Source organism: Sapajus apella, unplaced genomic scaffold (genome assembly GCF_009761245.1).
Source record: "Sapajus apella isolate SASKATOON/1434 unplaced genomic scaffold, GSC_monkey_1.0 scaffold92, whole genome shotgun sequence".
NCBI classification, from domain to species: Eukaryota; Metazoa; Chordata; class Mammalia; order Primates; family Cebidae; genus Sapajus; species Sapajus apella.
The window spans coordinates 2098883-2170971 of NW_022437032.1; the positions used below are offsets into that span (position 1 = coordinate 2098883).

General features: G+C 43.3%; 1 protein-coding gene and 4 long non-coding RNA genes across 6 annotated transcripts; 2 read left to right on the forward strand and 3 right to left on the reverse strand.

Annotated features, from left to right (window-relative positions):
• Window positions 1–1944: 1944 nt before the first annotated feature.
• Window positions 1945–4011, reverse strand: LOC116535152. Its single transcript, XR_004262065.1, has 2 exons — window positions 3760–4011; window positions 1945–2306 (listed from the first exon to the last, which is right to left on the reverse strand). It is a non-coding gene; the product is annotated as an uncharacterized LOC116535152 (long non-coding RNA).
• Window positions 4012–26673: 22662 nt separating this feature from the next.
• LOC116535153 (small ubiquitin-related modifier 5) lies at window positions 26674–27764 on the forward strand. The gene has a single exon (XM_032255966.1). The coding sequence runs from the start codon at window positions 26817–26819 to the stop codon at window positions 27126–27128; it is 312 nt and encodes a 103-aa protein (XP_032111857.1). The 5' UTR covers window positions 26674–26816; the 3' UTR covers window positions 27129–27764.
• A 1155-nt stretch (window positions 27765–28919) lies between these two features.
• On the forward strand, window positions 28920–36603 carry LOC116535154. Of its 2 annotated transcripts, XR_004262067.1 has the most exons (4): window positions 28920–29087; window positions 34332–34585; window positions 34965–35041; window positions 36083–36603. It is a non-coding gene; the product is annotated as an uncharacterized LOC116535154 (long non-coding RNA). The 2 variants fall into 2 exon arrangements; XR_004262066.1 differs by lacking the exons at window positions 28920–29087; window positions 34332–34585 and having other exon boundaries at window positions 34926–35041.
• Window positions 33360–37831, reverse strand: LOC116535155. The gene is made up of 2 exons (XR_004262068.1): window positions 37502–37831; window positions 33360–35922 (listed from the first exon to the last, which is right to left on the reverse strand). It is a non-coding gene; the product is annotated as an uncharacterized LOC116535155 (long non-coding RNA).
• Window positions 37832–40357: 2526 nt separating this feature from the next.
• On the reverse strand, window positions 40358–40898 carry LOC116535124. The gene is made up of 2 exons (XR_004262056.1): window positions 40650–40898; window positions 40358–40526 (listed from the first exon to the last, which is right to left on the reverse strand). It is a non-coding gene; the product is annotated as an uncharacterized LOC116535124 (long non-coding RNA).
• Between the last annotated feature and the right edge of the window lie 31191 nt (window positions 40899–72089).

Sequence of the window (72089 nt, forward strand, 5' to 3'; positions counted from 1 at the left end):
AGAGACCTCAGCAAGGAAAGGCAAATCAAAATAACCATCACATTCCGCCTCCTTCTTCCTTTAGAGAGGAATGTTCCCCGGCACTGGTGCCGCAGTTTGGTAAATTGCATGCCGTAGATTTCAGGCCTTGAGAAAATCTTCACACTAGCTAATATGACCAGCATTAACAGAATTTCTTGGAGCCTATAATAACAAAAAAAGCTCATTGACAACTTCCCACTTTTATTCCTGGCCCCGCTTTTCTCTTAGCCTTAAATTTTTTTTAATAATAATTTTTTTTTTTTTTTTGAGACGGAGTTTCACTCATGTTACCCAGGCTGGAGTGCAATGGCGTGATCTCGGCTCACCACAACCTCCGCCTCCTGGGTTCAGGCAATTCTCCTGCCTCAGCCTCCTGAGTAGCTGGGATTACAGGCACGCACCACCATGCCCAGCTACTCAGGAGGCTGAGGCAGGAGAATTGCCTGAACCCAGCCTCCTGAGTAGCTGGGATTACAGGCACACGCCACCATGCCCAGCTAATTTTTTGTATTTTTAGTAGAGACGGGGTTTCACCATGTTGACCAGGATGGTCTCGATCTCTTGACCTCGTGATCCACCCGCCTCGGCCTCCCAAAGTGCTGGGATTACAGGCTTGAGCCACCGCACCCGGCCAATAATAAATTTTTATTAAAAAAAAAGAGTGAAGCATTTCATAAGGTCTTGCCCAGTTTATTTTTTTTTAATCTGTAATAGAATAACGTTTCAGCATTAGAATATTCATTCAAACAAAATCTCCAGATCTTTACATCCTGAGTCTGCGAGGGCTGGACACATGTCCTTGCTAATTATCAACCTCCTGATCCAGCTCAAGGCATGGGATTAAAAACTGCTTTGGAATTTGAACTCCCTGACGTTTGTCTGAGTCGGCTACTCTGAACTCGCATCTACTATAAGGACCTGGGCATTTCCTTCTCCCATTTCCTCAGGACCTGGTCGGGAGTGTCCCGGGAAAGGGTGTCACGAACATACTTGCAATAAAAATAATCAAACAAATGGAGAGCATGCCTATTTCTGGAATTAGATTCCTTTGATAGTAAAGGAAGCAAATGGAAGAAAGGGCAGGGAGAAGTCAGGTAAGTCCAGTATTAGTATGTCCACATGCTTAGATTTCACTTCTGTGCGGGGGTCGGGGGTGCTCGTTGTCCCTAACAATGGCCCTTTTAGCTACGGACTACTGGGAGTGACTAACGTTTTTCTAGCCTGTCAGTGAGAACTACCACTATATATTGGTAGGTATTTCCGTACAAAATTCACTTGGAAAGGATATTGTTTCAAGTCTGGACAAAGCTCATATTGTCGTGTTCCAGCTCCAGTTATTTTAGGCAAGGAAGGGGAATTTCCACTGCTCCCTACAATCCGTTTGCAGCCTTTAGCTCTGAGTAACAACTTCCTTGTAATCTGTCACAGCCCAGGTTATTTAACAGCGAAAAAAAAATCCCCTGATATTAGGCATGAAATTCTTAGCCAAGGAAGCCAATTTAAGAATGCTTCGGTTAGCTCAGGCAGGAGTAAAGACGTGACCTCATCCAGTGCAGAGGATGCAGGCAGCTCGATTCTAAAAGGAAGAAATGAAGTGAGTCAATGCAAATTCCCAGATAGAACACAAAGCTAAGAGTCACTTAATGTCAATGCTGATGTTAATAGTAGCTCTCATTCATAGCATATTTACCATAGGCCAAGCACTAGCCCATCCAAACCCCTTATTGCCCTGGTCTTATTGGAAAGTTTATTATATGTGAGTTTCATTTTCAAGAGTCAATTAATGTATGTCACATAAATAATGGTACAGGCGCCAACAGATAAGGCAAAAATCCAAAGTAATATGCAAATGACAATTGGGAAACATTACCTGAACAACACCATTTCTATAAATAAATAAATACACTATCATAACAAAGAAAATAAATAAAATTACCATGTATTGACACTGAACTTTAGGTGCCAACCATCGTACTAAACATTTTATAAGCATTAACTCTAATCCTCACAAAAGCCCTAAGAATTGGGAAATATTGCTGTTCCCATTTTACAGACATGGAAACTGAGGCTTATATTGTAAGGTCACATGGCTAAAGTGGCAGAGCTGGGATTCGATCCCACTCTTGCTAGATGCCAGAACCCAGGCAGATGTTACTGTGGCGTTATTGCCACTTGTGTCAAGCATGGTGAGGGATTTCAGCAACGCTCAGCCTGGATGATGCCACACACTCCTCCAGGCAAAGGAAACGCCCACAGGCGACTGAAAAAGAAGCCACTTCCTGTCCCTGCAAAGAGAGAACATCACCATCCTTGAGTCAAGTTCCTCACCATCCCTGGGCTCAGCCTCTAAGCTAAACAATTTATCTTTGGAGTGACAGGTGATGACTTAGTCACCCCAGATCTGCCCTTCTCCATTTTCCTATAAACCAGCTGTGTTTCATGGGTGATTTAGAGCATAACCTCAGAACACATAGGCTTTTACAGGACAAGCAATAATTGGGCACTGCAGAGAAGCTGTCATGCCTCCCTCTCCCATTCCCCAACCCCTTGGCAGAGCTAACAGCTCCCAGCTGCTCTCATTCAGCAGACCAGAAGCCAATTCACCTGGGAGATTATCTGCTCACTCTTAAAGAGGCCAGCCCACGGCCAGTAACTGTTCCAGGGCATGAAAGGCCGGTCTTTTGCTTCAACAGAAGCTAATGCTGGGGTGCAGTATCTGCTCCCGATGCCAGCAATGTATATCCCCAAGGCATCAGGCTGAAGCTAGACTCCAGTTGACAAAAACCTCTGCTTTGCTTCTCCTACCTTGTCCTGCCTCCTTGGTTCCCATTTCCCTGGAAGCCTTCCCTCCCTAAACCACTGCCTCTAAACCCCCATCGCTAGGCTGCTTTCACACCCAAGACACCACCCGCCATGTGCCACCATGACAAGCACTGGAGATGTGTGTTAAGTAAATGGGATCTTTGAACTCCAGGAGCACATTCTAGTGAAGGAAACAGTTACACAAACCCAATAGACTAGGGTAAGAACTATAACAAAACATGCGTTCTTTTTCATCTTTCTCTTATTTTAGTACTTCTGTGTACCCAGGCCTATGATAAACATTATTCAGGCATTGTTCCATTTGATTCTGAAAACAAATCCATGAAGGAGGCACTGCAATTAACTCTTTTCATGGACCCAAAAAACCCCCAGGTGCTCAAAAAGGTTAATTAGCCATTAAGTATAGAGACGGTACTTGAACCCATTTCTCTTTAAATTTCCTTGCTCTTTTACGGGGCATCTTTCCCATGTCTTGAGATCAGCTGTCAGCAAACCATGCTCCCTAGGCACTGCCTGTTTGTGCGAATAAAGTTTTACCAAAACACAGTGAGGCCAGCGCGGTGGCTCATGCCTGTAATCCCAGCACTTTGGGAGGCTGAGGCGGGCGGATCATGAGGTCAGGAGTTCGAGACCAGCCTCACCAACATGGTGAATCCCCATCTCTACTAAAAATACAAAAAATTAGCTGGGCGTGGTGGCACGCGTCTGTAATCCCAGCTACTCAGAAGACTGAGGCAGAAGAATCTCTTGAACCCGGCAGGCAGAGGTTGCAGTGAGCTGAGAACACGCCACTGCACTCCAGCCTGGGCAACAAGAGCAAAACTCTGTCTTAAAACACACACGGACACACACACACACACACACACACACACACACACACACACCCCTAGCCACACCCCCACACCCATTATTTACCTATGTCTATGACTGCATTCGGTCTATGAAGTCAGAGGTGAATGGCTGACACAGAGCCTGGAGAGCCTGCAAAGCTGAAAATATTGACTACCACTCCCTTTTTATGGCTACAGTGGTAGCCAGCCCGATGAGCTTCTGTTCTCCTTCAGCCTCAGCAAAAGAAAAACTGGGAATTTTCTTCCCTCTAAATCAAGGTTCTCCATTCAACCTCCCCCTACAGTAGAGACTCTGCTCCCTCACCCTGGGTCTGGGAGAATCTTGCTCATTCTACTGAGCTCCCATGCAGCACTCGCTGGAGGACAAATTCACGATATCTGATTGGCCCGTATTCCTCTTGCTGTTTCACCTACTGACACTTTAAAAGGAATTCTATCATTTCCTCGACGGATTATTCCTGTTGAGAGCCACAACAAGGAAGCTTCCTCTTGAGATTTCAGTCTGGAATCCTCATTGTTCAAATATATGCCATTACCTTTCAAATCATCTCCAAAGAAGTTCCTCTTCTAGACTTTTATTTATGGAATTTCAATGCTTGGAAATGGTGATCACCTCCTCCCAGGGTTTTCTGCCACATGGCTTTCATAGTCTGAGCTCTTTTCATCTTTTCCCACAAGTTAGTCACTTCATAATTATGTTTTACTGCCCAGTCCTTGAACTGTGTCCAATCTGTATGCATACTGCGGTGATTACAATACAATGTGTACCAATAGCCTGACTGAGAGGAAATATACTCAGACCATCCAGGACCAAATGACCAACTGACAAGAGCCAACAGGCTTCTCTTTCTGAAAGCTCCTTCCGGTCACCTGAATTTTCTGGATGTGTTATTCATAGCTTGAACTAGCTATGTTTATTTGGTACCATAAGTCTCTGATTTTTAAATGTGCGAACAACCTTTCTGCAAAGCAATTTTATAATGTACGCTAAGGATGTTTTAAAGTTTTATCCTTTGACTCAATGATTCTACCTCTAGAATGAACTGATTAGCCTGAGAACCCGAGGAAATAATCAGAGATGTCATAAACCAATGTAAATATGAGGATGTTCATCACAGCATTATTTTAAATAAAGGAAGAAAAATCCATTTTTATATAAAGAAATGGCTAAAAATAATTTTCCTTCTGAAGCAATATTCTATAGGCATAAAAATTATGTGTTTGAAGAGTTTTTGATAATATTGTAAAATATTCATGAAGCAATGTTAAGTTAAAAAAACTATATATGGAATATCACATTTTAAAACCCTTTTGTCTGTGTGTGTGTGTATATATTACATACATATATTGCATAAATGTATAGTAAATAGATTGATTAACTTTTAATTGTTTTCTTCATTACTATGTGTCCAAAGCGTAGCCAAGATTTCTTTTTTTTTTTTTGATACGGAGTCTTGCTGTCACCAGGCTGGAGTGCCATGGTGCAATCTCGACTCACTGCAACCTCCGCCTCCTGAATTCAAGCGATTCTTCTGCCTCAGCCTCCCAAGTAGCTGGGACCACAGGCATGTGCCCACATGCCAGGCTCATTTTTGTATTTTTAGTAGAGACGGGGTTTCACCATGTTGGCCAGGATGGTCTCGATCTCTTGACCTCGTGATCCACGTGCCTCAGCCTCCCGAAGTGCTGGGATTACAGGCATGAGCCACCATGCCTGACCAAGATTTCTTAAGCTTCTTATCCATGGTACTATTGACATTCGGGGCTGGATAATTCTTTGTCATGAGGGCTGTTCTATGCGTTGCAGGATGTTAACAGCATCCTGAACTCTACCTATGTCAAGAGCACCCGGCCCTAGATGTGACAACCAAAATGTTTCCAAATATTGCTAAATCCGCCCTAGGGACAAAATTTCCCCTTTGAAAACCACTGGCCTAGAACATACAATAGCGGATCAATGATACTGTTGAATAATTCAGTGAATTAGAAAACATACATGAAAGTTCCAGCAGTTATTTCTTGTTAATGTGATTACTTTCTTTTTATTACTTCACTGTATTTTTCCAAATTTGCCACCATTAATAATTCCTTACAAGTCCCATTAATAATTCCTTACCTGTAATTCCAAAATCCACAAAGCTCCTTTGACAGCAAAATATAAATCCTTCTGAGTTTACATGAAGTCTTTAATGTTCTCAGGTGGTGTAACTATCTATACATCTTTCTGAAGAACAAGTATTAATGTATTATTTGACATTCAGTGTAAACAAAATGCATCTAAAAGCTCAAGAAATTTGGCTCACAAAATGCATCTGGCCCCTGGGTTGGGTACATAGGATTGTGGGCCTGTATTATTTTTATAATCAGGATGATACAAAGGTGAAAATTATAATGACATTCCCCTACTCAACAGAAGGCAATCGATTAAGAAGGTATGTATACAGTAAATATCCACCCGGAAGATTATCTCCAAAAAGTAAATTATGGGAAAAGGACAGGCTTGGTGGCTCACGCCTGTAATCCTAGCACTCTGGGAGGCCAAGATGGGCAGGTTACTTGAGGTCAGGAGTTTAAGACCAGCTTGGTCAACATGGTGAAACCATATCTCTACAAAAATAAAAAAATTAGCTGGGCATGGTGGTTTCCACCTATAATCCCAGCTGCTGGGGAGGCTGAGGCAGAAGAATCGCTTGAACCCTGCAGGCAGAGGTTGCAGGGCACTGCACTCCAGCCTGGGCGACAGAGCAAGACTCCATCTCAAAAAAAAAGATTGTGGGGAAAAAAATAAGTTACGGACAAGTTTAGTCATCTTATTTTATAGGAATAAGAATGAGGAAACAGATGCTCGGAGAAGTTCAAGCCAGAAGTCCTGCAAACTTGTGAATGTGGATGTGGGGTGTGGATGTCTGGTCTGTATGGTTGTTATGGCTCCCATCTGAACCATCACACACAACGGCTTTCCTGTTTTGTTGACACACAGTGCAGTGCCTCACATAGGCAGAGGCCAGTTATGTTGGTTAGGTGAATGAATGAATGAATGAGCGCCTTCCTGCCACAGGTTAATTCCTTAGAAGGCTCAGGTCATCTGAATTTCATCTTATGATAAAAAGGAAATCAAGCAAGGTAGGGCTGGGCAAGGACTACGTAAGAGCCTGAGGCCGACAGACAAGTCTTCAGTTGCAGAGTTGAAACTGTCACGGGTGGTGATATAAACAGCCGTACCATCTGTATGATGCCTCTATCGGGTGTAGGGGAACGGGCTCTGGAGCCAGACCCCTTGGGCTCCAATTCAGGTTCCGCTCTTACTAGTTGCAAGTTAATTAAATGTTCTGCACCTTATTTGTAAAATGGAAATAATACTAAGACTTCATTACACATCTATGATGAGGATGACATGAGTTGATACAGAAAAAGTGCTTCTAAGAGTCTCCGACCCATGCCAAGCACCCGTAAGTAGCCGCCCTTCTTTATCCCTAGCACATCTTTTTTTTTCTTTTTTGTTTTTGCCGGTGTCCTGTTCTGTTGCCAAGCTGGAGTGGAGTGGCAAGATCTCGGCTCACTGTAGCCTCCAACTCCCTGATTAGAGCAATTCTCCTGCCTCAGTCTCCCAGGTATATGGGATTACAGGCACACACCACTATGCGCAGCTAATTTTTTTGTATTTTTAGTAGAGACAGGGTTTCACCATATTGGCCAGGATGGGATCTCCTTAACTCATGATCCTCCCGCCTTGGCTTTTGAAAGTGCTGGGATTACAGACGTGGGCCACCGCGCCCGGCACCAGCGCATCTTCTTAATCGTTAGTTAGTCTGGCTCCTCTCAGCCCCCATGAGGTGGCTAGCACGGAGAGGCAGGACTGTAGGATATCAAGGCTTCACGTTCCGATGGTCTTGGGTTCGCACTCCTTGCAGTGACAAGCTGTGTGACAGATCAAAACTACCTCTTTATGTCTGGTGTCCTCATAGATACAACCTCAATAATAATACGTCGTTATGGAAACTTTACGAAGGTTATATAAACGGGTGCAAAACGCTCAGCTCGGTTATTTCTCAATAATGATGACTATTTTTATAAACATCCTCACTCTGTTTTTGTTTTTGTTTTTTGAGACAAGGTCTTGCTCTGTTGCCCAGGCTGGAGTGCAGTGGTGTGATCACAGCTCACGGCAGTCTCAACTTCCTGGGCTCAACTGATCTTCCTACCTCAGCCTCTGGAATAGCTAAGACTACAGACGGGCACCACCATGCCTGGCTAAATTTTTTATAGAGATGGCGGTCTCGATTTGTTGCTGGTCTCAGACTCCTGGCCTCAAGAGATCCTCTCACCTGCGCCTTTCAAGGTGCTGAGATTACAGGTGTGAGCCACCGCGCACAGTGAAACAGCCCCATTCTAATGATGAGAAACTAAGAAACAGAAAGGTTAAGCATTACGAACGTAAAGATGGAGAAATCTAGCCAGAGTGTTGTTTCACGCCTGTAGTCCCAGCTACTAGGGAGGCCTCGGTGGGAAGATAGCTTGAGTCCAGGATATCCAGGCAGCAGTGAGCCATGACAGCACCACAAACAAACAAACAAACAAACAAAAGTAATACGTGATTTGCTGATAGCTCTCAAATGCCCAGTGGCTGGCATAACATACTTCAGGCTGCACCATTCTTGCAGAAAAAATGGAAAATTCTGTATCTGTATTTATTTTTAATTTTCTTTTAGAAATGGGGTCTGGCTCTACCACCCCGGCTGGAGTGCAGTAGTGTGATCTCAGCTCACGGCTAACTCCGCCTCCCAGGTTCAAGCAATTCTCCTGCCTCAGCCTCCAGAGTAGCTGGGATTACAGGCTCGAGTCACCACGCCCAGCTAATTTTGGTGTTTTTAGTAGAGACTAGGTTTCACCATGTTGGTCAGGCTGGGTGCAAACTCCTGACGTCAAGTGATTCGCCCGCCTTGGCCTCCCAAAGTGCTGGGATTACAGGCGTGAGCCACTGCGTCCGGCCGTATTACTTCTAATAGTTGTGTATTTTCATGAACACATGTATACTTAAGGGTGAAAGGTGAGGTGGGAAGAGGATGGAAAAATTCCCTATTGGGTGCTATACTTATTACCTGGGTGACGAAATAATCTGTACACCAAAACCCCATGAGACACAATTTACCTATATAACAAACTTGCACATGTACCCCTGAACCTAAAATAAAAGTTAAAAACAAATTTAAAATTTGGTATGTGTTTTTTCAGTTTCTATCTGTGGCAAGAAAATCAGCCTCTCATTTACTATAGCGGCATAAAGATTCCTTTTTTTTTTACTTTTTTTTTTTGTACTTTAGGTTCTGGGGTACATGTGCAGATCAGGCAGGATTGTTGCATAGGTACACACATGGCAATGTGGTTTGCTGCCTCCATCCCCGTCACCTACATCTGGCATTTCACCCCATGTTATCCCTCCCTAAACTCCCCACCCCACCCCCCATGTCCCTCCCTTGGCACCCCACAACAGACCCCAGTATGTGATGCTCCCCTCCCTGTGTCCATGTGTTTTCATTGTTCAACAACCGCCTATGAGTGACAACATGCAGCGTTTGATTTTCTGTTCTTGGGTCAGTTTGCTGAGAATGATGGTTTCCAGGTTCATCCATGTCCCTGCAAAGGACATAAACTCACTGTTTTGTAAGGCTGCATAGTATTCCATGGTGTATATGTGCCCCATTTTCCTTGTCCAGTCGTCAATGGGCATTTGGGTTGGTTCCAGGACTTTGCTATTGTAAACAGTGCTGCAATGAGCACACACATGCATGTGTCTTTATAATAGAACGATTCATAGTCCTTTGGGTATATACCCAGTAATGGGATTGCTGGGTCAAATGGAATTTCTATTTCTAGGTCCTTGAGGAATCGCCACACTGTCTTCCACAATAGCTGAACTAATTTTCACTCCCACTAACAGTGTAAAAGCATTCCTATTTCTCCATATCCTCTCCAGCATCTGTTGTCTCCAGATTTTTTAATGATCGCCATTCTAACTGGCGTGAGATGGTATCTCAATGTAGTTTTGATTTGCATTTCTCTAATGACCAGCGATGTTGAGCATTTTTTCATATGTTTGTTGGCCTCATATGTCTTCCTTTGAAAAGTGTCTGTTCATATCCTTCTCCCACTTTTGGAGGGGTTTGTTTGTTTTTTTCTTGTAAATCTGTTTTAGTTCTCTGTAGATTATTGATATTAGATGGGTAGATAGCAAAATTTTTTCCCCATTCTGTTGGTTGCCAGTTCACTCTAATGATTGTTTCTTTTGCTGTACAGAAGCTCTGGAGTTTAATTAGATCCCATTTTTCTATTTTGGCTTTTGTTGCCAATGCTTTTGGTATTTTAGTCGTGAAGTCCTATGCCTATGCCTATGTCCTGAATGGTTTTGCCTAAGTTTTCTTCTAGGGTTTTTACGGTGTTAGGTCTTATGTTTAAGTCTTTAATCCATCTGGAGTTAATTTTAGTGTAAGGTGTCAGGAAGGGGTCCAGTTTCTGCTTTCTGCACACTGCTAACCAGTTTTCCCAACCCCATTTGTTAAACAAGGAATCCTTTCCCCACTGCTTGCTTTTGTCAGGTTTGTCAAAGATCAGATGGTTGTAGATGTGTGGTGTTGCCTCCAAGGCCTCTGTTCTGTTCCATTGGTCTATATCTCTGTTTTGGTACCAGTACCATGCTGTTTTGATTACTGTAGCTTTGTAGTATAGTTTGAAATCAGGTAGCGTGATGCCTCTGGCTTTGTTCTTTTTGCTTAGGATTGTCTTGACTATGTGGGCTCTCTTGTGGTTCCATATGAAGTTTAAGCTGATTTTTTCCAGTTCTGTGAAGGTCATTGGTAGCTTGATGGGGACAGTGTTGAATCTATAAATTACTTTGGGCAGGATGAATATTTTCACAATACTGATTCTTCCTAACCATGAGTATGGAATGTTTCTCCATTTGCTTGTGTCCTCTCTTATTTCCTTGAGCAGTGGTTTGTAGTTTTCCTTGAAGAGGTCCTTTACATCCTTTGTTAGTTGTATTCCTAGGTATTTTATTCTTTTTGTAGTTTTCCGTTTAACAGTCAGGCCGCTCTGCTGCAGGACCTCTGGAGGTCCACTCCAGACCCTGCTTGCCTGGAGATCACCCACTGGGGCTGCAGAAAAGCAAGGTTGCTGCTGCTTTCTTCCTCTGCTATCCTCGTCCCAGAAGGGTACCCACCAGATGTTGGCCTGAGCTCTCCTTTTTGAGGTGTCTCTTTGGGTATAAGGGGGTCAGGGAGTTGCTTGAGGAGACAATCTGTCCCTCATAGGAGCTCAAGTGCTGTGCTGGGAACTCTGTTGTTCTGTGCAGAGCTGCTGGGCGGGTATCTTTAAGTCTGCTGCAGCTGAGTTCATAACCGCCTCTTTTCCCAGATGCTCTGTCCTAGGAAGGTCAGCTTTATTTATAAGTTCCTGTCGTGCTGCTGCCTTTTTTCATAGATGCCCTGCCCTGCACAGAATAGTCTAGTCACAGTCTGCCAGCAGAGGTGTTGCTGAGCTGCCACAGGCTCTGCCCAGCTGCTGTGTGAACGGCCTCAGTAGTGGGGGACGCCCTTCCCCCCACTGAGCTGGACCGTCCTGGTTCCAGCTGCGCTTCCTGCAAACTCTCAATTGAGAGTGTTTCAGATTGCTTGTTTTGTAGGGGTGGTATCCACCCCCCCAAGCCAGATCACCTGGCTCCCTGTCTCAGCCTGCTCCCTTTCCTTTTTATGTAAACATAGTCAATATCCAGATAATGGATTCATTTAAAGAAAAATCTTAAGTCAATAATAAAGCAGCAAGAGATATGGCAAAAATCATGAAGTTCATATGTGAACAGCAGCATGTGAGACACCACGGTAGACCACATCTGTTGATTCAAACAGCCCAGCACTATGGTCAAGGGGCCCGTTCAAGGGCTGCAGGCAATGACAGTCTTGTGATTCACTCCCACGTTCTTTGCAAGTGAATCTTCCCTTTTTCTGAGTACACACTGACCTATTCCGTCATGAATTTCTTAACCACAAATTAGAACTATGTTATGAACTGTCTGGGTCTCCAACTTTTAGTCTTTCCTGATTTCCCCCTTTATGTCATTAACTGGGGTGTGTGTGTGTGTGTGTGTAAAAGACAGAGAGAGGGTGAGTGAGGGAGAGATGCTTGAGAACCAAGACCATACAACACCACCTCCTTCAATAATGGATATGTGGGAGTGGCCTAATAGTGATCGTTTACCATGTGCTATGCAAGCATGATTGTTTCTAATCCACCCAGCAGCTTGGCAAGGTAGAGAGCATCACACTCCAATTTTTACAAATGAGGAGGAACTTGAGGCTTACAGGGGTGAGGTGGACCCAGTTGAAGCTGCTGATGTGGCGATATTAGAAGTTGAAGCTGGGTAGCCTGAATTTAGAGCCTAGATCTAGACTCTTACCCCATCGGCACCCACTTTAAAAGATGCCAGGGAAGGAAGGGAAAGGGAGAGGGAAGAGAAAGGGGAAGGGGAAGGGAGGAAGGGACGGAAGGAAGGGAAGGAAGGAAGGAAGGAAAGAAGGAAGGAAGGAAAGAAGACATAGAGGCAACAGTATTATTATTATTATTATTATTATTATTATTATTATTATTATTTGGAGATGGAGTCTTGCTCTGTTGCCCAGGCTGGAATGCAGTGGCACAATCACAGCTCACTGCAAACTCTGCCTCCTGGGTTCCAGCGATTCTCTTGCCTCTGACTCCCGAGTAGCTGGGATTACAGGCGCCCACCACCACACCTGGCTAATTTTTCTGTTTTTAGTAGAGATGGGGTTTCACCATGTTAGCCAGGCTGATCTCAAACTCCTGACCTCAGATGATCCACCCACCTCAGCCTCCCGGAGTGCTAGGATTACAGGCATGAGCCACCACGCCCGGCCAGCAATATTATCTTTAAGCTACCCAACAAAAGTTCCATTATCTTGGGTTCTCTTTCACACTAAGCATTGGACAGACACCATCTTTATGCCTCATCTAAAATCTCTGCTCAGAAGAAGCTTGACTTGGAGACAGGGTAGAGATTTGCTATTTAGTCATTTGCTGTCAGGACAGAAGTCACCAGAGCCATGCAAGCTATAGTTCCAACCTTGAATCTGCCATCTAAAAGCTGAGCAACCTTTAGCTCATTATTTATACTGCCCAGGCCTCATTTTCCCCATCTGTAATACGGATGATGATACCTACTCCATCAAGTCCTGCAGGGATCAGACGAGATCTCGTGTTCCCTGTGCCTGCTTCGCAGCATGTTCTCGATGTAGGCTTGCTGTAATTATTGCTGTTGCTGTTACCATTGTCCACACACCTCATAAGTCTTAGAACCAAACTGTCAACCTAGGACCATTTTAAGAGAGTAAGGAACTTATGAATTAAAGTTGGACTTGAACATCAGGGAGGGCCATCAGCAGAACAATGGCTCTCCAGAAATATCCACATCCTAATTCCCAGAACCTATGACTGTGTCACCTTGCATGGCAAGAGGGAATTAAGATTGTAAACAGAATTAGCTTGACTCATCAGCTAATCTTAAAATAAGGAGTTCAGCTTGGATTATCCAAGGGGCCCAGTGTAATCTCACTGGTCCTTAAAAGTGGAAGAGGATCCAACTCCATTAGCTCTGTGTCTATCAGAAAAAAAAAAAAAAAAAGAAAGTGGACGAGGAAGACAGTCAAGTAGTCAGAAAGAAATGTGACTCTAGAAGAAAGGCACAGAGAGCCAATACTGTTGGTTTAGAGTGCAGAAGGGGCCGTTAGCCAAGGAATGTGGGCAGCCTCTAAGGCTGGGAAAGGCAAGGAAGCAGATTCTCCACTTGCACATTCAGAAGGAACTGGCAAAACTTTGATTTCAGCTGCATGAGACTTGCGTTGGACTTCTGACCCTGGAACTGTAAGATAACACGTTCTGTTGTTTTAAGTCACTTAGTGCTTGAGGGCATTTGTTACCGCAGCAGCCAGAGGAAACTGATACAATGAGAGAAGACTGAGAAGCTCGCTGCAGATCCATGAGGAAGTCAGAGGTCTTGACAACTTGCCTCCTGCAGGCAGCTTTGTCCTACTGATCCTCTAAAATCACTGCTTCTGCTTCTCCCCGTCCCCTGCAGCGTTGGGAGCCTGGGTGCTCACTCAGCGGACCCAGGGTGCTCACTCAGCGGACCCAGGCAAGGCTGCTGGAAGGATCTTCTGGTCTCCCAGCTGGTCAGGTACAAACAAGGGATTGCATTCAGATGGGCCACAGCCACCCGCAGGGCCCAGCAGGTAGAAGATGTTCTCAGCTGAGCAGAGGGTGCTGTCGGGTTTTCTTTTTGTTTGTTTGTTTGTTTGTTTGTTTTTGCAAGGCCAGGAAATGGCCTTCTAGACTTGAAATTGAAGGGCTCATGGAGTGATTGCTATTTTTTCCTTCACTAGAGAGGTCTGGTTAAAACAGGAAACGCCATTCGCAGCAGACAGACATCAGGGCACCATGCTTTCTGCGTTTCCTTCACAATCTAACTGGGCTCACCAAGATTCAGAATGAGGGGCTGACACTTGGAGACTGTCCATCTATGAAGGAATATTTTCCCATCTTTCAAGGGCAGCTGTTCCTCTCCCATTATCTAAAAGGAAGCATACTGTACATACAATAAAGGCACAGATCTTAAGTGTTTAGTTCTGAGTTTTGAGAATCACATACACCCCTGTAATTAACATCCACCCAAAACAAGTAAGGAAATGTGTTCTTTAGCCCAGAAAGCACCATGGGCCATTTTCTAAGCAATGCCAAGCACCACGCCCCATCCCCCAGAGGCAATGACTAACATGCTTTTGGTTGCTATAGATTAATCTTTCCTGTAACTTCACAGAAATGGAATAATCCACACTGTGCTCCTTCATGTCTGTCTTCTTACACTCTATGTGATTTTGAGATTCGTTTATGTGGTTGCATGGATTGTCCATTCCATTTTCATACTGAAAAATCATATTCCATTGTATGGATGGGCCTCATGTTTTAAAAATCTATTTTGCGGCCAGACACGGTGGCTCATGCCTGTAATTCACATCTGCCCTTTGGGAGGCTGAAGCGGGCGGATCACCTGAGGTCAGTTCAAGACCAGCCTGGCCAACATGGTGAAACCCCGTCTCTTCTAAAAATATAAACATCAGCCAGCGTGGTGGCGCACACCTGTAATCCCAGCTACTCGAGAGGCTAAGGAAGGAGAATCACTTGAACCTGGGAGGCAGACGTTGCAGTGAGCCAAGGGCATGCCAGTGCACTCAAGCCCCGGCAACAGAGTGGCACTGTCTCAAAAAGATAAAATAAAACAGGCCGGGCATGGTGGCTCATGCCTGTAATCCCAGCACTTTGAGAGGCTAAGGCAGGTGGATCACCTGAGGTCAGGAGTTTGAGACCGGCCTGACCAACATGGAGAAACCCCGTCTCTACTAAAAATACAAAATTAGCCGGGTGTGGTGGCGCATGCCTGTAATCCCAGGTGCTTGGGAGGCTGAAGCAGGAGAATCGCTTGAACCAGCAGGCAGAGGTTGCGGTGAGCCGAGATCACGCCATTGCACTCCAGGCTGGGCAACAAAAGCAAAACTCCATCTCAAATAATAATAACAATAAAAATAAAAAATAAAATTAATAAAATTAAATTAAAAATAAAAATTAAAAAATTAAGAATCGGTTTTCCTATTAATGCCATTTGGTCCATTTCCAGTTTGTGGCTATTATGAATAAAGCTGCCATGCATATTCATGAATAAGTCTTTGTGTAGACACAGGTTTTCATTTCTCTTGGGTAATACTTACCAGCAGAGTCTATAAGAAACTACCAAACAGTTGTACTCCGCTTAGCAGTGAAACAGCCTCCTGCCTACTCTTCATCCTCACCAACATGTTTCCTTTTTTGTGTGTTTTGCTACTCTGTGTGAAACTGTATCTCAATTTGCACTTCGATGTCTTTTGCTCATTTTTAAAAGCTGTGTTTATCCTTTTATTATTATATGTAGTTCTTTTTGGCTACAAGTTCTCACATATGCGAAATTTCCCCCAGTCTGTGGCTTGTCTACTTATTTTCCTAATACAGTTGACCCTTGAACGACACAGGTTTGAACCGTGTGGTCCACTCACAGGCAGATTTTTTTCAACCAATTGCGAATCAAAAATACGGTATTTGCAGGTTTCAAAGCAGTGGGCTGACGTTTCCTGTACTCAGATTCTGCAGAGCCGACTGGGGGACTTGAGTATGCGTGGATTTTGGTACACGTGGCAGGTTCCAGATTGGTCTGTAGTATCTTTGGATGAACAGAAGCTTAAAAATGTAATGTTGACCAACTTAAGTATTTTATTTCATGATTAGTGCTTTTTGAGTCCTAAGAAATCATTGCCTCCCATGCCTACAACAATATTATTCTGTATTTTCTTCTAGAAGACTCTAATTTTATATTAGTTCTCTGATCTAACTCAAATTTATTTTGTGTCTGGAGTTAGTATAGAAGAATGAACCAATAAATACAATGACTATTTGTTTATTTCCTACCAAATGGCCAGGCACCGTGGAGACAGCAGGATCACGGTCCCTGAGTTCAGGGTCCAGTGCAGAGTTCAGTAAACCTTTCCTTTAAAGGGCCACATGGTGAATATTTAGGCTGTACAGGCCATATAGTCCCTGTTGCAACTACTTTACTCTGCCTTCTAAGGCAAAAGCAGCCAGGGCGATACCTAAACACGTGAGCATGGCTGTGTTCCAACACGAATATTCAGAACAATGAAATTTGAATTTTATATAATTTTGTTTTGTTTTAACTTTCTTTGAATTTTATACAATTTTTATATTTCATTAAATATTTTTCTTTTTTTTTAAGCAGTTAAAACTATAAAAATCGTTTTTAGCTTGTGGACTGTACAGAAACAAGCAGTCAGGTTTGACCTGCAGCCCCAGACCGCAGTTTGCCAACTCCTGAGCTGCTCAACAGGCAAACATTCAACAAACATGAGGCCACGCTGTGATACCAGCATGGAAGCAAAGAGCTTCGTTCTGTGGGTGAGAGGATGACAGGCAGTGGGTAATCTGCTTTGGAGGAGATCAAAAGGAATTATAACTAAACCACAAGGAGATACCAAAAATAACAAGTGTTGGGGAGGATGTAGAGAAACTGGACCCTTTGTCTATTGCTGGTGCAAATGTCAAAGGATACGGCTGTTGTGGGAAACAAAAAGACTAAACCTAGAATGCGATATGATCCAGCAACTCCACTTGTAGGTACAAACCCAAACTATTAAAGGTATCAAACAGATATTTTTTCACACCAATGCTCATAGCAGCATATTTGACAATAGCCAAAGGGTAGAAACAACCATATGCCCATCAACACGTAAATGCATAAACAGGCATGTGCCTACAATGGAATATTATTCAGCCATGAAAAGAGTGGAATTCTGAGTCATGCTACCACATATATGAAACCTGAAAACATTATGCCAAGCAAAATCAACCAAACCCAAGGGAAAACTATTCTATGATTCCACTTTTATGAGGTACTTAGAATAGACAAATTTATAGGGACAGAAAGTATAACAGAGGTTCAGGGACTGCTGGGGACAATGGGGGTTATATACAGAGTTTCTGTTTGGGCTGACGAAAAAGTGTTGAAAATGGATGGTGGTGTTGGTCATCTGACATTGGAAATGTATTGAATGCCACTGAGGTGTGCCCTTATTAATGGCTGCAATGGTAAATTTTATTTATATTTATTTTACCACAATAAAAATATATTAAAAATTAAAATTAAAAAGGAATTAAAACTAAAGATCTCACAATTGTCAACAAGAGTCAAACTCTGTAAAATTTTTGAAGAGATTTATTCTAAGGTAAATATGAGTGACCATGACCCATGACACATCCCTCAGGAGACCCCAGGGACATATGCCCAAGGTGGACAGGGCCCAGCTTGGCTTTATATATTCTAGGAAGACATAAGACACATCAAATACATGTAAGACATACATTGTTTCAGTCCAGAAACATGGGACAATTTCAAGTGGGGTGAGGGGAAGGTGGTTCCAGAGTGCCTGTAAACCTAGCACTCTGGGAGGCCGAGGCGGGTGGATCACCTGAGGTCAGGGGTTCAAGACCAGCCTGACCAACATGGTGGAACCCTGTCTTAAAAAAAAAAAAAAAGTTCTGATTGGCACCAGGTGCGGTGGCTCACATCTGTAATCCTAGCACTTTGGGAGGCCGAGGCAGGCGGATCACAAGGTCAGGAGATCGAGACCATCCTGCCAAGATGGTGAAATCCTGCCTCTACTAAAAATACAAAAATTAGCTGGGCGTGGTGGCACATGCCTGTAATTCCCGCTACTCAGGAGGCTGAAACAGGAAAGTCACTTGAACTAAGGAGTTGGAGGTTGCAGTGAGCTGAGATCACACCACTGCACTCCAGCCTGGCGACAGAGCAAGACTCCAACTCAATAAAAAAAGAAATTCTGATTGGCAGTTGGTTGAAAGAGTTATTATCAATAGAAACGGCTGGGTTACAATCAGAGATTATGGAGGCCAAAGTTTTATCATGCAAATGAAGCCTCCAGGTAGCAGGCTTCAGAGAGAACAGACTGTAAATGTTTCTTATCAGACTTAAGGTCTGTGTTGATGTTAAATGCTCATCAGCTTTCTTGAATTGCGAAAGGGAGGAGGGCATGATGAGGCATGTCCAACCTCCCCCTCCTTCCTGTCACGGCCTGAACCGGTCTTTCAAGTTAAATTTGGAGTGCCCTGGGTGAGAAAGGGGTCCATTCTGATGGTTGGGAGGCCGGGAGGGCCTTCAAATTTTATTTTTGGTTAACACTCTGTGTCTTTCCAGCACTGTCTATGTCATGTATTAATTCATTTAGTCTTCACAACACTATGAGATAGGTTTCTTATTATCATTATACCCATTTTGCATATGAAGAAACTGAGGCCCTAAGAGTTCTGATGACTTGCCTGAAGTCACACAGCTAGTGAGCCACAGAACCAGGATTCAAACCAGAGAAGTCTGGTTCCAGGGCCGTGCTTTCAGTTACCACGCCACACTGCCTCTAAAAGCAGTAGTGACTCTCCACCTGGTCTGAACACTAGAGTTCTCTGAGGGGCACTTAAAAATCTCCACGTCCAGGCAGCATCTCTCGGACTTGAACCAGTACCAGTATCTGGAAAAGCTGCCCAGGTGTCTCCAGTGTGCAGCCAAGGTTGGGAATAACTGCCTCAAAGGACAGCCTTCTCCCAGGAGATGACATTTCAACCACAACCTCAAAAATGATATGAGTCAGCCATGTGGGTGGGGCAGTGTAGGGGGAGAGAAGAATCACAGATTCCGTGTATTTCATTAGTAATGCATTTTCATCAAGCCACTTTTGTCTTTTTTTTTTTGAAATGGAGTTTCACTCTTGTTGCCCAGGCTGGAGTGCAGTGGCATTATCTCAGCTCACTGCAACCTCCACCTCCAGGGTTCAAGCAAGTCTCCTGCCTCAGCCTCCAGAGCAGCTGGGATTACAGGCATGCACCACCACGCCCAGCTAATTTTGTATTTTTAGTAGAGACGGTGTTTCTCTATGTTGGTCAGGCTGATCTCAATCTCCCGACCTCAGGTGATCCACCTGCCTCGGCCTCCCAAAGTGCTGGGATTACAAGCGTGAGCCACCGTGCCCAGCCTTTCTCTTACGTCGGAAGAATGGCATGTATCCTAATAGCTAAAATTGATTCAGCAGTTATGCTGCAAGCATAATAGTAAACACTGGTTGTGTGTTTTCTCCAACACACTCACGATGATCTTAAGAAGTCAACACCATCATCCCATTTTACTGATGAAGCAACCAAGGCCTAAAGAGAGTTAGCTCCTCGCCCGAGGCCACAGTGGTACTTAGTGGCAGTGTGAGGGCACTCAGGTGTGCTAATAGCTCAGCTCTCCGGCTCCTCCTTTCCCAGTGAAGCTTGCCAAAGGCATCCCAGACAGGCATGCTGAGAAAGAAAGTGACCAATCCACTTCCGGTTGGTTTGGTTTTATGCTGCTTCCTGCACATGTTTGCCTGTGGTGGATCCCCTCAGTGAGCCCCACCCCTTAGTGGATTGAGTCAGAACCTTGGTGTTCCTCTAATAATGGTCAGAAAGGAGGCCGAGCGTGGCGGCTCACGCCTATAATCCCAGGACTTTGGGAGGCTAAGGCAAGTGGACCACCTGAGGTCAGGAGTTCGAGACCAGCCTAGCCAACATGGTGAAACCCCATCTCTACTAAAAATACAAAAAATTAGCTGGGCATGGTGGCAGGCGCCTGTAGTCCCAGCTGCTTGGGAGGCTGAGGCAGGAGAATCACTTGAACCCAGGAGGCAGAGGCTGCAGTGAGCTGAGATCATGCCATTACATTCCAGCCTAGGTGCCAAAAGCAAAACTCTGTCTCAAAAAAAAAGAGAAATGATCAGAAAGGAGCTCTCAGAAGAGGCTCAGTAATAATTTCAGTCTGGGTTGCAGAGGAGGCCTGAGGCTGGGAGAACATTTCTGGGGAAATTCAATGTACTCCCAGCTAGAAACCAATATGTAGGTTTGCAAGATTCCTATTCCAGAAAGAAGGTAAGTGAATGTGTGTGTGTGTGTGTGTGTGTGTGTGTGTATTTGTGTGTGTGCCTGTGTACGTGTCTGTGTGTGTCTGTGTGTGTATCTGAATGTGTGTGTCTGTGTCTGTGTGTGTATCTAAGTGTGTGTCTGTATGTGTATCTGTGTCTGTGTGTGTGTCTGTATGTGTTTGTGTATCTGTATGTGTCTTTTTGTGTGTATCTCTGTGTGTGTCTCTTGTGTGTGTCTGTGTGTTTGTGTCTGTGTGAATGTGTGTGCGTCTGTGTGTGTCTATGCTTGTGTGTGTGTGTGTGTGTGTGTGTGTGTGTGTGTGTGTGTGTGTGTGTTCCTAAGTCTGGAGCATGTGGATCATGTCCACAACCTAGCACAAGCCCGCCTGACGAGAAAAGGTCACGCTGGGGAACACAATATTGTAGGAGACTCCCTTGACTTTTTCTTCCCAATTTAGAAAGCCCAAAGCCATGTCTTGCTTGTTCATCACTCTGACCTTAGAGCAGCATCTGGAAGTCAGGTAGTTAGTTGCTCATTAAAATTTGTGGAGCAAGTGAATGCACACAGTGGGGTAAGGGTGGGGGAGTTGACTGGGTCTAGGCGGTTGGGGAGGGCTCCCTACAGAGGTAGCGGCCAGCCAAACAGATATCAACTGAAGAATAGCCGGAGGAAAGAATCCTCCAGGGAGAACAAAGTTCCCGTTCCAAGGTCAGACTGACTTTCCTCTGATTCTTTGTCACTCATAACTGACAAGAAAACTGAGGCTCAAAGAAGCTTAGCGACCTTGCCAATTATCACATAGTAGAAAACACCAGAACTTGGATGTGAGCTTGGACTCCCAGAGGCGAAAGTGCCTCTCCCAGGGCACTTTTTTTTTTTTTTTTTGAGCAGAGTCTCGCTCTGTCACCCAGGCTGGAATGCAGTGGCACAATCTGGGCTCAATTGCCTCCCAAATTCAAGCAATTCTCATGCCTCAGCCTCCCAAGTAGCTGGAATTACAGGCATGTGCCACCATGCCCAGCTAATTTTTTTTTTTTTTTTTTTTGGTAGAGAAGGGATTTCACCATGATGGCCAGGCTGGTCTCAAACTCTTGACCTCAAGTGATCTACCCACTTCAGCCTCCCAAAGTGCCGGGATTACAGGCATGAGCCACCGCTTCTGGCATCCCAGTGCACTTCTGTTGCACATTAGCAAACAGACAACAGAAGGATAATGAGAGTGAATGACATATTCATAGTGACACAAGGATCCCAACCATCATCACCAATGATACAAATCATGTAACAGTATCAACCACATTTCTTAGGAACTTACTATGTGCCAGGAACTAGTGTGTGTGTTTGAAATGCATATATATCTTCAATTAATCTTCACCAAAAAAACTAAGGCATGGATGCTATTACCATCCTTATTTTATAGTTGTGTAAATGAGGTCCAGATGGATCAAGTAACAAGCTTTGACAAATGGTATCATATCAAGTTAAAAAGCTTCTGCACAGAAACAATCAACATAGTGAAGAGACAGCCCACAGCATGGGAGAAAATATTTGCAAACTACCCATCTGACAAGAGATTAATAATCAGAAAATAAAAGAAAGTCCAACAACTCTATAGGAAAAAACCTGGCCTGGCAAGGTGGTTCGCGCCTTTGATTCTGGCACTTTGGGAAGCTGAGGCAGGTGAATCACTTGAGGCCAGGAGTTCAAGACCAGCCTGGGAAACATGGTGAAACCCCATCTCAACAAAAAATTAGCTGGGCATGGAGCCATGTGCCTGTGACCCCAGCTACTTGGGAGGCTGAGGTGGGAAGATCGCAGTGAGCCATGATTGAGCCACCACACTCCAGCCTGGGTGACAGAGTGAGACCCTGTCTAAAAAAAGGTAAAAAATATAAATTTATAATAATCCACTCAAAATGGACAAAAGGTTTGACTAGACATTCCTTAAAAGAAGACATACACTGGGCGCGGTGGATCACGCCTGTAATCCCAGCACTTTGGGAGGCCTAGATGGGTGGATCACGAGGTCAGGAGTTCAAGACCAGCCTGACCAATATAGTAAAATCCCGTCTCTATAAAAAATCTTAAAAAAATTTTTTTAAAAAGAAGACATACAAAGAGCAAACAGGCATATGAAAGGTATTGAACATCTCTGATCATCGGAGAAGTGAAAATCAAAACTGCAATGAGATATCATCTCAACCCAGTTAAGATGGCTTATATTCAAAAGACAGGCAATAAGAAATGCTGGCGAGGATGTACAGAAAAAGGACCCTTCATACATTGTTGATGGGAATGTACATTAGTACAACCACTATGGAGAACAGTTTGGAGGTTCCTCAAAAAACAAAAAACAAAAAATATGATTCAGCAATCCCACTGCTGGGTATATAGCCAAAAGAAGCAAATCAGAACATCAAAGAACGATCTGCACTCCTGTTTGTTGCAGCACTGTTCACAATAGCCAAGATTTAGAAGCAACCTAAGTGTCCATCAGCAGATGAATGGATCAAGAAAAAATGTGGTACCTATCACAATGGAGTACTATTCAGCCATAAACAAGAATGAGATCCTGCTGTTTGCAACAATGTGATAGAATTGGAGGTCATCATGTTAACTGAAATAAGCCAGACATAGGAAGACAAACATCACACATTCTCACTTTATTTGTGAGATCTAAAAATCGAAACAGTTGAACTCATGGAGATAGTAGAAGGATAGTTTCCAGAGGCTGGGAAGTCTGTTTTGGGTTGGGGGGGATGTGGTAGGGTGGGGGAAGGTGGGGATGTGCATATATATATATATATATGCATTTCAAACACACACACTAGTTCCTGGCACGTAGCAAGTTCCTAAGAAATGTGATTGATACTGGTACATGATTTGTATCCTTGGTGATGATGGTTGGGATCCTTGTGTCACTATGAATATGTCATTCACTCTCATTATTAATGTGTACAAAAAAGTTAGAAAGAATGGGTAAGACCTAGTATATGATAGCACAACAGTGTGACTGTAGTCAATAATAATTTAACTGTGCATTTCAAAATAACTAGAAAAGTATAATTGGATTGTTTGTAACACAAAGGATAAATGCCTGAGGGGACAGATAATCCATTTGTCATAATGTGATTATTACACATTGCATGCCTATATCAAAACATCTAATATACCCCATAAGTATATATACCTACTACGGACCTACAAACATTAAAAATTTTAAATATATCTATATATGTAACAAGCCTCAGTTTACACAGCTGACAAGGTGCAGAGCAGCAGTTCAAACACAGGCGTATCAGACTTTGGAGCTCAGTCACCGTTCTCCTAACCTGCCAGAAAATTCAGTCCCTGGCATCAGATAAACTGACTTTTGGCTGTCACCTAGTTAATGATAATAATAACTTATTAGATCTTGCTTTTTGAATTCTTAGATCTTGCTTTTCTGAGGACTGCGCCTTTTCTCAAGCCTCGGGTCCTCATCTGTGAATACAGGATAACAGTAGTGCCTAGCTCCCAGGACGGTCACGTGCAGCCGTAAAGTGCTTAATAAACCTTGGCTGTTATGTTACTTATCATTCTTCCAGATTTTTTCTGAGAAGTCATGCAAAACAGGAATACAGATTGCAAAAAAAGATGCTAAGCAGGAAGGCACTAAAGGAAGCCTTTCTCCAAAGGGGATGTTTATTTCTGAGGGGGCGGGGAGCTCAACCAGCTGTTTTCCAGGAAATTGTCCATTTAACCCAGGGTTTAATGACTAGCCAGTGTCGAAGGACGGAAAAGAGAAGAAAACAAACAAGGATGATGTAAAAATCCAACCGCACACTGCATAAACTCTGTGGTCTCCAAGATTGAATTAGAATCCTGAGCATTTTCCATCCCTCCAATATGGAGGGAAGGAATCAAAACCATCACCCATATTCTACTGGTAGCTGAAAAAGGAGTTAAATCAGAGTAAACATCAGAAACCAGAATCCTGGAATCAGTAAGATGTAAATGATTAATCCATACCCAGGGGCTGAGGCCTTTGCCTCTGCAGTTTCTTCTGACTTAAATTTTCTCCCCAGTCCCCACCCCTGTACCTCTTCCCTGCACCATCACAACCTTTCATCTCAGTTCAAATGTCACCTCCTCAGAGAAGCCCTCCCAGTTCTCAAATGGAACTACACTTGAGAGTTCTTGACTTTTCCTTGCCGGCAGTACCAAGTTTGTGATTAAACTTTTCTATGATTGTTTGATCAGAGGCTTTTCCCCAAGCAGACTGCCAGATTCAGGTGGTCAGAGGTCTCGTCACCGCTGTAGATCAGAGATTTCATTCACCACTGTAGATCAGGGTAGATCAGTTCCAGACTTACAACAGACACTCTATATATCTTCGTTAATTGAGTGAGTTTGAAGTTTAGTAAATTTCCTTTAATTATCATTTATTCATTCACTGGATGAGGACCTAGATTCATAGTGTATGCTGTTCAACAGTGAACACCATCATTGTTCATTCAATTAGCAAATGTCTATCAGTGCTTAATACGAGATTACCGCAGTGACAAAAAGAGATAAATGCACACCCACATGGAACTTACATTGTAGTGGGAGAAGAGCATCAACAAATAATAAAAACGACACACATCTGAGGAGTCAGAAGTGCTCTGGAGAAAAAGTAAAGGAGAGAGATGGGGAAAACCAAGTGTATAAGGGGGCATTTAAAAACAAAACAAAAAAAAAAAACAGGGTCTTACTCTGCTACCCAGGCTGGAATGCAGTGACACTATAAAAGCTTGCTGCAGTCTCCAACTCCTGGGTTCAAGCAATCCCCCCAACTCAGCCAGAGTAGCTGGGACCACAGGTCCACACCACCATGCCTGGCTAAGTGTTGTATTTTTTTGCGGAGATAGGGTTTCATCATGTTGCCCAGGCCGGTCTTGAACTCCTGGGCTCAAGTGATCCTTCCACCTAGGCCTCCCAAAGCCCTGGGATTTCAGGCTTGAGCCACATCTCCTGTGGCAAGGGGGCAATTCTAAAGGGAGACGCTGGAGAGGACCTCACTGAGCAGAGACCACTAGAAGGAAGGGAGCACTGAATGTAGCATCTGGGAGAGGTCCTTCCAGAAAGAGAGTAGCAGGCTCACAGGGCCTCGGGGGCGTGCCCATAGATACAGTGGCCAGAGTAGAGGAAGCAAGAAAAAGAATGGTGGGTAGGCGAGCTGGTCAGAGAGGGCCGCTTGGACAGACGTGATTAAATGGCTTTAGATTTCACCGCGAGCTGGCAGTCACTGGAGAGCTCTGGAAAGAGATGTGACATTGGAAATGATTTTTAAATCACCTCACTCCGCAGACAAGATGGAAGGAGGCCGCAAGGGGATGCAGACAGTACATGCATCGACTGCAGAAAGCTCAGGGGACCCCTGTAGCTCCCCAGACAGGGTGGAAGCAGGACGCTCTGGTGGTCTCAGGCTCTCTGAAGGTAAAGGCAGCTGAAGGTGCGGACAGGATGGGAGTGGAATGTGAAGGGGAAAGGAGCGCCCCGGACGCCTCCGATATCTAGGGTATGAGCCACTGAAGGAATACAGTCACCGTGTGCTGAGAGGGGAAGCCCAGGAGAGGATCAGGACAGTAGTGAGGCGGGGATGGTGGAAATAGGAACTTCAGGAACAGGGTTTTAGGCCGGGTGTGGTGGCTCATGCCTGCAATCCCAGCACTTTGGGAGGCGAGGCGAGAGGATCTTTTGAGGTCAGGGGTTCGAGACCAACCTGGCCAACATGGTGAAACCCCGTCTCTACTAAAAATATAAAAATTAGCTGGGTGTGGTGGCGAGCACCTGTAATCCCAGCTACTCGGGAGGCTGAGGCAGGAGAATCGCTTGAACCCGAGAGACAGAGGTTGCAGTGAGTCAAGATCGCACCATTGCACTCCAGACTGGGTGACAGAATGAGACTCCTCTCAAAACATAATAAAAAACAAAATAAAATGGAAGTGGAAAATGGATTCGCTGGAGAAGGAGACAGGTGAAGCAAAGGGTAAACCAACTGGGAGTCTGCGGCAGTTGTCCAGCCAAAACACCACATGGACTTGGCCAGGTGGATGAAGATGGGGTAAAGCCGGGAGATTTGAGACCCGTTATAGCTATCCAGACTGGGTGAGGAGATTAAAGGAGAATCCAAGACGCACGGAAGTTGTTGGAGTGGGGCTGAGAAAAGATGGCGGCAGCAGGCGGCCCCTGAGAACGGAGAACCCAAGTTCTCTTTGGGTCACGTTGAGTGAAGTTGATGAGGAAGCAGGTACAGAGCATACACATTGATACTTTCAAAAAAAAAAGTTAGCTCTTCTCCCTCCCTCCTCCCTGCATCTACCGGAAGTGACGTGGCGCAGCGGAAGTGACGCATGGCCTAGCGGACGTGACTGCAGCCACGGTGTCGTGCTGTGACGAACGAAGGCTGCATTGTAAACGCCGGAGCGAGGTTCGACCTCCCCCGAATTCGCTGCTGTTCGGAGACCCGCCGGTGAAGACACCATGGCCATGTCTGACCAAGAGGTGAAACCTTCAACTGAGGACTTGGGTGATAAGATAAAAAATGAAGATATTAAAGTCAAGGTCATTGGACAGGATAGCAGCGAGATTCACTTCAAAGTGAAAATGACAACACCTCTCAAGAAACTCAAGGAATCGTACTGTGAGAGACAGGGCGTTCCAGTGAGTTCCCTCAGGTTTCTCTTTGAAGGTCAAAGAATTGCTGATAATCACACTGCAGAGGACCTGGGAATGGAGGAAGACGATGTGATTGAAGTTTATCAGGAACAAATGGGGGGTCATTCAGCAGTTTAGACATTCTTTTTTATTACTATTTTTTCTTTTCGCTCAATCCTTTTTTTTAAAAAATAGTTCTTCTGTGCCGTGATGTTCAAAACAGGCACTCCATCTCTTTAAAACATCTGCTAATTTGAATTCTAGTGCTCATTATTCATTATTGTTTGTTTTCATTATGCTGATTTCTGGTAATCAAGCCTCAGTCCTCTTCATGTTGCCCACTCCTTTTATAAAAATATCGTGTGCCCAGAGAGGCCAGCTTTTTCAGAACTCTGCATTTTCAGGCGGTAAGATCGACCAACGCAACTGTTCATAATGACTTTCCAGTTGGCCCTGATGTTCAAGCACGTGGCTGCTTCACTCCTGAACTGTGACTTTTGGTGGGAGATGGAAGTTTTTTTTTTTTTAGAGAACTGAGCTGTGGAAAAATGACCTTTCCTTAACAACTTGAAGCTACTTTTAAAATTCGAGGGTCTGGACCAAAAGAAAAGAAGCATCATGTTAAGATGATAGATAAGGATGACAGTAACGATTAACTCTAAAGATGGCTTCCATGAAGAAAAAGCATTTGAAGATTTTTTTTTTAATCTTGTCGGAAGATCCCAGAAAAGTTCTATTTTTCATTAGCAATTAATAAAGCTATACATGCAGAAATGAATACAACAGAATACTGCTCTTTTTGATTTTATTTGTACTTTTTGGCCTGGGATAGTGGGTTTTAAATGGACATTGTCTGCACCAGCTTCATTAAAATAAACAATATTTGCAAAAATTGTAAAAGAAAAAAGTAAAATATTACATAAATACAGAATAGTGCAACATTAGGAGTAACCAGCTTGATGGGTCTTCCCAAAGGGGAACCCATCAAAAGTTCCTCTGCACCCCCTTTATCACATCCCCACCAAGAGTAACTACTCCCCGAGTCTTAAGCAATAAACAAGGTTTACTGGCGTTTTTAAACCTATGATCTGAGGTAAGTGAGGGCATTTGCCCAGAATTTTTCAAAAAATTACCTCAGTTGGTTGGGCGCTATGGCTCATGCCAGTATTCCCAGCGCTGTGGGAGGAGATCTTGAGGCCAGGAGTTTTGAGACCAGCCTGGGCAACTTAGTGAAACCCTGTCTCTACAAAAAAATTTTAAAAATTAGCCAGCCATGCTAGCACATGTATGAAGTTTTGGCTACTCGGGAAGCTAAAGGGGGAGAAATGGTTGAGCCCGGGATGTTGAGGCTGCAGTGAGCTAGGATTGCATCACTGCACTTAACTGGGCAAAAGTGAAACCCTGTCTATTAAAAAAAAAGAAAGGTGAGGGGTGGGGAGAGTGGGAAATACCATACGGTTTTTTGTTTTTTTGTCTGTGTGTGTTTTTTACCTTTTAGATTGAATAAGGGTTTTGTTTTGTCGTTTGGCCTCGAGGGGATCCTTGTTTATCCTTACCCTCCTTCCCAACGTGAGGCGCTGATGCAGTGTGTGTAGGGGGGGTCTCGCCTAGCCCCTTGGCGGGCAGGGAGGGAGCCTCACGCAGTCACAGGGGCATCACACCACAGCAACAGGTATAACTGCAAACCCTGCTCCTCTCAGAAGCAAGTTCCCTCCTGCCCACCCCTTCCCTTTTGAGATTCTTTTTTCTGGTCCAATCCCAACAGACCGCTTTTCTTAAGGAATCATAGTTTCTAGTTTTTGCAGTGTTCGTTTTAATGTTTTGATGCAAACACAGCCAACGTCATTCTATTCTGCAAATTCATTTCTCCTTTCTCTCTCAATATCTGTCTCTCAGTCTCTCTCTCTCTCTCTCTCTCTCTCTCTCTCTCTCTCTCTCTCCCCCCGCCCTTCCTCCCTCTGTCTCCCTGTTTCTGTGATTATTTTTTTTGGAAATAATTCCCCTCACTTTATGCCTCCATAAACCTCTGACTCCAGCAGATGGAACAAGGCTGCTATTCCGAGTCAGTGGAATCAATGGGCCGGCTACAAGTGGGAGGTGAGTTTTACACACTGCAGTTTCACCCTAGTAAGTGACGTTGTGACAACAGCCACAGAACAAAAGGTTCACCTTTTTCATCTATTTTTACTTCTCAGGAGGCCCTGGCCCTGCAGTCTTTTAATTAGAGAACTGTTTTCCCCTTCTTGGCTGTGCACACGTTTTCTGTATAATATTAAACAGTAACCTGTGAGTCTCCCACATCCTGGTATGCTCTGGATCACAGACCACATTTTTTAAACACACGTACACACACACACTCATCACAGACCACATTTTTGAAACACACACACACACACACACACACACACACACACACACACACACACACGCATGAGACCAAAATCTGTACTGGCTGACTACTGGCAAGGCAAAGTAAAACCGCATTAAATTTGGCTCGCTTTCTTGCTTGCCTTCTCTTTTTCTTTTTTCCTTCCTTCCTTCCTTTCTTTTCTTTCTTTTTAACAATTTGATTGAGATATGATTTACATGTCATAATATTCATCCATTTTAAATGTGCAATTCAGTGTTTTAAATTTTTTTACTGAGTTGTGTATTGGCTATTTCTTTTTGGAAATAGGGCCACTGGAGAAACATCTTGACCCAAACCCACTCTCCCCACTTTGAAAACAGACCAGTAAATAGCACAGAGCAAATTCTGTTTCACCCCCAAAATAGTTATTATTCATTTCATTATGCCATTAACAGCTTACTTCCTGTGTTTTGATTCTGAGCTGTTCAGAAGCCACATTGCTTAGTTTTGACACTATCAAGAGATTTCTTTTGTGTTACAGGTGTTTTTTATTTATTTGTTTCTTAGTGGTTTAGTTAGGAGTCTTTAGCTCTTTGCTTTATCTGCTGGGCTAATTAGAGAGATTTGAAATGAACTTTTGTGGCATGACAGACTACGTAAATATGTGGTATTCAAAGCTAAGCCTAAGCATTCATAGCATTCTTTTGAAACTAGTGGAAAGGAAGATACTTAGAAACATAAGTAGGGCGCAGAGGCCTAGAACCCTTTCCTAGTATTAAAATCTTATTATATAATTGGGCTTTAACTCTGTGAGTCTCCATTTTCTCATCTGAAGAACAGGAATTAAAATAACCACTTCAGGAGATTAGCCTGAGGATCCAATTCATGTGAAAGCACCTAGAACAAAATCGATTTAAAAAAAAAAAAACTATCAATATTCATTGAATATGAATCTTGAGGAACTTTACTAGTGCTATAAGAATTGTTTGTCAGGGTGCATTAATAAAAGCATAGTGCCTTCTGCTAAATGAGGGTGTACTAGTTTGATTATTCACTCAACAAATAGGACATTACTGCTGCCTGCCAGGCACTATGGAGAGAATAGGGGACAGGAAGACAGTCAGGTGAAGGCAATGTTCACAGTATGGTTGTGCAAATAAATATCTGAATGTAAATTGTGCAAGGATTATAAAAGAAACTTCTGCGATGTGTGCGTGCGTGTGAATCTTTAAAGCAGTTTAAGAGACTGTATTTTGTTGATAAATTTATGCCTATAGGCATAGAAAATTTTTTCTGGAACAACTCATGAGAAATTAGTTACAGAGGCTTCATTTTTATGAAAGGAACTAGAAAAGCACATAGGGGAACATCTTCCACTTTTTATTCTGTACCTTTCTGTAAAATTTTAAGTTTCTAACTCTAAATTTTTTTTTTTTTTTTTTTAGGCAGAGTCTCACTGTGTCACCCAGGCTGGAGCGCAGCGACTTGATCTCAGCTCACTGCAACCTCTGACTCCCAGGTTCAAGCAATTTACCTGCCTCAGCTTCCGGAGTAGCTGGGATTATAGGCATGTGCCACCCACGCCTGGCACATATTTGTATTTTCAGTAGAAACAGGGTTTCACCATGTTGGCCAGGCTGGTCTGGAGCTCTTAAGTGATCTGCCTGCCTCGGCCTCCCAAAGTCCTGGGATTACAGGCGTGCACAGCCACGGCCTAAACTCATGTTTTTGTCATTTGTTTGTTTGGTTAAGTGTCACTGGGCTTCTCTGATCAGCAGGCTGAAAGGCCATTTTTTTTATTTTTCTTCTTAAACTTTTCTCTACTGAAAACAAGACCTGTTACTTAGGATGGATAAATGATTAACTGTTTGAAATATAATTTGTCATGTTAAGCCATTTAAACATTAAACATAACATTATTATACTTAAAAAGACAAAGGTCATTTACAAGAGTGTAAGAATTCATCAGCCTACACCAAACTGTTACTAGCCTACTCTTGCCCAGGTAATACTACTTTTATTCAATAGGTATTTTCTCAGTGCCTGCAGCATACCAGGCATCCTTCTGGGTATTGGTAGATAAAACAAAGCCCTCAGCAAGTCACAGCCTGGATTCTAGTTGGATAAGATAGACGATAAATAAGTGAAACAGATATACAGTAAGTGCAACGCAGAGGGACCGGGGAGGTGGAGGGTGCTTTGTTCATTACACAGAATACCTTTTGGAGTTGCATTCGCTACAAATAGAACAGTCAGGAGACCGGTCTGAAGAGACGCCATCTCAGCAGAGGCTTGCATGAAGGAAGAGAAGCGGGAGCCCTGCAAAGGAAAAACGGTTCTGGCCAGCAGGACCTGGAAAGAGCCTCAAACAGGAGAGCGCAAAACCAGTAAAGCAGAGTGCTGAGCTCAGGACCATCTGTGATGCTGTTCTGTTCGCCTGTACTATGGCTCAAGACAGCTCATAATTCAGAACTTGTTTGTTAAAAAGTAAAAATGAAGGCCCGGCACGGTGGCTCACGCCTATAATCCCAGCACTTTGGGAGGCCGAGGCGGGTGAGGTCAAGAGATCGAGACCATCCTGGTCAACAAGGTGAAACCCCGTCTCTACTAAAAATACAAAAATTAGCTGGGCATGATGGTGTGTGCCTGTAGTCCCAGCTACTCGGGAGGCTGAGGCAGGCGAATTGCTTGAACCCAGGAGGCGGAGGTTGCGGTGAGCCGAGATCATGCCATTGCACTCCAGTCTGGGCAACAACAGCGAAACTCCGTCTCAAAAAAAAAAAAAAAAAAAGTAAAAATGAGACACTCATTACTATTAATATATGGTTGTAGGACTTGGAATATGTGGTTCTGGGCATTGCTTCTTTTTTTCAGATATAGAAGAAAATAGTTGATGTAAACTATACCTACTAAAGGAAGAAATACGTATCTTACATGTCAAAAAGAATTTAACTTTTTATAGCCATATTTATTTACAATCACTACAATAATTTTTAATCTATTATCCTCACAAAACCTCATAAAATATACTTCGTAAACTATTGTAGTACATGCCTGTTTTCATTCCTTGCAAATTATGTAAATAAATGTTACTTCAAGGTCGTAAGGAAAAATACTCAGAGACAAACAAGAAAAGACAGTGAGACACGTTGTTCTCCGCCTACTCTAAGGTGCCCGCCAGTAGGAGGAGCACTACGGTAGGTGAGGAAAACCACACTCTAAAAAGCAAACACCAAAGCCCAGCCTCGGTTCAGTTCCCGGGGCCCTCACCTGAAAATCAAAGGCTGGCTCTTCAGTGATCTCCGTGTCCCGTGACGCATTTTCTTTCCCTTTCCTTTTGTCTATTTTCAGTTCTAACTCTATGAATTCTGACTAAAATAACTGTTTTGTAACCAGTTGTTTTCATTATAACTGGCTGAGCACTAAACTCACCTCTTCTTTCCTCAAGCAGGAGTCTGTGGGCAGATGGCTGTAGTTACTTCCCAACCAGAAGCAATCCCCCCACCTCCCCTTCTTGGAGACATTGGCAACTTTCACACTTTACATATATACGTATATTTTTGTTGTTGTTTTTTGAAACAAGATCTCACTCTGTTGCCCAGGCTGGAGTTCAGTCATGGCTCACTGCAGCCTCGACCTCCCTAGTTCAGGTGATCCTCCCACCTCAGCCTCCTGAGTAGCTGAGGCCACAGGCACTCAGCCACCACCCCCAGCTAATTTTTTTGTAGAGATGGGGTTTTGCCATATTGCCCAGGCTGAGTATTTATATATAATAATATACTATATAATATATAGTATATAGTGTATGTTATATAATATAGTATATAATATAAAATGTACATATACTACATATTAAAATATATATAAAATACTATAGTATAAGCTATAGTATTATCTCTATCATATAAGATATATAATATATATGACATATACCATATTCTATGTATATGAAAATTATATTTGTATCTAAATATATGTTTTTATATATATATATATATATATTTTTTTTTTTTTTTAAGAGAGTCAGGATCTTCCTACATTACCCAGGCTTGACTAGAATTCCTAGGCTTAAAGGAACCTCCTGCCTCAGCTGTCTGAGTAGCTGGGGCTACAGGTGCACCCACTGTGCCCAGCTCTCAATTTTCACATTTTTTATTTTCATGACTATAGAGGAAACAGTCACTGTCACCAGATGCTGGTGAGCACCCTACAATGCTCGGGCCAGCCGCCAACAATAAAGAATGCTGTAGTCCAAAATATCATTAGCACCAAGGATGAGACTCTTGGATATAGAGAAATTGGGACAAATGATGAGGGGCAGAAATGAGTGGGGGACCTTGTTTACTGATGATGTCCATGGGGTACTTCCGGAGTAATAAACAGCAGACAATTTTTGCCTCAATTGATGGTGATTCTCTTCTATTGCTCTTTGTTTTTTCTGAAAACTTGGATGTGTGACTTAAGTAGCCCTCTGGTAGCCCAGGGGCACAACAGGAGAAATGAAAAACGAAGGCAGGTTCAGGCATGCAGCAGGACTGCAAAAGTAACCTTTCTGTTCTAAGACTTGAAAAAGTTTTCACATCCTTGGTGTACTTTATCAGCAGAACATTCATCTGCATATAGCATTCAGAAGCAAACTAAACTTTTTTTTTCCTCTGAGTCTTTTGTTTCCAAATCAATGGGAAACAAAGGATATCCCCACTCCATTCAGACAGCTTCAGTGATTCTCAAATCAACATGGGAGCAGTCGTTGGGCCATTTAAAATATACAGTGATTTTTTTTAAAAAAAAAGCATACTTATTAACCTTGTAAACATTCTGTAAAAGTACAAGAGGAACCTTTATAAAGAATAGCCAAGTGTCCTTTTTGTAGATCAGCCCTTTGTACTTCGAAATGTTCATGTCTATGAAATAGAATTGGACACACGAGCCTAGGATAATGCAATTTCCATGTCTTCTAGTAATTGTTCTGTTAAAACATTATATTTCAGCGTCTTAACACTTAGAAGATTAAGTTACTTCGCCCCAAGATCAGTTCCACTTTAAAAAAGCACTTTCGACCCATATTTAACCAACCGTCAGAGAGGATTCAAAAGAGGGCTAATTGAGCACTGAGTGTTTGAAGCATTCAAATCATGGCCCAGGTTTCTTCTTGAAAACACCAACAGCGCAGCCTGGCAGGAAGCAGGGATTAGACAAGAGAATCCATTGAAACTTGCCTTCCAAACTGGAAGAAAAACTTTCAGTAAGAAAGCGTGAAGTTTGAAATCACTGCATGTTATATTATTCATCTTTCAGACTGCCTCCACCCTTATTGGATGGCATTTTCTCCTCTTACCCCAGCTCTGAGCTGCCACCGTAATTCACCAAGAAACGGACTTTAGCAAGAACGACCCACCCTTCAGAGCAAAGTAGCCACCCTGAGCCTGTTTCTCTTTATCACTCGATTCTGTCCCCACTCTATCTGCACACTATCTCTTCTCTCTATCTAAATGTTTTGTAATTCCCTCTGGTATTCCAAGGCCAATGAAATCACAGCCTCCAGTAAGGGTGCTAAAGCTGAATGCATTCACCGCTAAGCTGTATTTTTAACCCTTTTCACCCCCCAATTTCAATATTCTCAGACCTCAACAGAATCAAGTTATGGGAAGGCAAGCTGGAAAACCTCACGGGAGATTTCATGAAGAAGAGAGAAGCCCGGGTGTTTATCATTTAAATTCTTGTCCTCCTCTCCCTTACCACCCCCAACGATAGAAGCAGCAGGAAACTAACAGTGATAATCAATAATCTAATAAGCTCAGCCAGCCTCAAGTTCTGTTGTTGTTATTTTTTTCCTTAAACAAAACAAAAACAGGCATTCTGCCCAGAGCAGAGAGAGAGAGAACCTCTCTCCTAAAATCCCAGAAGTTTGCTGCCAGTGATTCAGTACATACCTGACAAAAAAAAAAAAAATGTTGCTTAACTGGTTTGGTTGTTTCAGCTGGCTACTACCAAGAGAAGTAAACAGAACCTTATCACTTCAGTTAAGTCTGGCTTGAGCATTATTTTCAAGTAAATATTTATAATTTCAGTGCTATTCCATTGCTAGCACTTCTGTCCTTGGATTAGATTGACTGAAACATGTTCTTGGATTAGCCCGACTCCATAGCAACAGGCCAGTAGAGGCTGCACCCTCACCGCCTGTCCTTTCTGTGGCGGAGGAGGAGGTATTTGGTGACACTCGCCATCAGGACTGACTGTGCAGCTCTCTTGCCAGATAGCAGCTGAATTGAGGAACATTCTTCCTTTGCCATTTGGGCTCTAGTCGATCAGGATTTTTGCTGATCACTTTGCACATCTCAATGAATTTGACACACGGACATTTTTTCTCTCTCTCTCTTCATTCAGGAAGTGGAGAGCCCAGCCTGGAGATTCTCTGCTCCGATGATATAAACAAATTGTAGAGGAAGTCAAGTCAAACTTTCCCTTGCTGCTTTTGTTCTCCCAACTAGCAATTCAGAAAACAGAGCCAACTTTTCTTGGATGCCTTTTAAGATTGCTCTTTAACAGGAATGGCAGAAACCCTCTTGTTTTATTTTGTATCTGTAAAAACAAAGATTCTCCTAAACATATTTTGTTTTCAAAAAAGCAGAAATGCCCTAGAAATTAAAAAAAAAAAAAAATGCTGTGTTCTGAGACTTTTCAAACCAAATTGCTCCTTTGTCATTACACAGTTACCTAATTGTTTTTCTTTCTTCCACAGATCTCCAGGCTAAAATACAAACAAGAAAGCAATACCGATCTTTGCGTGGATAATAGCTAAACCTGAATAGAAGCTTCCAGGACCCTAATACACAGCCAAGGAAAGCTAACAGTCATGATTCAATAAAGTTGCCGGTGTAAGGCATGCGCCAGACAGAAAGGAGACACCATGTCTGTAATCTACAGACACTGCTTTAAACATCACATATAATTAAGTCCTTCCCATGGTGGTGGCTACTTGAAGCTTTATCATTAACTTGTAAGATTTCATCTCTGGGTTTCACCAATGGTTCTGAGAACGAACATTTTCAAACGAGAGGCACCTGCTAATCCAGGAGATGTTCTCACCACACCTATTCTCGTCCTCTAGTGAAAGAAGCTCTATGTTAAATGACTGAAGGAAAACAGAAGGGGACATGTAACAAAGTGTATGTAGCAGCGGCCCTGGGTGGCTTCCCATGCTGAGTGTTCTATTACATTAATCCTGGTGCAAAAAATAAAAAGATGCGACAGCCCCTTGGATGTCAATGTGCCTGCGTTGTTTGTCCTCCGTCGGCCCTCTCTGCACACGGGTGGGTAGCCAGGCTTCAGCACAGCCCTATTCTCTCATGAAACATATCAGTTCAAATACAGGCTCAAACTGCTTGCTGAGTTTCTGTGTTCTCCTCTGTAAAATGGGATATATGGTGGTTGTGTCCTATCGGTTAGAAATAATGTGGGTTAGCTGGGCATGGTGGCGCGTGCCTGTAATCCTAGCTACTCAGGAGGCTGAGGCAGGAGAATTGCCTGAACCCAGAAGGCGGAGGTTGCGGTGAGCCGAGATCGCGCCATTGCACTCCAGCCTGGGTAACGAGCGAAACTCCGTCTCAAAAAAAAAAAAAAAAAAAAGAAATAATGTGGGTATAGATACAGAGATAGTTCTTGTTTAATCCAGTGTGTGGCCCCTGTTAGGTTCTCAATAAAAAAAATTGTTGTGGTTATTAAAATTCATAACACTATGTGAGTTCTCCTGGGTCAGGAAGAACTGGCATTGCTAGAAGCTCAACCTTACAGCATCTGCAGTGATTTCTGTCAGAATACTTTTCCTCAGTCATGATTTTCTCCTCCCTCTTCATCCATAAATACACATATACTGTAGATATTTATAGACTAATAGGTATTTCAAATCCTTTATGCAAGTTGTAATTGACTGTGTAATTACTGAATAAACAGTGGATGAAAAGATAATGGTAGGTTCTGAAAGCCAGCTTTAATTCACATTTTATTTTATATTCATTTATTTGCTTGTCTACATTCTCCTCTCTGTTGATTATTTTCCAGGCATGCTTTTCCCTCAAGCAATGATCAGGCTGAGGAAGTAATTTCATTTATATTGCAAGAGACAGAGAAACAAACAGAAAACCCAGAGGCAGCGACTTACCTGGAGTGCTACGGAGTGTGTGTCTTGGTAGTAGAAGCTGTGTGCACCTCCACACCCCAGAACTGTTTTTGAAGCTTTGATGTAGAAACACAGAATACCTACAGTGACCCTAAGTTTCTGTAAAACGAATATAGCATTTACTGATGCAATTGCCATATATTTATAGAATTCAACAATTGTCTTCCACCAGCTTTATCAAATAGCACAGGATAGAAACAGAAACAGCTCTGATTTGCCCATTACGCAGACGAAGCACATGCTTCAAGGACCAGAAAAGCAGAGATAACACGGTACTCCGGCCCTACTGGCCAAATGACACAAGAAAATTCAGGAAAGTTCATTTAAATTTCAACATACAGATTTTTTTGTCCCTTTGAAAGATATACTTTTGTTGCCGGGCACAGTGGCTCAAGCCTGTAATCCCAGCACTTTGGGAGGCCGAGGTAGGTCGATCATGAGGTCAGGAGTTTGAGACCAGCCTGGCCAAGATGGTGAAACCCCGTCTCTACTAAAAATACAAAATTTAGCCGGGTGTGGTGGTGGGCGTCTGTAATCCCAGCTACTCGGGAGGCTGAGGCAGGAGAATTGCTTGAATCCAGGACCGGGAGATTGCAGTGAGCCGAGAGCACGCCACTGCACTTCAGCCTGGGCAACAAGAGCGAAACTCTGTCTCAAAAAAAAAAAAAGAAAACATACTTTTACATGTTAGTTTTAATTTTTATTTGGGTACAGGTCTTGAGATAGTTTGATTTTGGGTTCAGGAATTTTTTACTCTTCCCCACTTTGGAGGAATATCCTTCCCTGACTTAAGGATGTTGGACTTGGCCCTTTGACTGCTGGCCAGTAAGATGTTGGCAAGCGTGATGCCAGCAAAGCCACTGTGGATTTGCACGGTGGGCCTGGCTCTCCTGCACTTCTGACATCGCCTTGATATGCACATGTCTGTGTCCTAGGAAGACGGAAGCCAACTGGAGCAAACTTGGACGCAGCCGGCAACTTGAAGCCCAGCCCAGACCCCCTGCTGTAGGTCATCTAACCACCAGCTAACTTGCAAATGTTTATGTGAGAATAAATAATTACCATTTTAAGCCACTGAGTCTTGGAGTGATTTTTTGCATTATTGTGGCGTGAATGTAGGCCTCATGATATTTATAGGTTTTAGTCTGTCCATGGCATACTAATACTATCCTGGGGGAGTCGGGGGCGGGGGGATTTAATTTTTAAAAAATTCAAACTCTTGCATTACTGATTCAACTTTGTTTTGTAAATCAAGGGTAATCATTGTCTTTCATGTGCTAAATGAAATTAGAGGCTCGTAATGTTTCAGTACAGCAGCATGTGATTAAAGAGAAGAAAGGTGCGAGATATTTATTTATTCATCTAGATGAAGACTTCATTCCACAAATGCTTCATTCAGAAAAAATGTTGCACTTGTTAAAGGGATACTCATTCAGGTCTTTTGTACAAGACCTTGAAGATAAAGTTTTGAGTATTAATAACTCTTATCAAGTGCTTGTGATGAGCAGGTATTGTTCTTACTGATGTGTCTGCATCAACTCATTTAACCTTCAGAACTTAATGCAGTAGTTACTATGATTGCACCCATTTTACAGACAAGAAAACTGAGAAGCCGAGAGGTGAAGTGACTTACCCAAGCTACCATGACTTACAAGTAACAGAGCTGGGATTCAATTCCAGGCCATCTGATTTCAAAGCCCACATTTTTTACCTATCGTGATAAGACATGCGTAGTTTCTATTGACAGGGAGTTTACAAGCTTTAAACAAGAAGACTCAATCATTACAATCCATGGGCAGGACTCTCATGGAAAAGAGCAGGAAACTATCGTGAAGAGTAAAACAGGGAGGGCCGGGCGCAGTGGCTTACGCCTATAATACCAGCACTTTGGGAGGCCAAGGCTGGTGGATCACTTGAGGTCAGGAGTTCAAGACCAGCCTGGCCAACGTGGTAAAACCCCATCACTACCAAAAATACAGAAATTATCCCGGCATGACAATGGGTGCCTGTAATCCCAGCTTCTCAGGAGGCTGAGGCAGGAGAATCACTAGAACCTGGGAGATGGAGGTTGCAGTGAGCCAAGATCACGCCACTGCACTCCAGCCAGGGCAATAGATTCTGTCTCAAAAAATAAATAAATAACAGGGAGGACCTGTTTTAGACCGGTGTTCAGAGAAGCATCTCCCCATTAGGTGACATTGTCTGAAGAATAAACGGGATCAGATGGAAAAATGGCTAGGAGAGAGAAGAATGTTCCAGGCAGAAGAATAGAAGGGAGGTGAATTTTGAGACAGCCTACAGGTTGCTAGGTACTCAGGACTGAAAATTGACCATGGCTTCAGTGAGGCTTAGGAGGTGTGTATGTCTTTGACATTGTCATAGGAGGGTAGTTGGTCAGCAAATTTTTTGTAGAGAGCCAAATAGCAAATTCTTTAGGTTTTATAGGCCCTGTAGCCTCGGTTGCAATTACTGACCTCTGACATTGTCACACAAAACCTTCCGCACAGAATGAGCGTAGCCATGTTCCAATAAAACTGTATATGCAGACCCTGAAATTCACCTTTTAGTGTTGCAGTTCCACAAACAGCAAGCATGTGTGTGAGAACACACAGGATAGTCACAGTTAGTGCATTTCCAACAAATCCAGTGGCCTCTGATGATTTTTTGTTTTTTTTTTCTTTTTTTTTGAGACAAAGTCTCACTCTGTCCCCCATGCTGGAGTACAGTGGCATGATCTCAGCTCACTGCAACCTCCTCCTCCAGGGTTTAAGCCTTGGCTTCTCAAATAGCTGAGGTTATAGGTGTGTGCCACCACACCTGGCTAATATTTGTGTTATGAGTAGAGATGGGGTTTCACCATGTTGCCCAGGCTGAACTCCAACTTCTGATCTCAGCTGACCTATCTGCCACAGCTTCCCAAAGTGCTGGGACTACAGGTGGGATCCACTTGCCCAGCCACCTCTCATGATATTTGAAGCACCTTGACCTTCAACTCTCAGTGAATTCTCTGTTGAAACAGAACATAGATCACACCATTAAGAACAAGATAGACTTTTGAATAAAAGTAATGAGTAAACTATTGGGTTATCTAATCATCCTATTATTCAAGAGGAGTAAATGATAGAATCACCCAGGAAAATGAAGTAAACTTCTTGTTGACTTGACATGATGTATTCGAATGGATAAAGATAACATAAAACGCATGCTCCATCTTTACAAAGAGGACAGAAACAACAGGCCTGGTGAATGAGTGTCATCCTTCAAAGAGCATTTAAGATTAATTGTTGCCCAAAAAAACTTGAATTGCCCTGAAATCTTAGAGATCATGTAAAAAAGAAATATGTTTTCTCAAATTTAACACAATAATCCTAAAATTTTACAACACCTGACCAGTAATAAGTGGTGAAGCCAAAAGAAAATTTTCAAAACTGACAATAATAATTTAATTTTTTTAAATCAATCATGCCAGGCACAGTGGCTCACACCTGCAATTCCAACACTTTGGGAGGCTGAGGCAGGAGGATCACTTGAGGCCAGGAGTTTAGGACCAGCATGGGAAATATAGCAAGACCTCATCTCTACAAAAATAAAAAAAAAATTAATTGGTCAGGTGTGGTGGCTGATACTGGTGGTCCTAGCTACTCTAGACGCTGGGACAGGAAGGTCACCTGAGCCCAGGAGTTTGATGATGCAGTTAGCATATGATCACTCCATGGCCTTCCAGCCTGGGCAACAGAGTGAGACCCTGTCTCTAGAGTTAAATTAAATTACATTAAATTTAAAATTCTGATGGATCATGATGGAGAAAAGACTAAATCTTCTTTTTCATAGTCTCTCTCCATAAAATAATAATTCAGTATTGTTAAAAGGTAATTAAAGAGTATTACAGCTAAGACATATAGGACAAAAGTGTCATAGCGAGTGCCGGTAATCCCAGCTACTTGGGAGGCTGAGGCAGGAGAATGGCTTGAACCCAGGAGGCGGAGGTTACAGTGAGCCGAGATCGTGCCACTGCACTCCAGCCTGGGCAACAGAGTGAGACTGTTTAAAAAAAAAAAAAAAAAAAAGCAGTTAGTTAATTTTTAAAAGATGCTATTTTGGGGGATTTTATGATATTAGTGATATTTGTCAGATTTAAAATTTTTACAATTTTTTGTACTATCTTCTTTTATTCTAAATAAACATTAACTTATCCTAAGTAATTTTGTGTTCTTTTTCTTTCAGGAAGCCCCCAGTTGTATAAGGTTCAAGACCTAAAAACAGGAACTACTTCTGTTAAAGCAATTTAGATGCTAGAAATCATTGCACAAAAAAGATGGAGGTGGTTTTAAAATATGTCCACAAATTCTCTGGCACTCCCATCTCCAAAAGGCAGAAGTTATTTCCCTTCCCCTGGAGTGTAGGCTGGGTCCAGGGACTTGTTTCTAAGGAATAAAAGGTTGTGTGGGTGGCATTGGATGATTTCCAAGACTAATCATAAAAGGCACTGGAGTTTGCTCCTTGCTGTTCTTCTCAGGAAGCCAGCTGCTGTATCATGAGAACTCAAGCCACCCTATAGAAAGGTCTGCATGGTGAGGAACCGAGGCCTCCAACCAACAGCCACGTGTGTGAGCCAGCTCAGAAGCATATTGTCCAACTCCAGGCAAGTCTTTGAGTGCCTCTAGCCCAGACCAACAACTTGACTGCATCATAACTATTCACGAGACGCCGTGAGCCAGAAGCATCCATCTAAACTGCTGTAGGATGGCTGACCTCGGAAACAGTGAGATAAGAAATGTTCATTATTTTTCCAGCTGGCCCTTGAGGCAATCTTTCATTTTAATAAAGAGAAAAAAAACAATTTTTAAAAGTTCATATTTTAAGCGGGTAAATTTAGGGATAATTTGTTACACAGCAACAGATAATTAATATACTGACAAAAGTTCCAGCTTTATGGCTCTTATATTCTGAAGATTATTAAATAGAAAATCAATAAATGGCTTTTGAGAATGGTGAACAATAAAATCTTTAAGAAAGGCACCAAATTATCCTACCACTTGATCCAGCAATCCCACTACTGGGTATCTACCCTGAGGAAAAGAAGTCATTATATTAAAAAGATACTTGCACACACGTTTATAGCAGCACAATTCGCAATCGCAAAAATGTGGAACCAACGAAATGCCCATTAATTAATGAGTGGATAAAGAAACTGTGGGGTGTGTGTGTGTGTGTGTGTGTGTGTGTATATATATATAATGGAATACTATTCAGTCATAAAAGGAAATGAATTAATGGCATTCGCAGCAACCTGGATGGGATTGGAGACTATTATTCTAAGTGAAGTGACTCAGGAATGAAAAACCAAGCATTGTATGTTCTCACTCGTAAGTGGGAGCTAAGCTATGAGGATGCAAAGGCATAAGAATGACATAATGGATTTGGGAGACTCAAGGGGAAGAGGGTGAGGGATAAAGGACTACAAACTGGGTTCAGTGTATCCTGCTCGGGTGACAAGTGCACCAAATCTCACAAACCACCACTAAAGAACTTACTCGTGTAACCAAAACCACCTGTTACCCCAAAAAACCTATGGAAATAAAAAAATAATTTTAATGAAATATATCAAATTTTCATTACGTATGAATTCATTTATCAAATATTTATTGAGCAGCACCTTATGTTTATCTACTTTTAGGCACTGAGCTGGGCTAATCGACAAGAAAAACATAAACCCTCCCCTCATGGGGCATCCAGTTTGGCCTGCATCAGGTTTCTGCCCTGCATCTAACACTCACTCCCTGTAAAACACTGGAATCGGGGCTCAGTTCCCCTCTTCCAGTTCAAACATCCCCTGATTATGAAAATGCCAGTCATTGCGAGTATGAATGAAGTGCTTGTACAATCCGGCGCAGTGCCAAGCACTTTGTATGCGTTATCTCCGTTCATCCTCACGGCAGTTCCCCATTCCTCAGCCACTTCCACTCTGGAGCCCTTCCCAGGCCCCCTTGTGACTTGGCCTTTATGGCACATTTAGGGCCAGGGAAGCCGGAACAGAAGATTGCTGGGAAGTTTCTGAGCAGGTTTGCTGTCTTGCAAATGATAAGATGTCCATGGTTATACTTGTTTGTCTTTTCCCTGTCATAAAAGTGAACTGGGTTAGGCATCCTGTGACCTTAAGAAAAAGCTCAGGGAACCACAAAGCATGGACATTCTGGAGCTATTGAAGCACAGTAACTGCTACCTCTGCACCCTTTTAAGTGAGGAAAAATTGTACCTCTTTGTTTCTGTCTCTGTTGGCTTTTTGTTTTGGTGGTTACAACTTACAGCTGAAGTATTCCCAACTTATCTAATGAAATTGAGGCAGAGAACTATTAGATAATCAATATCACAAAGTCAATGAATTGAGTGATCAGAAATTAAAACCTGGTCTTATTGACCCCCAAATCTACACTCTCAGTCATGGTATAATATTGTCATTACGGTTTCCACAAGTAAGCAGAAAACACACACACACACACACACACACACACACACACACAAACACACACACACACCAAAAAAAAAAAACTACATCAAACATATTTATCTAGTTTCCTTGATATGATCCAAATACAGTAACAAGGCTTTTTGATGTTATCTCAAACTATAGGATATTAAATTTTCATTCCAATTTTAACAAGTACTTAATTGGACATTTCTGGGGAGTCCTAGGAAGCAAGGAAACTCATCAATATTGATGATGTTGTTGGAAACATGGTAACTATGGCTATGTCTTTTAGAAGAGCTCATTAAATAGAGATAAATTCTACTTCTTGAGTGTCCTTCCAACAAAGTATTTATGGAGCACCTACAGTGTCCCTGGTAATTTATTTCTCTCATATTACTTAGTCTCTCTATTAGCCAGCAAATTGAGCTCGTGCGCCCCATTTGAGAGATGGGAAAACTGCAGCCCAGAGAGGTTAAGTAGCTTTCCCAGGATGGTCCAGCTTGTGGTGGAATCACAATTGAACTCAGTTCACTTCAGTAGTTCAGAGCCTGGGCCATTGCATGTTATAGGGAGAGAGTGGTAAAATGTTCCCACACATGATACAAATATGTGACAGTAGAATAAGTTGATATTAGATATGACAAGAGCTATGACAGTTTACACATGAGTGAATAAAGTTTGGGTAATGCTCTGGTGACAGTTATTGGAGCAAAAGAAATATGAATCAGTTCCTGCTCCAGCACCGCCTAGCTGTGGCCTCACTTAGGCAAGTTTCATAATCACCCTGAGCCTCAATTTCTTCCTCTGTAAAATGGGGACAATACTAATATCAATCTCGCAGGGTTATTCCGAGGATTCAATGGGACAAGGCTATCCAACCCTTTAAAAATATTAACAGTTATCCATTTAATATTTTTCCACACTTCAAAACTGCCTAATCCCGTTTTTCTTACCCCGTCTCTTCCAGTTTCTTCAAAAGCGATTACAGGAGCTTACTAGAGTCACCATCCATCAAATGATGCTCCAACCGATGCCTAATCTCCATCGGCCAGAATACCGTTATACCCCTCTCCAGACAGCCTAAACTCCTACCCTCACCCCTTCACCGCCCCGAAGTCAGCAGGAAGTAGCCAGAAGGACAGCCGCCACCCCTTTTTCCTCTTTAAGGAGTTGGGAATGTCTGGTAGAGGACTTTTTGGCCCCGTTCCCCAGCCATGTGGAAAGGACCTAATTCCCGATAAGGAAATCCCTTCCTCCCCCACAGGGAGGGTCCCTGATCTCACTCTATCCTGGCCCGGCCCAAGACCAGCAACCTTCCCGCCCAGCGGCCCACTGAACCAATCACCACCCGCACCACCAGCTCTCCTACCGCCCCAGTCCCTTTGTCCCTATAAAGTCGACCAAACAAAGAAAGCGCGCGCGATTCCTCCCTTCCCGCTTGAGTCGCCCGGAGATCCCAATAAAGTCGGTACCGGTCACCACGCGTCCTGCCTCGAGTCTATTGAGCGCCTGCCTCCGCGGGTCGGGGTCCCACAGCCGGGGTCGCACAAAAACCACCTTTGCAAAAATTACAACTGAGAAAACGATGTCAGTGAAAGAGATCTGACCTACCTGACTCCATCTTGCTTCTGACCTCCAAGCTGTCCTTGGTATAGGCCAAACTAACTTTGGGAGGAACTTAGTCAACAGTTTAACTTTGAAAGAAAGACCGTAACAGCCTTTCCTAATACAAACCCTCTTCCTGACTGGGGACTACACAGCCTTTGCAGGGCTAAGAAATTAGCCACAAAATTAGAAATTATGGCTTAGAAGTCATGCGGCTGGAGGATGCAAGATTCTGAACCTCCCCAAATTGCTCCTGCGGATAACATTGCTATTGTAAAACCAAAGATCAGTGCTTGAGATATTTTGCAGACCCTGTACTCAATGAATGAGTTAGCATCACCCAGACTGATGAACTGACTCATCTGGTCTTAAGACTCCTACTCAGAAACTGACTCAGCACAAAAGAACCCCTTCGACTCCCTATGATTTCATCTCCAGCCTGACCAATCAGCACTCTTGACTCTTTGGTGGCCCCCTACCCACCAAATTATCCTTAAAAACCCCAATCCCAGGCTGTAATCCCAGCACTTTGGGGTGCCGAAGCGGGCAGATCACAAGGTCAAGAGATTGAGACCATCCTGGCCAACATGGTGCAAACCCATCTCTACTAAAAATACAAAAAATTAGTTGAGCATTGAGGCACACACCTGTAGTCCCAGTTACTTGGGAGGCTGAGGCAGGAGAATTGCTTGAACCAGGGAGGCAGAAGTTGCTGTGAGCCAAGATCGCGCCACTGCACTCTAGCCTGGCAACAGAGCTAGACTTCGTCTCACACACACACACAAAAAAAATCCCCAATCATTGAGATTTTGGGGAGTCTGATTTGAGTTATAACAAAACTCGAGTCTCCTGTACGGCCAACTCTGAGCAAATTAAACTATTTCTGTATTGCGAGTCCTCTGTTTTGATAAATCAGCTCTGTCTAGACAGCAGGCAAGGAGAACCCGTTAAGCAGTTACAACTTCCTATGAGCAAAGGAATCGGTTTTCTTTATTTTGATCTGGGTATTCTTCCTGGACAACTACATACACTTTCAGTAGCAGAAGAAGAAATGCATTCTAATCAAAGAGCAAATAATCCCTGCAAAAGCCATGCTCTGAACTTTGCTAAGGAACAATCTGTCGGTTTTTCACACCTGTGGCAAGGATAAAATGTAAGAGAACACAGGCCAAGTGAGATGGCTCATGCCTGTAATCCCAGGACTTTGGAAGGCCAAGGCAGGTAGATCACCTGAGGTCAGGAGTTTGAGAGAAGGCTGGTCAACATGGCGAAACTCTGTCTCTACTAAAAATACAAAAATTAGCTGGGCATGGTGTTGTGCGCCTGTAATCCCAGATACTCAGAAGACTGAGACAGGAGAATCGCTTGAACCTGGGAGGCAGAGGTTGCAGTGAGCTGAGATTATGCCACTGCACTTCCCAGCCTAGGTGGCAGAGTAAGACTCTATCTCCAAAAAAAAAAAAAGGAAAAAGAAAAAGAAAAGACAGTAATGTCATCTGAAAAGGAGAACAGAGGGTTTCTCTGTCCTGGCTTGGAGCTTCCTTTTGCTCCCCTCATACAATCCCCTGCTATTTTTTTCTTCCTTCTTGCTTTCACTGATCTCCCTTCTCCATCTCTCTCTGCAGTTATACCAGCACTTGTTTCTGTCTTAATAGACCCCTGACCTCTACCCTAAAAAGCAGTTTCCTGGTTTAGAAGAGAAAGATCAAGCACAATTAAAGATTTTCCATTTTCAAAAAAAAAAAAAGTCCTTGTGGTAGGCAGAATTCTAGCCCGGCTCCCATGGTCCCTACCCTGGACCCCATGTCCCTATAGTGCTGGCCCTTGAGTGTGGGCTGGACCGAGTGACTTCCTAACAAATAGAATAGGATGCAGCAAAGGGGATGGGATGTCATTTCAGGATTGGGTTGCAAAAGATTGTGACTTTCATCTTGCTAGCAGATTCTCTCTATGGCCTCTCAGCTTGCACACTTTGATGAAACAAGTTGCCATGCTGGAACGTCCCATGTGGCAAGGAATGGAGAGTGGCCTCTGACCAATAGTGAGAAAAGATGTGAGGTCCTCAATCTAACAGCCCTCAGGGAGCTGAATCCTACCAATAACCGCATGAGCCTGGACACAGCTTCTTCCCATGTAGAGTCTTTAGATGAAATCTCAGCCTAGGCTGACACCTTGAATGTTGCTTCGTATGAGGCCCTGAACTATGGGCTCAACCAAGCAGGGCTCAGATTCGGACCCACAGAAACTATGAGACAATAAATACGTCTTGTTATAAGATGCTAAATGTTTCGAAAACTTGTGACACAGCAAATACAAACCCAGATAGTCAATCAGTCATGAATAGAGAGGAAGAAAGGAAAGAGGCGGATCCGGAGGTGGTGCCTTTGGATTCCAGGCACACTGCGCCTTCCCTTCAGATGATCTTAGAAAAGCACTTCCTTTCCCTGCCTCGATATCTTCTTCTGACAAATGAAAGAGTTGAACTAGAAATTGTAAAATTTTTGTAGTCTTTCTCTTTAAAAATCTAGTGACATTCAACCGTGGGCTCACATTTCATCTGATAACAGTCTGTTAAAACTAGGTAGAAGCTGTCCTCATAAAATAGGGCATGGAATTTTCATTTCACCTGGGTCCTCACCTGACCCTGTTTACTCATGTTCATTACCTGCCAGGCACGGCATTTGAGACCGTGACTCCTATGGCAGGGGATCTTCTGAATTTGTTTGGTTCCTTTGAGGTGCAGACTATCAGACTGCAAAGCGGGTTTGTCAGGAAAAAGCATGCATGACATTTCCTAGGAGAAACAAGTGGAGGGAGAAGGGGAAGGAGTTTTACCACTATGCTGGCCTAACCCCCGCAGAGGAAGAAGGGAAAAAAGGGTGGGTTGGGAGGGAAAGTCTGAGAGGTGGTGCAGTTCTGAGAAAGTTCTGACAAAGCCAAAGTCATGCATCAGAGGAGTCTCATGTCCTCCAGGAAAAAGCGTGCCTTTTTTTTTTTTTGAGGCGGAGTTTCACTCTTGTTGCCCATGCTGGACCGCAATGGCGCAATCTCGGCTCACTGCAACCTCCATCTCCTGGGTTCAAGTGATTCTCCTGCCTCAGCCTCCCAAGTAGCTGGGATTACAGGCATGGGCCACCACGCCCAGCTAATTTTGTATTTTTAGTAGAGACAAGGTTTCTCCATGTTGGTCAGGCTGATCTCGAACTCCCGACTGTGATCCGCTTGCCTCAGCCTCCCAAAATGCTGCGCCATACTTCAGACTGTCTAACCATGACAATAAGCCATCACTGAATGTTAGTGTATCACTTCCCTCAAAGTGGGGAGGAGCACAGAAAATAGAGATTTTAAAAGAGGAAGGAAGAATCTTTGTGCTTCAGATAAGTTTATTCTCCCAAACACAATAGAATGGCCCTGTTGCTGAGTATTATATAGGCCTTTTTCTTTTTTTTGAGACTAAGGTTTGTTCTTGTTGCACAGGCTGGAGTGCAATGGCAGGATCTCGGCTCACCACAAACTCCACCTCCCAGGTTCAAGTGATTCTCCTGCCTCAGCCTCCCGAGTAGCTGGGATTATAGGTGCCTACCACCACACCCGGCTAATTTTTATATTTTAGTAGAGACGGGTTTTTCCCATGTTGGTCAGGCTAGTCTCGAACTCCTGACCTCAGGTGATTCCCCCCGCCTCAGCCTCCCAAAGTGCTGGGATTACAGGCATGAGCCACCGCACCCATCAAATAGTTTCTTTTATCCTTGTAGAATTAAGTAAATACTCCATCAGTTTCTTTCCATACTTAAGGAAAGAAAATATTGTACTTCTATAATGTTCTGTGATGTTTCTTTATCACGTGCACAGTAACTGGGAATATGCCTTCTGTAATGCTCTATATACAAATTTCCTCTAATCCTCACCACAACTTCCGGTTACAGGCTGAATATCTAGTTCCAAGATTTAAAAAGGGAAGCTCAGAGTAGTGAAGTGACTTGCCTGGGGGCCCAAAGCTGGGTACTGACAGAAGAATTCATACCCACTTTCTTCTGGCACCAGGATTCACATGCTTTTCACTAATACCATTTTCCCACGCGTGGCCAACAAGCATATCGGTCAAAACTATCCTCTTTCAGGCATCTTTAAAACTTCTACCAAAAGCCCAAATTTTACATTTAGAATCCAACCAAATGACCAAATGCCATAAAAATAAAAAAATAAAAAAAAAAGAGAAAGAAAAGAAAAGAAATCCCTTTACCTGGTATTTTCAGTTCTTCACTTTTTTGGTTCTTAAAACTGGCAGGCAGACTTCCAATTTCCAGTCCAGCAAACAGGAAGCTTGGAAGTTACCACTTCATCCTAAGAAGGAGGAGGCTCAACAAACTAAATAACAAACAGTTCTTTTAGATTCCTATGAGAAGGAAGATCATGGGGCAAACCATTACTCCGCAAATTGGAGAGACCAGCAGACAAATATCCAGAATCACAGCTTACCAGCAGAAAGCTCCATGGGCACCGGTATCCGGGTGGGCACACCTGAAGTGTAATTGATTCATGGCTGGAAGCTCAGCGTCGACATGTGGGAGAGTTAAAAACTCCAGGGGCTCCATCAAAGATAACAAAAAAATGAAAAGATAAGCCACAGATTGACAGAAAATATTTGCAAAAGACACAACTGATAAAGAACTATTATCTCTTTGGGAGGCCGAGGCGGGCGGATCACGAGGTCAAGAGATCGAGACCATCCTGGCCAACATGGTGAAACCCTGTCTCTACTAAAAAATACAAAAATTAGCTGGGCGTGGTGGCATGGGCCTGTAGTCCCAGCTACTAGGGAGGCTGAGGCAGGAGAATTGCTTGAACCCAGGAGGCGGAGATTGCAGTGAGCCGAGATTGCGCCACTGTACTCCAACCTGGCACCTGGCGACAGAACAAGACTCTGTCTCAAAAAAAAAAGAACTATTATATAAAATATACGAAGAACTCCTAAAACTCAACAAGAAGACAACCAATGAAGTTTTTAAATGGGCCAAAGACCTTAACAGACCCTTCACCCAAGCAGATATACAGATCACAGAAAAACCGTGAAAAGATGCTCCATATCTTATGTCATCTGGGCAACGCCAGGTATGGAACAATGAAATACCATGACACTCTTATCAGAATGGCCGCGATGCAGAACACCACCACCACCAAACGCCAGTGAGGATGTACAGCAGTAAGAACTCTCATTCATTGTTGGTGAAAACGCAAAATGGTCCAGGCACTTTGGAAGACAGTTTGGCAGCTTCTTACAAAGCTAAACATAATCTTACCATATGATCCAGCAATTGTACTCCTTGGTATTTACCCAAAGAGTTGAAAACTTACGTCTCTACAAAAATCTGCACATGAATGTTTATAGCAGCTTTATTTATAATTGCCAAAACATGGAAGTAACCAAGATGTCCTTTGGGAGGTGAATGGATAAACAAGCTGCAGTATATCCAGACAATAGAATATTATTCAGCATTTAAAAAAATGTCTATCAAACCATCAAAAGACCTAGAGGAAATGTAAGTGCACATCACTGAGTGAAAGCAGCCAATCTGAAAAGGCTACATACTGCCTGTAATCCCAGCACTTTGGGAGGCCGAAGCGGGAAGATCACTTGAGGCCAGGAGTTTGAGACCAGCCTGGCCAACATAACAAAATCCCACCTCTATAAAAATATAAAAATTGGCTGGGCGTGGCGGCATGCATCTGTATTCCCAGCTATTCGGGAGGCCGAGGCAGAAGAATCGCTTGAACCCTGGAGGCGGAGGTTGCAGTGAGCTGAGATGCCACCGCTGCACTCCAGTCTGAGTGATAGCGGGAGACTCTGTTTCAGAAACAAACAAAACAAAACAAACACACACAACCCCACAAATGTATGCCATTCTGGAAAAACTATGGAGACAATAGCAAGTGGCTTCCAGCGGTTAAGGAGAAGAGGAAGGAATGAATAGGAAGGAATGAGGATTTTTAGAACAGTTAAACTACTCTGTATGATAGTGTAATGGTGGATACATGTGTCCAGTGGTGGATACATTTATCCAAACCCATAGAACGTACAACATCAAGAGTGAATTCACAGAAACTTTGGGTGATAATAAAGTGTCAGTGTGGGTTCACTCATTGTAACAAATGTACCAATGGCGGCGTTGGATGTTGACAGTGAGGCTGTGTGTGGGTGGAAGAGTTATATGAGAACTCTGTGTCCTGCTCAATTTTACTATGAACCTAAAACTGCTCTAAAAAATAGAGTCTTTTTTTAAAAAAAACCTAACAGGCACACAAATATTTGGATACTTCATACGCACATACTCATGCACACACAAACAGGACACAGGCATATCAGCCAGGTGCGGTAGCTAATGCCTGTAATCCCAGCATTTGGGAGGCCAAGGCAGGCGGATCACCTGAAGTCAGGAGTTCGAGACCAGCCTGGCCTACCGCCCCAGCCGTGGTTGGATAATTTGACCCTGTGAGGTGCAGTAAGAATCTACATAGAAGGCTAAGAAAATATATCTACACACAAATGATTTTTCCCTAGACATATTTTCAAGCCTATCATCTTTCAAAAATAAATAATGAGTATGGCTCACACCTGTAATCCCAGCACTTTGGGAAGCCAAGCCGGGAGGATCATGAAGTCAGGAGTTCGAGATCAGCCTGGCCAATATGGTGAAACCCCATCTCTACTAAAAATACAAAAATTAGTCTGACATGGAGGAGGGCATGCATATTCCCAGCTACTCGGAAGGCTTAGGGAGAAGAATCGCTTGAACCAGGGAGACAGGGGTTGCAGTGAGCCGAGACTGCGCCACTGTATTCCAACCTGGGTGACAGAGTGAGACTCCATCTCAAAAGAAAAGAAGAGAAAAGAGGGGAGAGGGAAGAGGGGAGAGGGGAGGGGAGGGGAAGGGGAGGGGAAGGGAAGGGAGGGGAGATAATGAGTAAGTTAACTCAGGGCACAATAATTAACAAAGGTTTTGAGCTGATCAGTTCTGGACAGAGAACATAGATGTCTACTTCCACGCAGTAAATATCACCAAAGAACCCAGAGAGATATGTGACTTTTTAATTGATGGTGCTTAATTATTCCAAAATGTTATAGGAAAAATATGCCTGTGGCCCGCATGAAATCTGTTTCCTTTGTGATGGGTTCTATACACAGGTGAAGGAAAATGAAAGTTGATAAATGCACAGATATACTTCCAGTCTGACCTGCCTGGCTTCACCATTTTCTTGCTATTTAACCATTAACGCTAGACAGATGGCAGTCCTCCCTCCAAGCCGCAGCTTCTCATCAGTAATTAGAGATAATCACAGTCCCCACATTGCATAACTATCAGAAGGATTGTATGAGCTAATGCAGGCTGACACAAGGTCTTTGGTTAAAGTTAGCTATTACTAGTAGTAGTAGATTTTTAGGTGGAGTCTCATTCTGTCACCCAGGCTGGAGTGCAATGGCACCATCTTGGCTCACTGCAGCCTCCACCTCCCAGGTTCAAGTGATTCTCTCTCCTCAGCCTCCCAAGTAGCTGGGATTACAGGCATGCATCACCATGCTTGGCTCATTTTTGGTATTTTCAGTAAAGACGGGGTTTGACTATGTTGGCCAGGATGGTCTCGAACTCCTGACTTCAGGTGATCCACCCACCTTGGCCTCACAAATTTCTGAAATTACAGGCATGAGCCACCACACCAGACCTAAAATTAACTATTATCACTGGGAATTGAAGGCAGTTGCATTAATGGAACCATGGATAGGGTTAATAAGGACTATGAAAACCTAAACATTTTGCGCGAGGGGAGAGTTTGACGGTCCTTCAATCCCCCTCTCTCTAGTTTTCTCTTTTGTTTTCCAAAGGCTGCCCCTTTTGAGAAGAGGTGGCAAGGAAGAAGAAGAGGGGAGATAAAAAGAAAATGTTGGTGAAGCAGCCTCCAAAAGTTCAAAGAAAATATTTATGTCTAAAGGTCAAGTAGTTGGTGGCCACACCTGGGTGAAAAGCAGGGCCACTTCTAGCCCTGAGGTTTCTGGGAGGTGGGTGTGGGGACATCGGCTCCCACCCAGCCCACTGGCTGCACCGCCGGGGAGGCACCATCCTAGCCAGGGTGAGAAGGAGCAGGACGAAGCCTGGACATGCTGAGCTGCAGCAGCTGCGCCCTCTTGGGCCTCCTGACAGGAAGAAGATGATATTTTTGCTTCCTCCTCTGGCCGCACCTAGCAGCTGTGGCCTCACATTTTGGTCGTGCTGTGGGGATGCCCCACAGTCACGACCTCAGTGGCTGCCTCACTTTCTGGGACCTTTTGCAAAATTCTTGTGGCTTACCATTTACAAACCTGTTGGCTTTGACGCCTGTAGCATCTTAAAGCCATATTGCAAACAGGAAAACTACAGGTGTCTGTCTTGTTCACATCTGTCTTCCCGGTGACTAGCACGATGCCTGGCTACGTTTCATGAAGGAATGAAGGAAAAGGAAGTTTCCTTTTATTATTATTATTTTTTAAGATGGAGTCTCCCTCTGTTGCCCAGTCTGGAGCGCAGTGGTGTGACCTCAGCTCACTGCAACCTTTGCCTCCTGGGTTCAAATGATTCTCCTGCCTTGGCCTCCTGAGTAGCTGGGACTACAGGTGCCCGCCACCACACCTGGCTAATTTGTGTATGTGTGTGTGTGTGGTGTGTGTGTGTGTGTGTGTGTGTGTGTGTGTGTGTGTTTTAGTAGAGATGGGGTTTCGCCATGCTGACGAGGCTAGTCTCAAACTCCTGACTTCAGGTGATCCACCCGCCTCAGCCTCCTAAAGTGCTGGGATTACAGGCATGAGCCACCATGCCCAGCAATTTCTTTTTTTCTTTTTGTTTTTCTAGTATTTTTAGTAGAGATCGGTTTCACCGTGTTGGCCAGGCTGCTCTCAAACTTCTGTCCTCAGGTGATCTGCTCACCTCGGCTTCCCAAAGTGCTGGGAAAAGTTTCTTGGAACTTAAGATGAAACTCTCCAGAAAAGCCAGCCATGAAGTGTAAGGTAGAGTAAGGATCAAAGGTCACTCTTTTACAGCTTCAGCGCTTATAAAATGTGTGTGTGCATGTGTGCATGTATTGTGTGCATGTGTGTGTGCATGTGTGTGTGCATGTGTGCATGTGTGTGTGCATGTGTGCATGTGTTGTGTAGGCAGCAGGTTAATTAGGTGGAGCCTCTTAAGGGAAATGGACTTCAAATCCCAGGTCTCCCACTCACTGGCTTTATGTTCTAAGCCAAAGCAAATGCCTTCAGGAAGCCTGATTCCTCATCCATAAAATGTGAATAACAGGAGAATCACTTGAACCTGGGAGGAGGAGACTGCAGAGAGCCAAGGTCACACCATGCACTCCAGCATGGGTGACAGAGACTCTGTCTCAAAAATAAATAAATAAATAAAATTTAAATTTAAACTTAAATTAAATTTAAAAAGAAACAAACTGGGCTGGGCACCCTGGCTCACACCTGTAATCCCAGCACTTTGAAAGGCTGAGGCTGGTGGATCACTTGAGGCCAGGAGACGGAGACCATCCTGGCCAACATGGTGAAACCCCATCTCTACTAAAAATACAAAAATTAGCTGGGTATGGTGGCATATGCCTGTAATCCCAGCTACTGGGGAGGCTGAGGCAGGAGAATCGCTTGAACCAGGAAGTCAAATTGTGTTAAATTGTAGCTCCCATAATCCCCATGTGTCATGGGAGGGACTTGGTGGGAGGTAATTAAATTGGGGGGTGGGTTTTTCCCATGCTGTTCTCATGATAGTGAGTAAGTCTCACGAGATCTGATGGTTTTATAAAGGGCAGTTCCCATGCACTGCTCTCTTGTCTGCCGCCATGTAAGATGTGCCTTTGCCTTCCTTTGCCCTCCACCATGATTGTGAGGCCTCCCCAGTCTCATGGAGGCTGTGAGTCCATTAAAGCTCTTTTTCTTTTTCTTTTTCTTTTTGGAGATGGAGTTTTTGCTGTTGTTGTCCAGGCTAGAGTGCAATGGCATGATCTCAGCTCACCGTAACCTCCACTTTCCTGGTTCAAGTCATTCTTCTGCCTCAGCCTCCCAAGGAGCTGGGATTACAAGCACCTTTCACCATGCCTGATCAATTTTTTGAATTTTTAGTACAGATTTTTTAGTTGGGGTTTCATCATGTTGGCCAGGCTAGTCTCAATCTCCAGACCTCAGGTGATCCACCCACCTCCGCCTCCCAAAGTGCTGGCATTACAGGCGTAAGCCACAACACTTGGCCCTAAACCTCTTTTTCTTTATAAATTACCCAGTATCTGTTATTTCTTCATAGCAGTATGAAAATAAACTAATACATGTACATACTACTATTATCCCCATTTTACAGATGGAAAAACTAAGGCCTAGAGATATACTGTGACAGGCTCAAGCCCATATAGCTGTAAGTGGCAGCACCAGGATTTGAACCTACATTGTCCATCACCAGAGCTCGTGTCTATACCACCAGCCTCTCCTGATCCTCATCATAATGACTGACCTTCTCCCCACTGGACTAAGGGAGAGGGCTGGGGTCTACGGTACCCTAAGGTATCTCTGTAGTTCCTACTTCAATAGAATCTGGCACAAAGAAGGTGCCAAATGCATTTTTGTTTATTGGACTTGATGAAAGGAAGGAGGGGCTGGCAAAATATCAAGGGATGCCTGATCTTTTAAAAAATGTTTTGAACCATTGCTAATTAAGCAGCTCAAGAATTGATTAAAGGGATGGAGCATAGAGCCAAGAGGAAAAAAAGATGCAAGAATGGAACTTTAATGAACCCATTCAGAGGAGTGTGTGGGCAGAGAGTCACCACAGGATATGGTATCTGGCTTTTCCCAAAAAAACTAGTTCAATGACAAAATAAATGATCATAGTGACATTCCATGCATTTTGATGTTCTTAGAGTGGTGAGCAAGAGGGAAACATCAGGAAAAAGAGAAAACTAGAGTCACTGCCACATGCAGGAAGGCATCAAATACACAGACCTTTGGCTACATAGTTGTGGTCTTTAGAATTTTAACATTCGTTTGCTACTTCGCTATTTGCTGTGTCTTTAGTGCGTGTGCATCAATGCTCTAGTGAACAAAACAAAGTTGCTGACGACCTGGAGCTTACAGACGAGGGCCGCACAGGCCAGCATGGGAGCCACAGGCCTCAAGTGGCCACTGGGCACCTGAAATGGGGCTGGTCGGGACTGCAATGTGCTGTGACAGTAAAACACACAGTGGATTTCAAAAACTTAGTCCGAAAAATGAATACAAATGAATGAAATAAATGGATAAAAACGATTATCTTATTAACAATTATGTTGCCAGGCACGGTGGTTCACACCTGTAATCCAAGCACTTTGGGAGGTTGAGGCAGGTGGATCATGAGATCAGGTGTTCAAGCACAGTCTGACCAACATGGTAAAACCCCTTCTCTACTAAAAATACAAAAATTAGCCGGGCATGGTGGCAAGTGCCTGTAATCCCAGCTACTCAGGAGGCTGAGGCAGGAGAATCACTTGAACCCGGGAGGCAGAGGTTGCAGTGAGCCAAGATCGTGTCACTGCACTCCAGCCTGGGCAACAGAGTGAGACACTGCCTCAAAAAAATAAACAAATAAAAAATTTAAAAACATAGATAAATCTTGATTCCTAGAAAAATACTTTAAACTCTGTTTCTGCATTGTATTATCGGTTAAAATAGTCAGTGAATAATCATAGAGAAACTGATGGAATAAAAAAATGTGGAAGTAGTTTGTACCCTCTTCTGTGATGGCCTGCCAGACTTACAAGCCAGGAATAATTATTTTCTCTTGTAAACAGTCAGCAAATGTTCAGAGAACTATTTTATTTAGGCACAAGTAATAAAAATCTTGCAAATAGATTTTTCCTTCCCTATAGCTATTTGTAGCTACATTATCCACTTTTATTTAATTCTGATGACACAACACCCATGTCTGATGATGGGGGTCGGGGGTGGGGAAAACAGAAGCAGAACTCCATGTTCCTCAAGGGTCTAGCTTAGTTCCAAATAATAATTGTGTTTCCTGTCTCAGCAGGATAAATGTACAACAGAGGAAATTCTGGATAGAGTGGGCAGAGGCACTTTTCAAATTTCCCATACGAAGAGGACGCTATTATTGGAGTGGGGTAACTTGAGCACCTCTCACAAGTACAGTATAAAAACTTAAGCCCAGATTAGAGAGTTCTGCCCAGGGGAAACGAAAGTAAACAAAAATCGAAGCAGTGAACTGTTGAAACTCTAAATGCCGTTGAACTTTGAGCTTGAAGAAGCCTTCCAAACATCAGGTGCGCATAATCCGAGAGCTGTTGTTAACTCTGATTCCATCATATACAGGTGCCATATGTTCATGACATGTTAATTACGCTTGGCAATCAACTCAGCATTTGTTTAATATTAGAACAATGAGATTTCATACATGACTCAAGGGCTATATTTAGTACATTCAAATGCAATAAAATAAATTATTTCAGTGTTTCTACATTCATGTTTAGGGAACTCTAAGTATACCACAAATCATATCATGCTGTTGACACCAAACCTCACACACCAAAACCTTGAAATGGACCAGATAACCTAAACTGTGGGAATTAGGACTGTTCTTACCACTTAGCAAAGAGTTCTCCTGCGTTTGTACTATTTCCAGAACTTGGCTTTACATGAATCAAACACACTAGATCCCTTCCCCCTTTCTGCTCTCCCTCCTCAAATGAAAAGAAAATGAAAGAAAGGCCAAACAGTATTTTCTTTACTTTCTAAAATTATTTCCAATTTTTCCTAGTGACTCTTAAAAATAGAAATGTGGCCAGTGGTTTACGGGTCGGCTCCTGAGCCGATGATTCACGGCCCAGACATTATTTAGTGAGACATTCTCTCGGGGAATCCAGGGAAAGAATTCGGTCCTGGTCACTCACATGTTATGCTTTTAAAAATGAGGTGTGGCCAGATTTCTCAGATATCCTTGAAGAGAAAATGATTTGGGTTGTTCTTTCTGTTTGTTGGCACTTTAAAACTTAAAAACAGTTGAGAGAATTCTCCTCACCGTGTGTGGACAGCATGGTGTGCTTGAAGACAGGCTGGGAAGAGCACAGAAAGTGTCTCTTTCTCTCCCCGGCACCACACACTCAAATATATCTCCCCTCTCCACCTCACTCACTATTCACGCATCTGCAAAAGTTCACAGATATCAGATCGGCTCTCCGATCAAAATAACAATGCCAGTAAAGGAAACCTCAAAGGGTCCAGAAACAAACATTCAAACAACAGGGTCCTACGAAAATATCATTAGAGAGGAAATAGGTCCTTAGAACAGGGCAAAACAGAAACTCCGAAGGAAGATGAGAAAGAATACGATGAATGTGCTTAGCTAGAACGGTATTCAACAGCTTCCTTGCTTCCTTAATTTCCAGCTGTAGGAATATGCTAAAGGTAGAGGAAAAAAAAAAAAAACCCTTAGTCCTACTAAATGTAGCAAGAGTGTTATTTTGACTCCAAAGCTGAGCTGTAGATGGCGGTGAGTGGGAGGGAAGGGAATGTGAGCCCTCCCTAACAGCAACAGAAAACCTTCTGCTAGTATCCGTTCCCAGACTATAAACACTCAGCCTCCTCGCCCAGCACATAATAAAAATTTCACCCCCCCTCTCTCTATGGTTTCCTGTAGTTTGTACTATTCAAATGTAAATTGTGATGAATATCAGCGTGGACTCTCCAACTTAAAGAACACAGATTTTTTTTTTTTTCTGCGAAGTATCCAGAGCTTCCCACTGAGAAGAAAGCATCTTTCGGGAGATATTTAACTGGTTGAGAAACATATGTGTTTATTTCAGCGATTTTTTAGAATTGACACAAGAATATGAAAAATGATCCACTGACAGTGATCACCCTAAGGGATGTCACACCCAAACGCCTATTTTTACAAACAGAAAAGGAACAAATACAGCATTCTTTACTAAAAGCTCTGAAGGAGATCTTGCATAATAAATCACAGACCTAATCTAAGAGTCAAGCAACGTTTACTCTGCAAGGTGACATTCCGAAATTTTCCTACAACTGGATTAGATCGAAGAGCACATTTTCTTTCCTTCACTTGGGAAGTAAGCCCTACCATAACTCTCTTTTAAGAGATGAATCATAAAGCCCCCACATCTGACAGTGGATTAGGTCATTTGTTTTGTTTTTGGGGTATATTCTACCCTTCACTACAACTGGAATCTACACTTTGTTCTAACATTTTCTGGCAATTTCTAATTTGTTCAGACAAAGACCAGAAGCTTAAATCCCACTGAATTAACTGGTTGGATTATTCCCAAGGTGGAATCGAGCCAGAAGGTTGAGAACATACACACCGTGTGCTCTCGGGACATAATATCTGCCTTGGTAAGGATGGTATCATTGCTCGGCCTCTCACCCACCAGTTAGCTCAATTAACTGGAAATGTTTTTCTTTCCTTTCCCTTTTTTTTTTTTTTTTTAATTTTTTAACAGCACAATAAACTGGTAATAAATCAGGCAAGCATTTTTTTTTTTTCTTCTTGGAACATACTAGAAAATAAAAGTAACTTCTTTGTTACAACACTGGCTTCTCTACGTTAACCAACAAGCCAAAAAGAAAAGGAAAGAAAAAATTAAGGAGAGACAAAGAGGGAGGAGGGTGGGGAGAAAAAAGAAGGAGGGAGGGAGGAAGGGACAGAGGGAAGGAGGGAAGAAGGAAGGAAAGGAGGAAATTTTCTGATTCTAAACAAATCAGAACTCACCCAAGTAGCTTTCATATTCAACTAATTGAAGAATATGTTTAAATAATACTCCATTTGCCTAACACTTCACAGTTTCACATACATCAGCAATTGGATGCCTGACGTCCTGAATCATCTTTTATATTAGAGGAAACCAATGATTTAAAAGATTCAATAATTTAAGAATGATCATGTACTTAATACAATATTGAGCCAAACCTGGTGTTTAGTCTGCTGTGGGTTGAATGTTCGTCACCTCCAAAACTCTTGTTGAAACTTAATCCCCAGTGTGGCAGTATTGAAGGTTGGACCTTTAAGAGGTGATTGGGTCACAAGTGCTCTGTCCGCATTAATAAATTTATTTTTTCATGGATTAGTGGATTATTAATGAGAGTGAAATTGATGTTTTTATAAGAAGAGGAAGAGAGACCTGAGCTACAATGCTCAGCCCTCATGTCACGTGATTGTGTGATGCCGTGCAGCCTCGCAGCTCTGCAGTGTCCCCACAGCAAGAAGGCTCTCACCAGATGACTCTCCTCAACCAGCTTCCAGAACTGTAAGGAGTACATTTTGTTTCTTATAAATCACCCAGTTTCAAGGATTTCGTTGTGAAATAACACAGTCAGAATAACACAACAGAAAACAAATCAGACACAGTCTTAGTTAATAGTTTTCATCATGACACCAGAGAGCATTCATTTATTCCAGTTCTGCTATGACACTTATATGAATCTCACATTTTCACAGGTAATTCCCAGTTTTTGTGAATCCTCTCTCAAAATTATTTTGTGAAATTAAAGCACTGCACTAAGTTGCGGCCACTGAAATTGTTCATGGTACAGTAACAAATTGCATCTGTAGCTCCACCTCCTTCTGTTTCACTCAGAAAACACACTGACTTTGGTGGTGGGCCTATATTCCTACCCAGTATCTCTTTTTTTCTTTTTCTCTTCTTTTTTTCTTGAGACAGAGTCTCACTCTGTTGCTCAGGCTGGAGTGTAGGGGTACTATCATAGCACACTGCAGCCTCCATCTCTCGGGCTCAAGCAATCCTCCTGCCTCAGCCTCCCAAGTAGCTGGTCGTAGGCATGCACCACCACACCTGGCTATTTTTTTTTTTTTTTCAGTAGGCACAAGGTCTCATCATGTTGCCCCAGGCTGGTCTTCAACTCTTGAACTCAAGTGATCCCCCTGCCTCAGCCTTCCAAAGTGTTGGTAATCTAGGCGTGAGCCACCCTACCCTGCCTTGCCCAGCATTTCTACCCAAGGGAAGGTACTCTTGCTTCATAGAAGTGCTACTTAATGAGGGCAATTTTGCCCACCAGAAGACATTTGGCAATCTCTAGAGACATTTTTTTATTGTCACAACTATAGGGAAAGGAGAGAGGAACTACTGGCACCTTAGTGGGTAGAGACCAGGGAGGCTGTTAAATATCCTGTAATGCACGGGACAGCCCCACAGCAAAGAATCATCCAACCCAGAGTATCAGTGTTGCCAAGGATGAAAAGCCCCACTCCACAGGAATCCTGCTGAAATCACATGACCCTGTGGGCCTGCCCTTTTCTGACCCCACACAAGGAGGGGCGTGGGACCCGAACCTAGCCACCTGAGATTCCCCTCCCCAGGACTTTGCCAGAGATATCAGATTAAGTATTCTTTTATTTATTTATTTGGAGATCAAAACCTTTTTTTTTTTTTTTAAGATGGGGTTTCACCATGTTGGTCAGGCTGGTCTTGAACTCCCGACCTCAGGTGATCCACCCGCCTTGGCCTCCAAAGTGCTTGGATTACAGGCGTGAGCCACCGCGCCGGGCCTGGAGATCAAAACCTTAAGGGTGGCATAAATCTGGTCCCGCCAGTCGGAAAATGAAGATAGGGAGAAGGAAGCAGAATTTACAGAGAAGGAGAGAGAGAGCTGAAGACTGAATCAGGCCCTTCCTCTTAGGCTTTTGAGCTAGACGGCCTCGCAATTTCCTTTCTGTAGAGGGATTTGTTGTAAAAGTTTTCCTTAAACTACTCTCAGTTGACTTCCGTGATTTTCCAGCAAGAGTTCTGGCTAACACAGAAGCTGATGAGTGAGTGTTACTATTAAAAGGACACACTAACTACATGGAACTAATATTTTGAAAAGGCTACCATTCATCAATGTCAGTACTTTAGCTACTATTAGCAACAAATAACAATGCAGCTCATGGGGCACTGATAAAATCTCTTACGTGTTACATGTACTTTTCAAACAAGGGATTATCAGAATCACCTATTTATTTATTTATTTATTTCGTATTTATTTGTTTTAGCTAAACTGGAAGAAGACAAATAAGGTTTTGTGGCTCAAAGACCAAATCAAAGACCCAGTACTTGAAATAACTTGAGGAGTTACAGATGCCAATTTGATCCCAATATCAGATCCCAAATGACAAGGCAATTCATTGATAGACAGCCTGCCCATTCCGTAGATTTGCCTCAGTCTTTGACTCACCTGGGACAATTGAAGTCCAGGATTTTTTGGTTCAATGGTTTTTGGGGCACGGGTGGTATTTGGTTACATGTATAAGTTATTCAGTAGTAACTTCTGAAATTTTGGTGCACCCATCACCCAAGCAGTGTACACTATACCCAATGTGTCCTTTTTTTTTCTTTCTTTTTTTTTTTTTTTGAGACAGAGTCTCGCTCCATCGCCCAGGCTGGAGTGAAGTGGTACAATCTCTGGTCACTGCAACCTCCACCTCCCGGGTTCAAGCGATTCCCCTGTCTCAGCCTCCCAAGTAGCTGGGACTACAGGCACTCACCACCACACCCAGCTAATTTTTGTATTTTTAGTAGAGACGGGGTTTCACGTTGTTGGTCAGGCTGGTCTTGAACTCCTGATCTCAGGTGATCCGCCTACTTCGGCCTCCCAAAGTGCCGGGATTACAGGCGTCAGCCACCGTGCCCAGACCCAATGTGTCTTTTATCCCTCATCCCCCTCCCACCCTTCCCCGTGAGTCCCCAAAGTCCATCGCATCATTCTTACGTCTTTGTGTCCTCATAGCTTATCTCCCACTTATGAGTGAGGACACATGATGTTTAGTTTCCACTTTCTGAGTTATGAGGTCCAGGAGTTTGTCTATAAGGGAACTCTTCCAGACAGCGTTTCAAGGAATCTCTACTAGTATGGTAAGAGGCACCTCGAACTCAACATGTCCAGGAGGGACAGGACAGGCTCTCTCTGAGTTGAGGAGATGAAGCTGAGAGTCTGGGGAGACTGAGGCAGTGAGGGAGTTCAGGTGGACAGCGTGCCGGAGAGCAAAATGCAGCAGAGAGAGCTCCAGAGATCTACAAAGGGCCCTCCAGAGGTCTTCAGCTGAGCGCCGATCAGTACATACCAGCAACACCTGCCTGAGGTTGTGCAGAGAACTGGATCCAGCTCTTTTTTTTCCAGTTATTTATTGTTTAACAAATTTCTATTATTTCTCATGATTCGGTGGGCTTCCTGGGCAATTCTGCTTCACAAGAATGGACTCAGTCATATTTGCTTGGATTAGAGCATTGGATGAGAGGAAAGAGTACTGGAGCTCACACAGCCAACCTGGATGGTCTCACAGTTCACATGGCACTGGGCAGAGCCCTCAGAAGAGTCTCACCTCAGAAGTGGAGAATAATTAGCTCTGGACTAAATGCTGCTCTGACCCCACCTAACACATCTTAGACCCTAAAAGGATCAAACTATTTCCAAGGAACCTAACTGCATCCCAGAACAGAGCTTGAGATAATTCATAAAAAGTAAAGTGCATGCCTGGCAAACAATTTTTTTATTAAAAATTATAATGTTTTTGATAGACACGGGGTCTAGCTATGTTGATCAGGCTGTTCTCAAACTCCTAGACTCAAGCCTCCCAAAGTGCTGGGATGATAGGCATGAGCCACTGCGCCTGGCTGATGAGCAGTTTTTTTAAATTACTAGGCAAGCAAAGAAGGGAGAGGATATGACCAAGCCAATACTTAACGAAGCACAGAAATGCCAGAAGCTTCCAGAATCATGAGAAAGAATAACTGTTGATGTTTTAAGCCACGAGTTTTGAAGTAGTTTGTTAAACGACAATAAATATCAGAAAAAGAAGCATCTTTGGCTGGACATGGTGGTTCACGCCTGTAATCCCAGCAGTTTGGGAGACCGAGGCGGGTGGATCACCTGAAGTTCAGGGGTTCGACCAGCCTGACCAACATGGTGAATAACATACAAAAAATTCAGCTGGATGTGGTGGTGCATGCCTGTAGTCCCAGCTGCTTAGGAGACTGAAGCAGGAGAATCGCTTGAACCCAGGAGGCGGAGATTGCAGTGAGCCAAGATGACACCACTGCACTCCAGCCTAGGCGACAGAGTGAGACTCTGTCTCAAAAAAGAAAAAAAAAAGTTAAAATAATATAAAATGTTTTCCTAACTACTTTTAACTTAAAAAGAACATAGACTGTGATCAGTGTTTTCAAATGGAGTATGATGCTGTTGCAATTGACCAGGCATCACTGACCATCCCATCTGATCTCTCCCATAAGCGTCTGTCATGTGCTCATATGCTCAGTGCTGTGCTGGGGCCAGCGCACCTCAAAGCAGGAATTAAGGAGCGATTTTCACCCTCAGAACACTTTCTATTGGGTCAGGGCAAAACGAGTAACATAGTCAAATGAGCCAATCACGATGGAAACAACAAGAAAGTAACAATGCGAATTTTCACAAAACTTTTTCCCAAGTACTATTTCATTTGGTAAACAGATATGTTTAAATGACAAACTGAACTATAATAAATAGTGAAAAATTGAAAACAGCCTAAATGATGTTCAACAAAGGAATGACATATTATAGCCCACCATAAAATGGAATGCTGGATAGTCCTAAGAATTGCAGTAAATAAATATGTAATGAAAGGTGCTCATAATGTCTTTGAATAAAACACAGGGAAAATGATTTTTTTTTTTTGAGATGGAGTTTCACCCTTGTCATCCAGGCTGGAGTACAGTGGTGTGATCACGGCTCACTGCAACCTCTGCCTCCTGGGTTCAAGCGATTCTCCTGCCTCAGTCTCTCGAGTAGCTGGGATTACAGGTGCATGCCACCATGCCCAACTAATTTTGTATTTTCAGTAGAGACGGGGCTTCACCATGTTGGCCAGGCTGGTCTTGAACTTCTGACCTCAGGTGATATGCCCACCTTAGCCTCCCCATGTGCTGGCATTACAGGCATGAGCCACTGCACCCAGCGATATGGTTCTTATAATATGATCTCGTATACAGTCATGCCTCGGTATCCATGGAGATTGGTTCCAGGAGCCCGCAACGATACCAAAATCCATGGATGCTTAATTATCTTATATAAAATGGTCTGGTATTTGCATGTAACCTACACACATCCTCCTGTATACTTTAAATAATCTCTAGGGAGACCTGGGGTGGAGCAAGAAGGAAGAACGCTACACTGATCATTCCCACACAAGGGCACCAATTTAACACTATCTGTGCAAAAGAAAAGCACTTTCATAAGAACCAAAAATCAGGTACCAGCTCAGCCACAGTGGTGTAGAGCCCCAAGCAGGCTGTTGGGGTCCGATTCCAGATCTTGGCTCTTGGACAATATTTCTGTACCCGCCCTGGATGATGAGAGGAGAGCCCACTGCCTTGAAGGGCGCGTCCCTGGCCAGGTAGCATTTATCACAGGCTGACTGAAGAGCCCTTGGGCGTTAAGGGAACATCAGTAGCAGTCTGGCAGTACTCCACATGGGCTTGTGGAGATGGTGGCCATGTGATAAGGCTCCTCTGCCTTTGGAAAGAAGAGGGAAAAGTGGGAAGGAGTGCATCTCTTTAAGTGCCAGCCCAGCTGCAGTATAATAGAATGGCAGGTAGACTTCTAAGGGTTTCAACTCTAGTCCCTGGCTCCCGAATAGCACCTCTGGACATGTTCGGGGCCTGGGGCAACTTGCCACACTGCAGGGAAGGACAGAAGCCTGACTGGCTTTGCCATCTGCTGATTATTGAGCCCTAGGGCCTTGAGTGAACATGGGCTTTAGCCAGGGAGTTGTTACACCAGGCCTTGAGCAAGATCCAGTGCTATGCTGGCTTCAGGCCTGGCCCAGTGCATCCTAGCCCAGTGCAGTTCTAGTGGTGGTGGCCACAGGAGTGTTTGTGTCACTCTATCCACAGCTCCAGGTGGCTCAGGACAGACAGAAAGTTTCCATTTGTTTGGGAGAAGGTAAGAGAAGAGAATAAGAGTCTCTGCCTAGTAATCCTGAGAGTTCCTCTGAATCTTGTCCAAGACCATCAAGATAATACCTCCACAAATCTGCAAGAACCACAGCATTACTGGGCTTTGGGTGCCACGTAAAGCAGACGCAGCCTACATCACAAGACCCAAGTCCTTTTGAATATCTAGAAAGCTTTCCCAAGGACAAGTACAAAAAAGCCCAGTCTGTAAAGACTACAATAAATATCTAACTCTTCAATGCCCAGACACCGAAGAACATCTATAAGCATCAACACCATCCAGAAAAACATGGCCTCACCAAATGAACTAAATTCCAATCCTACTCAAGCTATTTCAAAAAATAAAAAGGTAGGGAATACTTCCAATCTCATTCTGTGAGGTCACTATTACCCTGAAACCAAAACCAGACAAAGACATACTAAAAAAAAAAAAAGGAACTACAGGCCACTATCTCTGATAAATATTGATGCCAAAATTCTCAACAAAATACTAGTGAACCAAATTCAACAAAATATTTAAAAGATCATTCATCATGACCAAGTGGAATTTATCCCTGGTATGCAAGGATGGCTCAACATACAAAAATCTAATGTGACACATCATGTCAACAGAATGAAGGACCAAAGCTGTATGATCATTTTAATCGATGATGAAAAAGTATTTGACAAAATTCACCATTCCTTCATGATTTAAAAAAAACCCTCCAAAAAAAGAGGGATAAAAAGAACATACCTTAACATAATAAAAGCCATATATGAGAGACACACAGCTAGTATTATACTGAATGGGGAAAAATGGAAAGCCTTTCCTCTAAAATCTAGACCATGACCAGGATGGTCACTTTCACCACTGTTATGCAACATCGTCCTGGAAGCCTTAGCTAGAACAATCACACCATAAGATGTATGTAACATACATCCCAAGTTTTAGCACTAACATAAGGTGAAATTTGGCTCTTTACATCAAAAGGTAAACTAAAGGGCATGACAGTGTGTACGCAGCGTCTACAACTGGCTGAAACCGGCTGAAAATCTGTAGTAACTTATCAGAGAAGAATGTTTGTAAGGTCTTTGTTCAGTCAGAGCTGTAGTAATTTGGGTTGTAAATCACAGTTAGGAGGATCCGGTAATGCCTATTGTTAGGAACTTTAGCGATTGTGGTTTTTCTTGCAGCCATAGGAGTTTAGAAATTTGCCATGGCAGCCAGGTCCTGAGCTCTTGTAGGTAACTTTGTTTCTTTAATCTTAGAGCTCATCTTAGTTAATAGAGGGGTGTCTATTTTGGTCTCTCAGATCACACCTCTTTTCTGGAGAAAAAACACATTCTCAACCACTTCAAATGGCTCTGCTTATTCTCGCCCACGCAGTCCCATACGTGCACACATAAACCTTCCTGCGTATCTACAAACACTCTCTTAATGTCCTCCACCTATTGATTCTATTGGCGTTAATTTCAGTATCCCACTGCACATCAGATATCTGCAAAACAAAACAAGACACCTGTCTGCATGCCCTTTAAATAAAAGTAGTAATGGGAACTGCAGAAGAAATATCTGTGCAACACAGTGTGGTTGAAACTTTGGTTTCTGTGCACCAGCCACTGGGTGCAATACTTGTAGAATCTGGGTATCCTATAGAGAGTCTAAGCACAATAGTAATGAGTAATATTATTCCTGTTTCTCTAGCTCTTTGTTGGAATGAACTCCAGATGTTTGTCATTGCATGATTCTTGAGAGACTGCAAAGCCCCCGATCTAGGTTCTAAAGTAACCATCCCAGTGAAGGAGCATGTTCCTGGTTCAGTCCATTACTCTCCCACCCTAACCTGTCTCAAGGAACGTAAAGACACATACGTCCCACACTTAGCTTCTATATTAAGTAAAAATCACATGGATTTGCTCATCAATTAGTGAGTGCATATTGAGCACATCGTGCCAAGCTCTTATGCTAGACATCGAGGCTCTATTTTTGGTTCACTTTAACATGGCCAGCTGCCTTCATGTAGTTCACAGACCCGTGGTGGAAACTGACAGATTATGTCTTAGTTTTGTGTTGCTATAGCAAATACAACAGAGGAGGTAATTTATAAAGAAAAGAAATTTATTTAGCTCTTGGCTCTGGAGCCAAGATGAAGGCTGTCTGGCAAGAGCCCTGTTGCTGGCCATCTCATAGTGGAAGCCAGAAAGGCAAAAAAGTCAGCCAGCAAGAGGGGGCCAAACTCATTTGCAACTAACCCACTGCCACAATGACACCATTAATCCGTTCTTGAGGGCAGAGCCCTCATTTGACCTAATCATCTCGTTTAGGCCCTGCCTCTCAATGCTATTGCATTGGGGATTAAGTTTCCAACATATGAACTTTGGGGGACATAGTCAATCCATAGCAGGTGTTAACCATTCAGTATAATGACGTGTGATCAGGTGATGACAGGGGTTGGGGTGCAGAGACAGATGCCCAGAAAAGGGGCCCCAGAACCCCCAGTGTAAAGAAACTAGATTCCCACAGTGTCCACTGGGGTTCAGCAAGGAAAGCAGGTTACGCTGTTCAAAGACCTGATGAGCAGAAAGAAAATCGAGGAAAAGGCCAGAAGGGAAAACCTTTCAGAATGTGTGGACCTTGTATTTCAGTTAAAGAGAGCAAGGGTCATGGGAGCTGCCCAAAAGCTGGATTCCAAAGCATGAGGTGGTGAGACAGTGGAGAATGGCCTGGAGGGAGAAAAAAAAACAGCCCCCAGCAGAATGTGCAATAAGACAAAACATGGGGGACTTTTAATAGTATATAAATACAAATGTATATCAACATAAATGTCAAAATATTAACAGTACTGTAGATTGCATTGCAGTTGATTTTCATCCTTGTCTTTTTAAATTTAATCATATGTCTCTAATTTTTTTTTTTTTTTTTTTGAGACAGAGTCTCACTCTGTCACCCAGGCTAGAGTGCAGTCACGTGATCTTGGCTCACTGCAAACTCTGCTTCCTGGATTCAAGCGATTCTCCTGCCTCAGCCTCCCAAGTAGCTGGGACTACAGGTGTGCGCCACCACTCCCAGCTAATTTTTTGTATTTTTTTGTAGAGATGGGGATTTTATCGTGTTGCCCAGGCTGGTCTCAAACTCTGGCCTCAAGTAATCTGCCCACCTCAGCCTCCCAAAGTGCTGCAATTACAGTTGTGAGGCACTGTGCCCGACCTTTGATTTTTTTAATGGTAAATAATTATTCATAGGATTGGGAAATGTTTTTGGACGAGTTTTAATGTGGTTGCAGCAGGACTGTTGCTTGGTTATATATTATAGAACTATGCTGCCAAGAGCTTAAGCTGGGCCAGGCGCAGTAGCTCAAGCCTGTAATCCCAGCACTTCAGAGGCCATGGCGGGCAGATCACCAGGTCAGCAGTTCGAGACCATCCTGGCCAACATAGTGAAACTGTCTCTATTCAAAATACAAAAATTAGCTGGGCATGGTGGTGGATGCCTGTAGTCCCATCTACTCAGGAGGCTGAGGCAGGAGAATTGCTTGAACCCAGGAGGCAGAGGTTTCAGTGAGCCAAGATTGTGCCACTGCACTCCAGCCTATGAGACAGAGCAAGACTCCGTCTTGAAAAAAAAAAAAAGAGTTTAAGATGTTCTTGCCAGGCGCTTTGGCTGACGGCTATAATCCCAGCACTTTGGGAGGCCCAGGCAGGCAGATCACCTGAGGTCTGGAGTTCAAGATCAGCCTGGCTAATATGGTGAAACCCTGTTTCTACTAAAAACACACAAAAAATTAGCTGGGCGTGGTAGCGGGCACCTGTAATCCCAGCTACTCGGAAAACTGAGACAGGAGAATTGCTTGAACTGGGAAGGTAGAGGTTGAAATGAGCCAAGATTACTCCATTGCATTCCAGCTTGGGCAGCAAGAGCAAAACTCCATCTCAAAAAAAAAAAAATATATATATATATATATATATATATGTTCTTGGCATTACACAGAGACCTTAGCAGTAACTGTGAATTGCCCTACCAGGCCTCAGGCATTTTACATGGATTAACTCAGTTCTGCTCAACACTTCTATTGGAGTGGATAATAATTCCCATTTTACTGATTAAAAAAAAATCTGAGGCTTGAAAAGGCCCAGGTTGTGTAGCCAATTGATAGAAGTGCCGTTCACTGTGAAACAAATTGCTGTTGACAGTGACCTAATATCAATCGTGTTCTTTTCTCTTTTTGCCATCTTTGGTTTTCATCCCAGTTCCTTGTGTCCATCTACATCCAAGTGTGTCTTTGCACATGTATGCAGGTGTGCTTATGGACACTGTGATGAGGAGACTGTGGGCCTCCTTCCTGATCTTCACATGTCAATAAGATTTGATTTTTTTTTTTGAGACAGAGTCTCGCTCTGTCGCCCAGGCTGGAGTACAATGGCGTGATCTTGGCTCACTGTAAACTCTGCCTCTCAGGTTCAAGCGATTCTCCTGCTTCAGCCTCCCAAATAGCTGGGATGACAGATGCCTGCCACCATGCCCGGCTAATATTTTGTATTTTTAATAGAGATGGAGTTTTGCCATGTTGGCCAGGCTGGTCTCAAACTCTTGATCTCAGGAGATCCACCCACCTCAGTCTCCCAAAGTGCTGGGATTACAGCCGTGAACCACCGCGCCCAGCTCAACAAGATTTAGAAAACCAGTAGAATGGTGGTTTCAGGGCCCTGTGGAAATGAATTTGAATCACAACACCTCTGATTTGCTGTGTGAACCTTGACAGGTCATTTACCTCTGAGTCTCTGATAAAAGTGCCTGTCGCGTAGCCCTCTTAGGAAAATTATGGGACATCAAGTACAAAAAGCCTTTAGCATGTTGCTTTGCTCTCATAAATGCTATCTATTACTATTACTGTTATATTTTTATGAAAAAAAAGACTCCAAGGGAAAGTTTGATAATAGACTTATTGAGACGAAAAGAGTTTATACCATTGAACCCAAGAATTCTAGGGTTAGAAACCTATGAATATGTTCAAATACAGCCAGCATCCCAGTGCTATGACCAGGAAGACCACACTAGTGGTTAAAATGTAGGACGGTTTCCATACTGATTGGTCAGCAGCTGCCCTTCAACGCCTCTCCCTGGAATCATCCAGGGCTTCCTAGGATCCAGCAAGTAACTAAAGGGTTAATGGGAAGATTTACAGACCTCCCTACCCCTGCTTCTTGGACCACATCTAACTATGTGGAAGCTGCCTCCCACCCCCATCTCCTTCACAAGTGCCAGGAACTTATTTGTGTGGTTCCATGCCCTTTTTTGTTTGTTTGTTTACTTGTTTGTTTTTGAGACAGGGTCTCACTCTGCTTCCCAGACTGAAGTGCAGTGGCGCGATCTGAGCTCACTACAATTTTGACCTCCTAAGCTCAAGCGATCCTCCCACCTCAGCCTCCCTAGTAGCTAAGACTATAGGCGCACCCCACCATGCCCAACTAATTTGTGGGATTTTTTGGACTTTTGTAGAGACAGGGTTTCACCATGTT

Excerpts from the sequence above, each read along its gene's own strand:
- LOC116535153 (XM_032255966.1), top strand. The coding sequence starts at position 26,817 with ATGGCCATGTCTGACCAAGAGGTGAAACCTTCAACTGAGGACTTGGGT.